At 44.5% G+C, this 72,089-nt stretch overlaps 1 protein-coding gene and 1 pseudogene across 2 annotated transcripts; both read right to left on the reverse strand.

The window, feature by feature from the left end:
* Positions 1 to 10,206: 10,206 nt before the first annotated feature.
* LOC147639476 (uncharacterized) lies at positions 10,207 to 11,252 on the reverse strand. Its single transcript, XM_086791823.1, has one exon. It carries the CDS (start codon positions 11,196 to 11,198, stop codon positions 10,359 to 10,361), a length of 840 nt encoding a protein of 279 aa, XP_086647949.1. The 5' UTR covers positions 11,199 to 11,252; the 3' UTR covers positions 10,207 to 10,358.
* A 16,480-nt stretch (positions 11,253 to 27,732) lies between these two features.
* On the reverse strand, positions 27,733 to 57,428 carry LOC147639477 (zinc finger protein CONSTANS-LIKE 9-like; annotated as a pseudogene). Its single transcript, XR_015264950.1, has 5 exons — positions 56,533 to 57,428; positions 54,937 to 55,353; positions 29,259 to 29,507; positions 28,789 to 29,135; positions 27,733 to 28,705 (listed from the first exon to the last, which is right to left on the reverse strand). The product of XR_015264950.1 is annotated as a zinc finger protein CONSTANS-LIKE 9-like (transcript).
* Between the last annotated feature and the right edge of the window lie 14,661 nt (positions 57,429 to 72,089).

Here is a 72,089-nt window from a genome sequence, read left to right on the forward strand (position 1 = left end):
ACATGGTGATAGAGGGGTTGTGCTTGTTGTCATCTATGTAGATGACTTGATCATTACGGGGGATCATGATGCAGAGATCTTTGATGTAAAGATCTTGCTTAGACAGAAGTTCGAGATGAAGGATTTAGGGGAGCTCAGATATTTCTTGGGCATTGAGGTGATTAGGTCACCACATGGTATTGCATTACTGCAGAGACAGTATGGCTTGGACATGTTGTCCAAGTATGGTATGACAGGCTGTAAGCCTATTTCTATGCCATTGGATCAGAATGGCAAGTTGAGTGCAGATTCAGGAGAGATCTTGGAGGATCCTACTATGTACAGGAGCATAGTAGGAAGTTGACGATCACCAGACCAGATTTGAGCTATGTTGTTGGGTTGATGAGTCAGTTTATGCAAGTTCCACGGAAACCGCATTTAGATGCAGTGAGACGCATATTGAGGTATGTGAAGTCTACTTTGCATTGTGGACTATTCTATGAGACTGGGACAGAGATATGTGAAGTCTACTTTGCATTGTGGACTATTCTATGAGACTGGGATAGAGATATGTGTACATGGGTACACAGACGCTGATTGGGCTGGTAGTATCTCAGATAGACGATCTACCAGTGGATTCATGTTTTCTTTGGGGAGTGCTGCTGTGACTTGGAGTAGCAAGAAGCAGCCCCTACAGTTGCTCTATCGAGTACAGAGGCCGAGTATAGAGGAGCTGCTATGGAAGCATGTGAGGTAGCTTGGTTGAGAAAGCTACTTGCAGATTTGGGTCTATCAGTGGATAGACAAGTTGTCATTTTCTGTGACAACATTAGCAGTATACAGTCGGCCAGGAACCCAGTCTTTCATGCTCGTACGAAGCACATAGAGGTCCACTACCACTTCATCAGAGAGAAGGTCTTAGCAGGAGACCTTGACCTTATTTATGTCAGCACAGAGGATCAGGTATCTGACATCTTCACCAAAGCATTGGATACAGAGAAGCTTCGCAGATTCAGGGCTTTGCTTGGTGTACATGAGATGGAGTTGAGCTCGAGGGGGAGTGTTGAGATATTGAGCTCGTCTAGTGAGGCGGTGGACACACTGATGACCCGCCTGGGGGATAGGCCCCACACTTACACCACTGGCATCGTTGGTGAGATCTTGGGTAATATGCGGCCAGTGGGATGACAGGCTGTGTGACAGCCATTCTAGAGACTGGCATAGTTATAGCGCCAGCTCATTTAGTCGGGTTCACACTATAGAGAACCCGTGTATGTATTGGTTGAGTACCTTTCATATTGTGTGTACTCTTATCTTGTATATGGTGTGTTGAGTGTTGAGTAAAGAAGAAGAAGATTTTCAGCCTCTCACCTTGTGTGTTCTCTATTAGGGTTTTGTGAGTGTGTGTGTGTGCTTGCAAGAGCTCAAGCTCTCTTCCCCCCTGCATCTTTTCACTGTTGGGTTGGTGAGTCAGTTTATGCAGGTTCCTCGAAAGCCGCATTTGGATGCATTGAGACGCATACTGAGGTATGTGAGGTCTACTTTGCATTATGGTCTATTTTATGAAACTGGGACAGAGATATGTGTACATGGGTACACTGATTGGGCTGGTAGTATCTTAGATAGAAGATCTACTGGTGGCTTCATGTTTTCTTTAGGGAGTGCTGCCGTGACTTGGAGCAGCAAGAAGTAGCCTACAGTTGCTTTATCCACCATACACAGAGGCCGAGTATAGAGGTGCTGCTATGGCAGCATTTGAGGTAGCTTGGTTGAGAAAGCTACTTGCAGATTTGGGTCTATCAGTGGATAGACAAGTTGTCATTTTCTGTGACAACATTAGCAGTATACAGTTGGCCAAGAACCCAGTTTTTCATGCTCGAACAAAGCATATAGAGGTCCACCACCATTTTGTCAGAGAGAAGGTTTTGGCAGGAGACGTTGACATTCTCTATGTCAGCACACAGGATCAGGTCACTGACATCTTCACCAAAGCATTTGGTACAGAGAAGCTCCGTGGATTCAGGGCTTTGCTTGGTGTACATGAGATGGAGTTGAGCTCGAGGGGGAGTGTTGAGATATCAAGCTCATCTAATGAGGCGGTGGACACTGAGGACCCGCCTGGGGGATAAGCCCCACACTTACACCACTGGCATGGTTAGTGAGATCATGTGTGATGATATGCGGCCAGTGGGATGACAGGCTGTGTGATAGCCATTCTAGAGACTGGCATAGTTATAACGCCAACTCATTTAGTTGGGTTCACACTATAGAGAACCCTAGTATGTATTTGGTTGAGTACCTTTTCATATTGTGTGTACTCTTATCTTTGTATATGGTGTGTTGAGTGTTGTGTGAAGAAGAAGAAGATTTTCAACCTCTCACCTTGTGTGTTCTCTTTTAGGGTTTTGTGAGTGTGTGTGTGCTTGCAAGAGCTTAAGCTCTCTTCTCCCCTACATCTTTTCAAATACATTGTCATGGCAACAATAGATTACTTCACCAAGTGGCCAGAAGCCAAGGCTGTGAAAAGTAACTCCATAGAAGAGGTGGTGAAGTTCCTCTTCAAAGACATTATTGCAAGGCACAGGTTTCCGATAGAAATAGTCAGTGATCAAGGATCACATTTTATGAACAAGTTGATGAAGTGATCAAGGATCACATTTTATGAACAAGGTGATGAAGGGATTAATGGAAAGATAATTGATTAATCACAAGAAGTCCTCGCATTACTATCCACAGTGCAATGGTCAAGTAGAGTCTACCAACAAGGTGCTTACAAAGATTTTGAAGAAGATCATAAATGCAAACAAGAATGATTGGGACCAGAAGCTAGATGCTACCCTATGGGCATTGTGGACATCATTCAAGGTCGCTCTACAAGGCAAACTCCATTCAAAATGGTTTATGGGTTGGAAGCAGTCATGCTATACATGGTACCCAGTCTTAGAATAGCAATTCAAGAGAAGCTTCCAATGGAAGAATCTTGGGAGCATAGAATACAGGAGCTCCTAGCCTTAGAAGAAGAAAGATAAATCACCTCCTTGAAAGCAGAAATAGTGTAACGAAGAAGGAAGGCTTGGACAGACAGACATCTCAAGCATAGAATTTTTGGAAAAGGTGACTCTATGTTGGTTTACAATGCCAAACTAGGACCCCATCCGGGGAATTTCAAGATCAGGTAGATAGGACCATTCAAAGTGAAAGACATGGTCAGCCAAAATGCTTTTTCCCTAGAGAACTTGGATGGTACGCCCTTCCCAAAAACGGTCAATAGTTTCAGGATGAGGAAGTACAAAGGCCATCTGGTGGAAGTCTTGCCACAAGGAGAAGAAGTGGAAGATCAAAAGATAGTTTGAGGCATCTGTTGTGGCATGATCTCATTAGTAGAAGTCAATGTGGAAGATCATATAAATCACAAGACTGCGGAAGAGTGTCTATTCTACAAGAATTATCAAACCACTAAATCCCTCGGTACTGCAACAAATCACAGCCTGAATGACAAAAGAGCAAGTGACTAGACATGTGCCAGCCCAAGCCACGTGGATGATTGCATGGAGGACAAGTGTCATAGCATCATTAAATCTCCACTTGCTAATGGTAAGGTGTGAAAATGGCAAAAATGCCTTAATTCCATTAAACCAAGGCAGCGACCATGATGTAAATCAAAGGTCACATCACATAGAAAATAGGGAAGCCAAAAATGGCAATACCCCAAAAAAGGAAGCCAAGAAGAGGAAACATCGGCAAAAAGAGTACAAATACTTGCGTTCTCATTTTGCGCTCTTGCTTAAACCAATCTCAACCATCTGTAACATTCTTCCAGACAACAACACCATACCAAAAATCAACAAAACGCTCAGGTCTAACAAAAAACTAGAGAAGAGCCTAAGCATGCCCATGTTCATACCAAACTTGAGGAAGTAGGAGCATCAAGAATGGGCAAAAAGATGCGGGTTCGAAAAACTTCTGGACCAATAGTGGGAGGAGCTGCAGGATGACCCAGAAGATGGAGCAAATCTAATCAATCAGTTCTTGGAAACCAACACTATGCATGTGGAGGGGAAGGAGCCAATAAAATTTTCAAAAAACGTAGTGCAACATGGATTGGGTTTGCCCATTGATGGCGCTCTAAATACCAGCATGAAACCAAGGGTAGAAGAAGAGATCCCTAAGACAGGTGTAACATGCACCAGGTAAAAGACGTAGCAGCAGATGAAACCCGACAGGATAAGTTTTTCTTTTTCTTACTACAGAACATCATGTTAATGGGAAAGTTGGAGGACATGTCCAACAAAAATTACAGATTGCTCAGAGCAGTGGAAGCTAGAGAAAAGATATGCAGGTGCCTCATGAGTGTCAGCTCTCATGTTGAGCTTAACATCTCAACACTCCTCCTCAAGCTCAACTCTAGCTCATGAACTCCAAGCATATCTCAGAATGTGCAGAGCTTCTCAGCTCCCAAGGCCTTTGTGTGAAGATGTCAGTGACCTAATCTTGTGTGCTGATGTAGGCTAAGTTGACGTCGCTTGCCAAGACTCTCTCCTTGATGAAGTGGTAGTTTACCTCAATGTGTTTCATCTGTGCATGGAAAACTAGGTTCCCGGCCAACTATATACTACCAAAATTATCACAATATATGACAACCTTTCTCTCCACACGTAACCCCAAATCACCAAGTAGCTTGCGTAACCAAGCTACCTCACACACTGCCACCACAACTCCTCTGTACTCTGCCTCTGTACTCAACAAGACAACTCTGAACTACTTCTTGCTGCTCCATGTCACAGCAACACTCCCCAATGAAAGCATAAATCCACTAGTAGATCTCCTATCTGAGATGCTACCAACCCAATATGCATTTGTGTACCTATATAGCTCCAATGGTACAATGCATAATCAACAGTGGCCCTCAGATACCAAAGTGTGCATCGCACACTGTAAAGATGTGGGTTGCGCGGAACCTGCATAAACTGGCTCTCTAAGCCAATAGTATAACTCAAATCTGGCCTACTGATCGTGACATAGATCAAACTCCCCACAATCTTCTTGTACATAGTGGGGTCCTCCAACACATAACTTGCATCCACATTGAGCTTACCATTTTGATCTAATGGCACCAAGATTAGCTTACAATCAACCATCCCATACTTGGACAACATGTCTAATACATACTCTCTGTGACAGCCAAATACCACCAGGTGTATGAAAGACATCAATGCCCAAAAAGTAGTGCAGATCTCCCAAATCCTTCATTTCAAACTTCTTTTTTAGAAAACTTTTCACATGCTCAATCTCTTCCAAGTTGTCACCCCCAATAATACAAAGAGTGATCTGCATCTGCCATATGAAAACCAATAGTTACAAGATACTCAACAATCTTGTCATGCGATGCTTGTGAAGCTTGCTTCAGCCCATAAAATGCCTTATGAAGCTTACAGACATACTCTGGGTGATAGGTGGCTGATTCCATATATACTTCTTCTTGCAAGTCACCATGCAAGAACATATTTTTTACATCCATCTGATGTAAAAACCAGCCTTTAGCTACATATTTTTTACATCCATCTGATGTAAAAACCAGCCTTTAGCTACAACCACCACAATCACATCTCTCACAGTTGTCATCTTTGCAACCGGGAAAAACATCTCCTCATAATCAATCCCATGTGTCTGTGCATATCCTTTGGCTCCACCAATGTAGCCTTGTACCTTCTTATGCTACCATCACTGTTATGTTTCACCTTATATACCCAATTACATCCAATAGCTTTCTTGCCTTCAGGCAATGGACCAAATCCTGAGTCTCATTTTCATACAATGCATCCATCTCCTCATCCATAGCTTTCTCCTAATACACATTTCCAATAGCCTCATCAAAACATGTGTGATCTACAACCTCGACAAATTTTGCCATGTAAGCATAGTGATGTGCCACATAACCATCGTAAGTCAACCTCTGCATAGGGTTTTTGACTCTTCCAGATCTTTGTAACTTTAATTCATGGCTTCCAAATCCTTCTTTACACCAGCTGTCCTCATTGCTGGAATCCCAAGCTCCTCATCAAGGCTCATCTTTGAGCCATTAGACTCTCCATCAAAACAAAAGAATGCCTTGTAGAAATATCATACCAGGGAGCTCAACCACTTTCTCTTTGCCTTTATGTGATGTACCAACTACATTTCCAGGACTGGCATTATGACGCAATGTTTCTTGCTAATTCCCCTATTAGCGGAATGGCAAGACAAAAGTCTGGTGTGGTAGACTAGTAAGGAAATGTCGTGGGAAACATGAAGACTCCCGCTAGAGCTTCATGGTTCAAACACCAAGTCTAAAGTGGTTACGGGGAATTCTCCAGTCTTCTATCTCGTGGGTAGGCTTGAGTGCAGTGAATATGTATCACTCCCTTCCTCACTCATCTCTCACTCACAGCGTCTACACATGAGCATAACTACAACATAATCATTCACTATATATTAATAGTTGACACGAAAAGGAAGTAATAAACAAGTGTGCCTTTTGTTCCATTACAAAAGTATTACAAAGTGAGACACAAGACATTTGTAAGACTTTGACTCATTACAAGCTCCATGACATGATAGTCAATTAACATTGCAAGCTTACAAGGGTACATTGTAGTACATAGACCATGAGTCTACACACGCACACGCCAGTACACTCTCCTCATCTATATCTTTTCTACAGTAGTTGATCACTCTTTTAAGTTGTGCCTTCTTGATCTTGGTAATGGCTCCAAGGTGGTTAGAGTTCGCCACCTCTACATGTGTGACACCGAGGTGGTGCTCACTATTGCACTTCCATAGGCACAACACTTGGCATACTTGGTGATAGAGATTCTGCTTCTGAACGCCAGCTCCCTTGATAAATTTTTGCTTGAAATTGAAGAACATCTCTAGGGGAGTGTGATCCGGAATGTAAATTTCGTCAAAGTAGGTGGCACTTTTTTAAATCTTTTTCATCTTCTCTACGTGTTCTTTTGAACAACCCAGAACCCTGTTAGTTGCTTGTGATGTCTTTTTATCAAAAAGTATCACCACTGGTATGAGTGGAGTTTGCCCCAGAATCTTCTTTTTTCCCATTGGTATTGGTCTCCACTCAACCTGGGCAGCCTCCTCATACTCTTCCATTAGTATTGGTCTCCACTCAACCTGGGCAGCCTCCTCATACTCTTTCGGATTATCTAAAGAAGGGGATTTTGCTCTTTTTGCTACTGCTTCTCTAGCGCTCCATTCCCATGTGTTGATACTTGTGGGTGGTTGCATTCTCTGGCGCTCCATTCCCATGTGTTGATACTTGCGGGTGGTTGCATTCTGGGTGGAAGCATTCTCTTTCCCTCGGGTGTCTTCCTTTGAGAGAGAATAAAAATTGGGTGCACAAGTGATCCAGGGGAAGAGGTTTTTGGGTAAGTATAGCCTTTATTCTTTCTACATTTTTAAAGTATTGCGACAACTCTATATCCACCTCCAGCAATTCATAAAACATTACATGATATGCCTCAAAGAATGGGTGTCTATGCTAGCCCATGGAGCTGAGAAATTGTTGACCGATCGGTCTTTTAGGTGCTCATTTTCTTTGAGTAAAGCTTGGTTGGCATCCTGCAGCTTCCGGACCTCAACCAATAGTTCACCTCTTTCCTTTCTGGGCACACCGGCGGGTGACAACATCTGTGTGTTTTCAGTGCTCAGCTCCGCATCGTCTCTTACTTTTGCATTCTCTGCTTGGAGTCTGGAAATTTCCTCCTTTGCTTCCTTCAGCTCTAATTTCCATTGTAGCCTTGTTTTATGGGTGTGCTGCACTTTTTTGGCTACTTGCTGCACTTCTTCTATTTGCACCTCAAGGGAAGCTCTGTAACTTTCCCAGTCACCAGGTCCTTCCTTTTGAAGTTGGTTTTCATTTTCCATGCATTGTTGCAATTTGAGTTCTAGTGCATTCAACTCCTTGATGACATCCATTTCAAATTTTGTGCTTCTTTCCAACTTCTGCTTGTATACCTCTACTTGGTCCCTTGCCTTGTCCCTTTCTTGAAGTGCATCTCTTAATATATCTGCATACTCTTTTGTGGGTGTAGCCTCTTGCAACTCCTGTTGTAATAACTTGTTCCTTTCCACCAACTTCTTTGCTTCCTTCTCCCAATGTTCCACCTTCTAGGTGGTGGAATTTAGTGCATGTATTAGACTCTGATCTTCACCATTTGTTTATTTCCCCTTTCCTCCAGAGGTACCGGTTCTGGGGGATTCATGGCCTGCTGGCTGTTGCTGTTGTTGTTGTTGATGCTGTTGGTGTTGTTGCTATTGTTGGTGTGTTTGTTGTTGCTCCCCATCATTACCATTTTTATCCTCTAGATTATGGATGATTTGTTGGGGCTTGCAAGACATTTGTTCCCGAATCTCCATGAGAGCTTCTAGCGCTTGATCCCATACGCTTGATCCCATACTCTGCTTTCTTCTGAGTTCTTTAGGGCTTGTGCCTCTAAATGAGCTACGACCAATGATGTTGTGCTGTTTAGCACCTCGTTCTTCAGACCTTGAATTGTGTCAGCCCAGATTTTGGCTGGATTCCTAGCCTCTTCCAACTCCGCTCGTAGCCTTCCTATATGTGATTAGAGTAATTTCCTGTCAAACTGGCAAGGGCTCTGATTTTTCCTTCACTCAATTCCTATTGGTCCACCAATGACCTTTCTGCCATGGCTATCTTCTTCTGCAACTCCTCATTTTGTTGTGCCATTGATTGTGACTTGAGCTCTAGCTCCTTGGTCTTGTTTGTGGCACTCATTAGCATACCATGCTGCTTTCTGGTTAAGTGCACTAATCTGTGTGATGGTACTCTAGGCCTTTGTTTCATATTCCTCTATTGTAGAGAGAGTATGTGAGAGGATCTTCTGAGCCATGGTTAGCAGCCCCTTGTCCCTTTGAAGTTGTTGGCTGGGGAGTTTTGCTTCCAAATTTTCGAGTAATTTGTCCTAGTGACTTGGCCCTTCTTGTGCCTTCTGTGCCAATGCTGTTACCCATGGTTGCAGTTTGTCTCTCTTTGAGCTTTTCTCTCACTAGTCGTGCAAGTAGTTATTGGTGATGGCAAACCCATGTGACACTTAGACAAGGCCTAATATAGTTTCTTTAAACCTTTGCTCCCTCATTGTCATGAATTAAAAGTGTCATGTCTAACTAAGAGTTACCATGGTGTTCTTTTTGCATAAGTGCATGCATCCCTTTGGAATTGCTAGATTATGAGTAGTAAAGACTAACTGTGGTTGCCATTTAACAAGATTAAAGTGTAGGTCAACTTCTGTGAAAAGAGGGCATGAGGCAAAAAAAAAAGGGGTGTGAATTGGATGAATGTGTAATGGTAGGGGCGGTGGGGTTGGTCATGATAATTCAAGGAGGAGGGTTTATTTAATTGAGAGACTTGCATGCCATATACGTGTGGGAGGGGATTAAACAAATAATTATTTAATGTAATACATTAGCATACAATTTAAATAGGGGTAGTTAAATTCATTAATGCACCATTTACATTGGGGGTGGTTGGAAATGGGTCGTTTAAAATTCAAAATCTAAAGTACCTACAAGAGGGTGATAAGCAATTCTGTAAAAGATGTAAACTTTAAAAACATGGGTATTTTTAATGTTTGTACTTGGTTATATGGGTTTTAATAGAAAGTGAACATCATGAGGTGTGTGAAGAAATAGGTGTATAGAGAGGAAGATGTGTGCAAGTGTGTCTAGAGCTACTTAATCCATGCGTCACTCTAAATTATGTCTTGGCACTTGCCTGGATTAGCGAAGCTCAAAAGCTTAAAACTTGTAGGAGATCTCGCTCGCCACATCCCTCATGGATATGTTGTTCCTCCATAACAATTGTGCATGGGTGACAATCTCCTCCTTACTCACTCACTCTCCTAGTAGTTAAAGAAAGAGAGTTCTCCTTACTCACTCACTCTCCTAGTTAAAGAAAGAGAGTTGTATGAGTAGAGGAAACATTGTCTCTATTATATGTATCACTCAATCTCTAAGGTGGCCGAGGTTCACCACTTGGAAGGGAGGGACGGAGGGAGGGAAGGAGGGAGGGAGGGAGGGCAGGGAAAGAGATGGGAAGCACTGAATTTACTCGAAAAAACTAGACTTTTCAGATACAAGTGATTACTAAACAACTAAACTATTTTTGTACGTAGTTCATCAGTACATAGTTTTAACATTGAGAAATTGGTGTTATCGGGAAAAAAAAAAGAAGTTAATTTAGTTGAGTCCACGTGTACAATCATTTCTAACTAGAAGCGGTTTACCTGAGTGTAAACGCCACCGTTATGTGTAAATGCCAAGGAAAGGGTCCTTTCACACCCATTTTGGACAAGAGGGTAAAAACAGATTCAGATAGGCTTGAAGTTCCTGTAAGCTACGACAGCATAGAAGGGGTCTTTCTGGCTGGGCTGCAACAAGCCCAAGAGCCAATCAACTGGAGACACGTCAGAGCCCTTGGGGAAAGCCTGATCCTTGCTTCGGATGACCTCCGGTTCCGTGAAGCCAGTCACGCATTGGAAGTACTGCACGACGAGCTGGGTCCTGCTGTAAGGCGTGCCCTCCCTCCAGGCGCCAATGGCTTTCTCGTAGAACATCCGGTTGCTGAAGCTCACGATACAAACTCCGCCCGGTCGAAGCAGCCTGAAAATCTCCGCAAACACCTTCTCCGGCTGCTGGAGGTATTGCACGCTGACGGTGCACATCACGGCGTCGAAGCTGCCATCGCCGGCTTCGAACGTAGAATCTTGATTCAGATCCTTGACGAAGAAGGAGTCGAGGCGCTTGTTGCGGGCGAGCTCTGCTGCGTTGAGCCCATGACCCACCACCCGCTTGTATTCGATCTCCGGGGGCAAATGGCTCACCCAGGAGCTCATGAGGTCCAGCACTTCGGAGTCGGGCGGGATTCGCTCCCTGTAGAGCTGAGTGAGAGTGGAGAGAAAGCCGTCGTCCACGTGAGTTACGAAGCGAGGAAAAGAGTAGAAATTTATGTCCGGGGAGGCGTTGAGTTTGGTCCGGCCCTCGCTGTTCAGCACCAGCCGGTTGATGTCCCCACCCATGGCGCCTTCGCTCGCGCAGACTCGACAGACTCCAAGGCGTAATTGCGTGTGTTGGAGATTGGAGGCGAAGGATGAGCTGGTAGTAGGCAACCAGAAAAGAGGAGCGATGGGACGGCACGCAACCACAGCCATGTCTCGAAAGATGGGGGCGGGATATGCTGAGTATCGAAGGGGATGTGCGTCACTGTGTGAAGTGGGCAGGCAGCCTTATATTTGGTTAGGCCTTTCTTTTCCTCGACGTTACAGACGGTTCGAGTTTTTTTAGCAATGCCCGTTCATTGCCCGGCGCGTGAATCCCCTCTTACCAGCTAGTAGTATGCCCCTTGACCTAGTTTAGGGCATTGTGTTGTAAAAGAGACAACAAATCTACTCCTACACACAAAAAACTTTTAACGGCTACATCTTGAAAAGCTTTCACAATACACGAGATGAAGAAAACACCTCTCTATTATTTATTATAAAAAAACGTTTGTTTTTAAAAAATACCAAAAATTGACAAATTGCACAAGATAGATAAATTTTGGACTACAATATATATATATATATATAAAGTTCGAACAAATTTTGCACAAAATTTTAGAATGTACAAGATAGACATTTTTCGGAAAGTTATTGCATATATTGCTTCGTGTATGTACAAGGGTGGAGTACTATTTACATGCATTCTGAAAACTGATATTCACATCAAAACAAAACAGTTTCTTCCTTCAAAGTCACATGAAAATAGCATGTTTGGTTGTCTTGCAAGCACGGAACAAAGGCACATAGTCAGAGCCATCTAGAAAAGATCCATGATTCCCTTCTTCAGACAAGGAACCACCCTCTCCACAAAAGGGCACATCTTCGTCACTTTCAAGATTGATGGGGTTGCTTCTCAAACCGGGCTTCCCATCATCTTCTTCATTTGCTTCATTGCTAGCATCCACATCCGGATAATACCTGTAAAACGAGGAGAATCCAAAAAGAAAACCACCAAGGCAACTCCCTTTCGGTGACTACCAAGTAGACAGTCACTATGGCCACCATGCACATGCAATAGGACCATTGTGAGCGACTAACCAGGGGGTCTCGGCCTAGGTAGATCAAACATGCCCACTGCTCATGGTGTGCATGCACACATAACCCTCTGGGACCTACCAAGGAAGGTTTCTACCTTGAATAGTTCGATCCCCATGTCGGTCCCCCATGAGGAACACTCATGGGTGAAAAAAGTACTTTCTAAGCTAATCTAACAATTAGATTACCAACTCACCATGTTTCCTTAAGGATTCATTAATCTTGATCAAATAAACAATTTGCTATAGTTTATTTTTCCTTTGTTAGCATCATTAGTAAGCTTGATCATATGGGCAAGAAGAGAGGTTAGCATGCTAATCCCTATTGATCCATTATCAATGATTTTTGCTAGCACTCAATTAAACCAAGATTAAAGAGCTATAATGAAGAGATTTGATGGCTCTAAGAGATTCTTCTTCACCCTTATACTGGGTCATAGAACCTCAAATTCACCTCTTATAGAATGAAGGTAAGCATAGCACTAATCTTGTCTTAATACCACCAAGACACTTCAATTGACAAATTAAATGCTCAAGTGTAGAAGGTGATACATGAAGTTCTTAATCCATAAAAAGATGATTCTTGACACTAACAGAGTCGTGCTACCATAAGGAGAGTGATTAGATAAGCTAATAGATGTATTAGTAAGCTTAACCTAGCCATTTTTCAATGCAAAACAAGCCATCTTTGCCAGATTTCATAGATCAATGGGATTTTGATTTAAGCACAAAGAGGCTAAGAAAATCTAGCATATGAGTTATATGTAGCATTATATGGTAGTGATGTGTGTGAACACGTAGGACCATCGGGGTACTTTTTCCCTCACTATACGAGGTTTTTTCCCCCGTGCGTATGTATGTTGAGAGGTAGCGATTGCGTTTGTGCAATGCTACATTGGTATGGGTGATGGGTGAGTTGTGGAACACCTCGATTAAGAGGGGGTGTTGAGAGATGTAATCGCGGTGTTATGTGGGAAAGCACCCTAGAGGTGCAAGATATTGTGGCAAGGTAAGAATGCCACATGTGAGTGTTGACCAAAAGAGTGGAAAAGGGAGTGCCACATGGATGATGATGTGTAAAGTGGGATAAGGCTAGACAAGCTAATAGATGTATTAGTAGTAAGCTTAACCTAGCCATTTTTCAATGCAAAACAAGCCATCTTTGCCATATTTCATAGATCAATGGGATTTTGATTTAAGCACAAAGAGGCTAAGAAAATCTAGCATATGAGTTATATGTAGCATTATATGGTAGTGATGTGTGTGAACACTTAGGACCACTAGGGCACTTTTTCTCCCGTGCGTATGTATGTTGAGAGGTAGCGATTACGTTTGTGCAATGCTACATTGATATGGGTGTGATGGGTGAGTTGTGGAACGTCTCGATTAAGAGGGGGTGTTGAGAGATGTAATCGTGGTGTTGTGTGTATGTGTGGAAAAGCACCCTAGAGGTGCAAGATATTGTGGCAAGGTAAGAATGCCACATGTAATACTATATGGTGTGTGAGTGTTGACCAAAAGAGTGGAAAAGGGAGTGCCACATGGATGATGATGTGTAAAGTGGGATAAGGCTAGAAAGCCTATATCATTGTATGGTTCATTGTGATATGCAATAGAATAGAGATCAAGTGTTGAGTGTGCAATCTCCCTCTCTCTCTCATGGAGTTTTTAGTGTGGTTTAATACACCTTAATTATGTTGCTTAATCTATGTTGCTTAATCTATGTTGCTTAATAGAGATCAAGTGTTGACTGTGCAATCTCCCTCTCTCTCTCATGGAGTTTTTAGTGTGGTTTAATACACTTTAATCATGTTGCTAAATCTATGTATATCACCATGATGAATCCCATTTTAGGATTGTTTAACATGGTATCAGAGCTTGGGTGGGCTCTTGGTCATGGTGATTATTTATGTATAGTTTTTCTTGGTTATGAGTTCTTTGATTAAGCATTATTTTCACTTATTATGAAAAAAAAATTATGCACACTCATATTATTATTTGGATTTGGATTTGGATTTGTGAGGATTTGAGAGAGATTTGGAGCTGCCTTTCTCAAGTTTTAGAGGAGATTTGCTACAAGGAGGTTGCATAGAAGCTGCCCAAGAGAGTTGCAAATGGGAGTTTTGCAACATGGAAAGCCTGCTCATCATGGAAGCTGAAAATCAAGATTTTAGCATTATGAAGACTATGGAGTCTTCATCAGACATCAAAGAAGTTTCCCAAGAGAATTGCAAATAGAGTTTTGCAACAAAGAGAAGATTTGCATCAAGGGAAGATGCAACTGGAGTTGGAAATGGAGATTTCTGTCATCAAGAAGCTGCCAACAAAGTTTTGTGAAGGTAAAAGTGTGATTTTGCCTCAAGTTTTTGGTATTGGAGCATGGAAGAATGCTCAAGTGTGAAGGGTTGCTTGATGGGATGGAAGAATCCCAATGTTCTTTGCTTACAAGCAAAGAGTGGAGGAGGTGCATGCTTGTCAAGTGTTGGCAAGCTGTGATGGGCTGATTTGTAGCTCATAATGGAGCATGCTTGAAGGAAGAATGGAGCATGGAAGAATGCTCAAGTGTGAAGGGTTGCTTGATGGGATGGAAGAATCCCAATGTTCTTTGCTTACAAGCAAAGAGTGGAGGAGGTGCGTGCTTAGTGATGGCAAGCTGTGATGGGCTGATTTGTAGCTCATAATGGAGCAAGCTTGAAGGGCATTGCTCATGGAGTTCACTCATGGAAGATGAGTGAAACGGTGTGGAGGCCATTTAAGGCTTTCATTTTGATATGCACCTTTGGTTTTTCAAAAGAGAAACCTTGCGTAAAAGCACCCTTAATACCATCACAATAACAGCAAATGGTCATAAGAGTTCAATGAGGAGCTCAAAGGGGAGCTCTAGCAACATGCAAAGACCATGTTGATGGTCATCACAGAAACCTCAAGGAGGCTGTGGGTTTCTAGAATTGGTAACTATGGAAAGGTTACACGAGAAGAGGTTGCTGCAGCAACCATGTTCCTCAAAGGTAGTCGAGGCCAGGAGTAGGTCCGCTTCTTGGGATGCAAGGAGGACCTCAGCCTATGAGTAGAAGAGCACCACGCTCAGAGAGAGAAAAAAAAAGCAGGCAGCCGCCCTGAGAAGAGGAGACAAGAAAATGCCTTCAGCGCTTGCAAGCACAAGAGCAAGCGAGGTGCAATAGTAAGGGAAGCATAGTAGAATGCAACAATGTAGATGAGCGGCTGGGCAGCTGGAGAAGAGGAAGGGCGACAATAGCCAGAGAGAGAAAGCAGCCGAAGTGAGAGGAAGAAGCACAAAGATAGAAAACCTTAAGGCAGTGAATAGGAGGCACTCTGTCGAGCTCCGCACCATAAGCCAGAATTGAGACAAGGCCTGCTGGGCACCGTGCAACTGTTCGTAGAGATCTAAGAAGAGAGAGGCGGTGACTCCTCTAGTGCACAGGTGATGAAGCATATGAAGAAACATAGTTTTGCAGAAGCAGCAAGATGACTGCTGAGCAGAAAGCAAGGCATGTCAAGATAAGAAGGTATAGGCAGCACGGATCTGTTGGCGTGCAACTACGATAGATTTGTGACATGCTATTGTTGCAGATGCTACAGTCCAAGGAAATCAGCAGGGAGCCTCCCGTATAGCAAAGGGGTAGAGAGAGAAGAGATGCGGTGATAGCAAGCTCACATGGCCACTGCTTCGAGTCCAACGACGACAAGGGATGATTGTTTCAAGCAAGGCAAATAGGCCCAGTCGTCCCAAGCGGGCGGAGCTCATTGAGAGAGATTACACAGGAGCTCATTGGAAACGCAATGGACACCTCACATTTTTTTGTTGAAACAAAAAAAAAGAGAGAGAATAGAAAGATAAGGTTTCATGTGTGGTGTAAAACACACTCAAAACAAGGGTTCATTCACACACATGTGTCTTTTGAAAGCCTTGTCCGCATGGTGTAAGGAGTTGTAAATTTGGATTGGTTTTTGTCTTGTGAGATGATATAACACCAAAAGTTACTTCACACGTGGGTCCGCTACTCGGCTTTGGCCAAAAGGCTTTGTAATTTTTATTTTGCACCCACAATTGATGATGGACAATCACCCACGAGCCTACGTGCTCAAAACAAAAAAAAAATGTAATCACCCATGGTATGAGGGTCGCCCTGCCCAAGCTCACCTAGAAGCTCGAAATGGTTGTTACGTGATGTGTGCATGAGCGATGCACATGTGAGGTGCATGCGCATGGGTTGGTTCCCACCCGAACTTCTACGTTCAAATTGGACTCAATTGGTTCCGCTGTGAGCGAGTCGACTCAAAATGGACTTGGTGTCTAAGATGGTAGACATGTGCACACATGATTGGTTGATGGACACTCCAATGTATCATTGAGGGGGAGTGTTGAGAGGTAGCGATTGCGTTTGTGCAATGCTACATTGATATGGGTGATGGATGAGTTGTGGAACACCTCGATTAAGAGGGGGTGTTGAGAGATGTAATCGTGGTGTTGTTTGTATGTGTGGGAAAGCACCCTAGAGGTGCAAGATATTGTGGCAAGGTAAGAATGCCACATGTAATATTGTATGGTGTGTGAGTGTTGACCAAAAGAGTGGAAAAGGGAGTGCCACATGGACGATGATGTGTAAAGTGGGATAAGGCTAGAAAGCCTATATCATTGTATAGTTCATTGTAATATATGCAATAGAATAGAGATCAAGTGTTGAGTGTGCAATCTCCCTCTCTCTCTCATGGAGTTTTTAGTGTGGTTTAATCCACCTTAATTATGTTGCTTAATCTATGTCCTTCACCATGATCAATCCCATTTTTGGATTGTTAACAATGTACACCCTCTTATCTACTGCAGTAAGCTTGATGATAAGGCAATTAAATGCATATTTGTGTACATTTCAAAAAGCAAGGGATATAGACTCTACCATCCGGCCTCAAAGCGGATTCTAGACACATTTGTTCATTCTATTCTAGTGAGTTTGTGTGCTCTCAAGCTTCTCTATCTTGTGTGTATGCATTGTTAAAACCCTAACCCTAATTCCAACAATTGGTATCACAGCTAGCTTTCTTGACACTTTGGGTTTTTTACTATTTGCAGGGCACTCAGCATTTTGGATTATTTTATCCAAAAGGGAGTGAGTCACAGTTCCATGCTTTTAGTGATTCAGATTGGGTTGGATGTTATGACCAACACAAGTGTCCACTAGTGGGTTTTGCTTTCGCCTTGGTGATTCATTTATATCATGGCTCAGCAAGAAGCAGCCTATAGTGGCCACTTCCAGTTGTGAAGTTGAGTACAGGGGTAGCTTTTACAGCTACAGTTGAGTGTGTGTGGCTCATACGTCTTATGTTTGATTTGGGTATTGGATAGCCATTTAGCACTACGATTTTCACTCTGACAGAGCGCATTAGCAGCGAGGAACCCAGTGTTTTATGCTCGCACTAAGCACATTAAGGTACATTACCACTTTGTCAGGGAAAGACTCTCTACAGCAGAGATCAGCTTGGTCTATAGGCCTACACATGACAACATGGCAGATTTATTCACGAAGGCTCTTCCTCATGAAAAGTTCAAACTTTTCGTAAAGCTTTGGGCTTACTGCCTTTACAGGATTGATTGGCCATACTCTGTACATGTTCACATCATCACTCCAGCGGGGATTTGTATAGCATTATATGATAGAGATGTGTGAACACACTTAGGAGACCGTCGGGGTACTTTTTCCCTCACTAGGAGGTTTTTTCCTCTGTGCGTATGTACACCCTCTTATCTACTCATTTTGGGGTGTGTACTTATCTTTTGTATCTACTGACACACATTTGTTCATTCTATTCTAGTGAGTTTGTGTGCTCTCAAGCTTCTCTATCTTGTGTGTGTGCATTGTTGAAACCCTAACCCTAATTCCAACAGTAGATCTGTCAAATACCAGGTGTCATTTTTGAGTATAAAGTTATACTCATCATACATAGCATGCATCTAATCATCATCTTGTGCTTCCTCAAAGGAAACAGGTTTCCATTACATAAAGTAGAAATGAGAACATGGTCCACATGAGAATAATCTGCATGATGAGAACTTGCACGAGTTCTATTAGGTAAAGGAGATGCCAACTTGCTATCCCTCAATGTCTGCACAAGCCATTTTGGCATATGCCTAGATTCTTCTATGGCTGCTCTCTCCTCATCCACTACATCCTCAATAATTGCCTCATCAAAAGGCTGATTTGGGGGCTGATTTTGCACCGGCAAAGGCTAAATTTTAGCACTTGGTTGAGCATTCAATTGCTCTACATATGGCTGCCGTCCATTAAAAAAAGGTAGGAGCAAATCAAACATGTCTTGTGAGCATACATTTTGCTATTTTTTGCATGAAAGCATGGGATGAACTGAGTTTTCGACAAAAACATCTCTACTTAGCCAAATATAAGATAAGTACACACTCCAAAATGAGTAGATAAGAGGGTGTACATACACATGGGGAAAAAAACCTCCTAAACTGTCTTCAAGATGCAAGAGACTCTTTTAATGTTAGTTTGTATCAGTAGGCTATTGGATCCCTTCTTTATGTATGCAACACGAGGCCATATATATAGTATGTGGTCTCACAGTTGAGCAGATTTATGCATAGCCGAGGTACGAAGCATTGGCAAGCTATCAAGTGAGTTTTTTGCTATTTGCAAGGCACTCAGTATTTTGGATTATTTTATCCAAAAGAAGGTGATTCACAGCTGCATCATGCTTTTAGTGATTCAGATTGGGCTGGATGTTATGTGACAACACAACATGAGTGTCCACTAGTGGGTTTTTCTTTCGCCTTGGTTATTCATGTATATCATGGCTCAGCAAGAAGCAGCCTACAGTGACTACTTCCAGTTGTGAAGCTGAGTACAGGGGTAGCTTTTTTTACAGCTACAGTTGAGTGTGTATGGCTCATACGTCTTATGGCTGATTTGGGTGTTGGACAGCCGTCTAGCACTACGATTTTCACTGACAAGAGTGCATTAGCAGTTGTGAGGAACCTAGTGTTTCATGCTTGCACTAAGCACATTGAGGTTCATTACCACTATGTCAGGGAAAGACTCTCTGCAGTAGAGGTCAACTTGCTCTATGTGCCTACACATGACAACATGGTAGATTTATTCACGAAAGCTGTTCCTCATGAAAAGTTCAAAGCTTTTCATAGATCTTTGGGCTTACTACCTTTTTCAGGATTGATCAGCCATACACTGTACATGTTCACATCATCACTCCAAGGGAGATTTGTAGCATTATATGGTAGTGATGTGTGTGAATACACTTAGGACCGCCGGGGCACTTTTTCCCTCACTAGGAGGTTTTTTTCCCATGCGTATGTACACCCTCTTATATCTACTCATTTTGGGGCGTGTATTTATCTTTTGTATCTGACACATTTTTCATTCTATTCTAGTGAGTTTATGTGCTCTCAAGCTTATGTGTGCTCTCAAGCTTCTCTATTCTAGTGAGTTTATGTGCTCTCAAGCTTCTCTATCTTGTGTGTGTGCATTGTTGCAACCCTAACCCTAATTCCAACATTATACAAACATCCCATTACTTGAACCAAGCAATATATACAAGATTAGGTGATCCAATAAGCATGGAAAAAGAGGCAAAATTCAGGCTAAAATCAGCTTGGGGACTTATTTGATTAAGCAAAACATCACTTGAAGGCTCAAATTGAAGCATTTCATTGTTGTGAGCAGTTAGTTTCTCAAACAACTCAGTAGAAATCAACTAGAAAGAGGTAAGAGTGATAAAGGAGAATCAACTAAGAGCTTAGTAATGGTTTGGGATAATTATTAGAAGCTTACCTCAAGCACAAGTAAGGAGAGAGTGGCATGAGGGAAGCTCTTCTCACAGGCATGGAGCAAAAGTGAAGAAGTGGTGATCAAAATACAAAGAAAAGCCCTTCATTTATAGCCCTTTTACAATATGCATCAGTGAAATGACCATATATACACACATCGAACCAATAAGCATCTGCATGTACCTGATTGGGCTAGGTGACCAAAAGCTTGCAAGGTTTCTAGAGAATTATATGGATAGTTTAGGCTATATGTTAGGCTCTAGGTTTATAGAGAATTATATAGGCAGTTTAGGCTAAACATTAGGCTCTTGAAACCTTTACTCTACATGCCATATGACCACCTTTAAGTTCTTGTACTTTAGAAATTCCACTTGTAGGGTGTCCATTCCACGATCCGGTTGTCTTTTTGAGTTCCTGGGACAAAAATGAAACTTTCTATCCAAGAACTTTTTCAAATCATAATCCTCTCTCTAAGATGATTTTCTCTCACTATATTTTTAACTAGTAAAACAAAGGGTTTCAGTTATTCCTATTGAGAGATTAGGGAGGGATCTTACATGTATCCCCTGCACACATTAAAGTTACAAACAGAAAAATGATATTAAATTTTTTTATAAAAGAAATCAATGAGTCATAATTATCCATATGCAAATAAAACTTTGCTAGGATGTGTAAGCATTAGCCTTGGCAAATTGTAAATAGGAGAGTGCACCTTTAATTAGCCTAAGATTGAATAGATAAATTGTAAAATCTAAGCTTAGATTGTAAAGTGTAAAACCTTAGATCTAATTTATGGGATGAAAATAAAATTTAAAAAAAGGAGATAATCTTGAGAACTAATAGAAAACTCTAGTCGTGCTTAAATAAGGGAGGCTAAATATGAATAAAGCAACTTGAAAGATTTCTTGGCAAAGTGAAATGGCATACAAAGTTTCTTAAATATTTGGCTCATGTAGCATATATGTTATATTCTCTAACAAAGAAGGATGCTAAATATGAATGGAGCCCAAAATGTGAGAAGGCATTTCATTGGCTAAAGTGCATCGTGTCTTCTGCACCGGTAATGATCAATCCTGAATGGAATCTGATATTTCATGTTTATGTCGATGCCTGAGATAAAGTTGTAGGCAGCGCACTCATGCAAGAGAAACAAAAAGGGTACATGAAGCCTATACATTATGCTAGCAAGGCTCTCACGAGCGGAAATAAACTATAGTACAACAAAGCGAGAAGCCCTCTCCATGATCTTCACCACCACCATGAATAAGTTATGGCACTACCTTCTGGGAAACAAATTTGTTCTCCATGTGGATCATCAAGCTCTCATCTATCTGGTGAACAAAGCCTTCCTGGTAGGGAAAATGGCAAGATGGATGCTCTTACTTCAAGAATTTGAGTCCACCATTCAGCACACACTTGGAAAAGAAAATGCAGTGGGTGGCAAAGTGGCAAACTTTCTATCCAGACTAGATTCCGGAGAACCTACTTTGGAGGGTGTAGACGATCAGCTTCCAGTATTGCCAACTTATTCACAGTTACATCATTCGGAATAGAGGAAGAGTGGTATTTTTGAAGGATATATTGTTGACATGAAGAAGATAATCACCATAAGAAGCAAAAATTTCACAATGATCGCCAGGAAACTCTACAAAAGAAGCATAGATCAAATTCTTCGAAGATGCACCACGTATCATGAATAGCGCAATAGTGCTAAGGGAAGCACACTGTGGCATCATCGGAGGACACATGGGTGGCAAAATAACAACCTGAAAAATTTTACAAGCAGGCCTATGGTGGCCAACTGTCATGAAAGATACCACCATGGAAGCAATGAAGTGGGGATTGGAATTTGTTAGACCTATCAAACCACCCACAAAAGGCAGCAAATGATGTGAATACATCATCATGGTGGCAACAACAGATTACTTCACCAAGTGGCGAGAAGCCAAGGCTGTGATGATGAAAAGAAACTTCGCAGAAGAGGTGGTGAAGTTCCTCTTCAAAGACATTATTGAAAGGCACGGGTTGTCGATAGAAATAGTCAGTGATGATCAAGGATCATATTTTATGAACAAGGTGATGAAGGGATTAACGGAAATATACTTGATTAATCACAAGAAGTCCTCTCCTTACTATCCACAGTGCAATGGTCAGGCAAAGTCTACCAACAAGGTGTTTACCAAGATTTTGAAGAAGATCATAAATGCAAACAAGAATGATCGGGCCAGAAGTTAGATGCTGCCCTATGGTAATTCTGGACATCATTCAAGATCGCTATAGGGCAAACGCTATTCAAAACGGTTTATGGGTTGGAAGCAGTCATGCCAATGGAATACGTGGTATAGCAATTCAAGAGAAGCTTCCAACGGAAGAATCTTGGGAGCATAGAATACAGGAGCTCCTAGCCTTAGAAGAAGAAATACAAATCACCTCCTTGAAAGCAAAAATAGTGTAACGAAGAAGGAAGGCTTGGACAGACAGACATCTCAAGCATAGAATTTTTGGAAAAGGTGACTCTGTGTTAGTTTACAATGCCAAACTGGGAACCAATCCGGGGAAATTCAAGATCAGATGGATAGGACCATTTAAAGTGAAAGCCATGGTCAGCCAAAATGCTTCTTCCCTAGAGAACTTGGATGGTACGCCCTTCTCGAAAATGATCAATAGTTTTAGGATGAGAAAGTACAAAGGCCATATGGTGGAAGTCCCACCACAAGGAGAAGAAGCGGAAGATCAAGAGATAGTTTGGGGCTGCGGCATGATCTCATTAGTAGAAGTCAATGTGGAAGATCATATAAATCGCAAGACTGTGGAAGAGTGTCCAATCTGAAAGAATTATCAAACCACTAAATCCCTAGGTATTGCAACAAATCACAGCCTGAAAATGACAAAAGAGCAAGTGACCAGACATGTGCCAGCTTGAGCCACGTGGATGATTGCATGAAAGACAAGTGCCATAGCACCATTAAATCTCCACTCGCAAAAACGGTACGGCAAGAAAATAGAAAAAATTCCTTAATTCCATTAAACCGAGGCGGCGGCCATGATGTAAATCAAAGGTCACATCACATCAAAAATAGGGAAGCCGAAAATGACAATACCCCAAAAAGGAAGCCAAGAAGAGGAAACATCGGCAAAAAGAGCACAAACACTCGCGTTCTCATTTTGCGCTCTCGCTTGAACCAATCTCAACCATCTAAAGCATTCTTCCACACAACAGCACCATACCGAAAATCAATCAAACGCTTAGATTTGACAAAAAAACCAGAGAAAAGCCTAAGCATGCCCATGTTCATACCACGAAAAAAGGTGCCGGTTTGAAAAACTTCTAGACCGACAGTGGGAGGAGTTGCAAGATCCAAAAGACAGAGCAAATCTCATCAATCAATTCTTAGAAACCAACACTATGCATGTAGAGGAGAAGGAGCCAATAAAAATTTCAGAAAATGCAGTGCAACATGCGTTGGATCTACCCATTGATGGCGCTCTAGATACCAGCATGAAGCCAAGGGTAGAAGAAGGGATCCCTAAGATAGGTAACATGCACCAGGTGAAAGATGTAGTAGACAAAGCCCAGCGAGAGCAGTTTGTATTTTTCTTACAAAACATCAGGTTCATGGGAAAGCCGGAGGACATGTCCAACAAACATTATAGATTGTTGCTGAGAGCAGTGGAAGCAGGAGAAAAGATAAACTGGGCAGCAATCTACAAGGAGAATCTAACTAAGAGGGCAGCCACCTGGTAGATAAAGGAGAAGCAGCCCACCGTGGTTCATGCACACTAAAGGGAAATTACTCAAGCAGCAAGATCTATAGACCGACGGACAGAAGATGTATCAGACAAGCAAAAATACAAGGAAGCCATAGGATCTTCAAAAGAACCCAAGGTAACATTCAAATTGTTTGAGGACAATGTGGACGATAAGGAGGAGTGGCAAAAGATTGCCCAAAAAGCAAGTAAAAAGAGGAAAAATGGAGTTGATGAAGAACTGCTGTGCCTAACCCGGAAGAGGTCAAGAAGCAAAAGAATAAAGAAGAAGAAAGGAAAAAAGAACTATAGGAGAAGAAGAAACACGAAGTTGCCTATTAAAGCTGAAAGAAAGAAAAAAGTTGAGGAAGCAGAGAAAAGAAGAGAGGAAGAAGAATGGAAAAGGAAGGAGGAAGTCGAGAAGAAGAAGAAGGAAGGGGAACAGCAGAAAAAGGAGGAAGAAGCAACCCAGAAAGGGAAAATTCCTGTCCAGATAGAGCTCATCATACTAATAGAACTGCAACCATGGGTAACCGCACTGGCACTGAAAAAACAAGAAGGGCCAAGTCACCGGGGACAAATTACCCAGCAATTTGGAAGCAGAACTCCCCAGCCAACAACTTCACAAGGACATAACCATGACTGAGAAAATCCTCACACAGATGGATGTAAAAAATGTGTTCTTGCATGGTGAGTTGCAAGAAGAAGTGTATATGGATCAACCACCTGGTTTTGAGGATACAGGTTACCCAAAGTATGCATGTAAGCTTCATAAGGCATTGTATGGGCTGAAGCAAGCTCCACGAGCATCGCATGACAGGATTGTTGAGTATCTTGTCACTATTGGTTTTCATATGGCAGATGCAAATCACTCTTTGCGTGTGATTAGGATATTGTGATCATCACCGTCTATGTAGATGATCTTATTATTGGGGGTGACAACTTGGAAGAGATTGAGCATGTGAAAAGTCTTCTCAAAAGGAAGTTTGACATGAAGGATTTGGGAGATCTGCGCTACTTTTTCGGCATTGAGGTCATTCGCACACCTGGTGGTATTTGGCTGTCACAAAGACAATATGTATTGGACATGTCAAAGTATACGGGATGGCTGATTGTAAGCCAATTTCGGTGCCATTAGATCAAAATGGCAAGCTCAATGTGGATGCAGGTTATGTGTTGGAGGACCACACTATGTACATGAAGATTGTGGGAAGTTTGATCTATGTCACGATCAACAGGGTAGATTTGAGCTACACTGTTGGCTTAGAGAGCCAGTTTATACAGGTTTTGTGCAACCCACATCTTGATAGTGCGCGACGCACAATTTGGTATTTCAGGGTCACTATTGATTATGCATTGTTTTATGCAAAAATTATACTATTGAAGCTATATGGATACACATATGTATATTGGAGCTATATGGATACACATATGTATATTGGGCAGGTAGCATCTCACACAGGAGATCTACTAGTGGATTTATATTTTCATTGGGGAGTCTTTCTGTATAAAGACATCTCTCTCTCTCTCTCTCTCTCTCTCTCTCTCTCTCTCGTGTGTGTGTGTGTGTGTGTGTGTGTGTGTGTGCAAGCAACTCAAGCTCCATCTCTCCCTCACATTCTCTACAAAAATTGCGAGCAAAGCAAAGTTGCAAATACCCAGAGGTGAGCACGACACATCTTGTGTCGCGGTAGCAAAGCTACTGGTCAATAGTGGTTGGGCCAGGTGACGGTGGCTCTGTGCTCACTAACCCTGCTCGCCATGCTGGGTGGCGAGTGCACAGTGTAGTAGTGTCGTGCAGCAGGCTAGCTGAGCAGGTGATGAAGAGCTCTGAGAGACGGTGGCAAAGCGAGCATATGCAAGTGTCTCCAAGCATGTACATGACAGCTCTGATACCATTTATAGGCTGTCCACACAAATAGAGTGAGGGAGAGATTGCGACCCCATCAGCTACAGTAAACAAGGAGACCACCACTTAATTGGGGATTAAGGGTATTACACACGAATTGTGGAAAGCATATTGATTATTAGATTTGATCCTCTTTATAAGAGAGGCAGCCTTCACAAGGTGCGCGCATATCTTGCCACCACACAAGCCATCACATCAAGATGCCAAGTGTTCCTATGAGGTGTCACCTACATACATCATTGAGTACATAATCCTTCTAAGGGGCTCTTCCCATGTACAAGAGAATCCACTCACTAGCGGTTTTCACACACACTAGAATCGTTTTATTTAAGCTACTTAAATACACATTACAGTGCTAGTTTACACAACCACCTAGCACTGTGTTGATTCCCACATTAGTTACCATTAATATGTAAAAGTGTCATGTGTCCCAAGGAAGTGATAGGTGTGGGGGGCAATTTTCTCTGAGACTCCTCTAAGCCTCTTTTTAGTTCGTTGGCCCTAAGAAGAGCCGATTCCTCTTTTCAAGTGTAAAACTCATGTTTCTTGTGTTGGATCAGCCATTAAGAAATCCATTTACACTTGGCACTTCGTGATTTTCCCAATGCGTACCTCATGCCTACTAGGACAAGAGCATGTGGCTCAGCATTCGTCTTCATACCAATAGTTCTTGGGCATAGAACCGTTTTGTGGCTTGGCGGTACATGCACAAATGAAAGAAGTGGTAGATATGTGGAGAATACTAGTGAGCTATGGTGTGAGGGTAGGTAGGGGACAGAAGGATCCACATCCTGAAGGTGGCGGTAGATGTGGTCGTAGAGTAAACAGGGTCATGCTCGTGATCAAAGTGGACATAGGTGTAATGTGAGATGGGGAGTGATGGCAAGGAGATGGGTAGTGTGCAAGTAAGAGTGCAAGAGAGGTAGGCATGGCTGACTTCAAAGGGGGGTGGCAAGATGAAGTTGGAGAGAAGGTGGACAAAAGCCGGAGATCCCATTAAGTATTCAACAATGCTAGTACCTCCTGAGCAAGAGAAGGGGATAAGGGCATCGGAGAGGAGGGCCATCAAGACATGCCATTATAGATAACAAGACCATGTGCAACTCCTAGCTCTAGGAAATATATGCCATACACTGTGACCTCATAGCCCTGTGAGTGATGATCTTTGTAACCATGTGTGAGTGATGATCTTTGTAACCATGTGTTAGTGATGTCCACCTACTAGATGTGAGAACATACTACTATCCCCATAGAATTGTAAGTACCATGACTAGCCATGATGTGCGTGGCTCAGTGAAAATTAGCACACAACTAGCCTCCTCTTGATGTGTGGGCCTCGCAGAGAGATAGGGGGGGGGGGGGGGGGGGGGGGGGACCAAAGCATGCAACCACAACAAAATTGTCAAAAAAAAGGGGCATATCATGAGAGTTTTTTCCCCACTTTAAACCATCACAAAGCCTTTTAAAATTGTGCTATATTCTAAATTGATTAATATGGTGCATGGAAAAAAACCAGTTGGGGCACTATCTATTATCGTCGAAAAGGACTTACATGCTAAGACGAGAAATTTTCATATCTAAGAAGGTGTAAAGCTTAAAAGAAAGCTTTGAAAAGAGAGCGATTTTCTCCCCCCGTGTCCTCAACTATTAAGGGAGTACCAACAAATGGAGCAACATCTTGGTGCCTTAATTTAGGATTCCAGTCTTGACGACGTCTCCTCGTCATCTGCCCCTTGGAAAGGCTGTAGAATAGGATGCTCGAGCTAGAAGATGAGACATGTACGCTGAGAACCAAATTGGACGCAGCCCACTACTGACCGCGAAGAGAGATCACGGCTTATGTGACTCCACTGAGTGGTAGAACAAGAACAATGGTTTGCGTGGCCGGGCAGACACAACTAACGTTGCAGCCACATAGCTAACACTTCCAATAAATCATATCATCAACAAGAAACAGTTAAGGCTTAGTGCTCATTCTTATTGCAACACGCCTTCCATGCTACTTACCATTCAGAGGTTTGATGAGAGTGTGTGTATGCAATACTTACCTCCAATATTATTAGCATGGCATCCTGAAATGCTATACTTAGACACATACCTGGACAAGTAAACACAGAAGTTGGGCAGGCACGCATATGGTGGGGTTGAAAGACACATTGAACTGTAAGCTTACTTATAACTTTTGCTTCTCTATCAACAAGGCTTCAATCCTCCTCTATTAACAAGACTTTTAGTCCTTCCGAGCTAGCCTTTCAAGAGCTTCACTTCATGCCTTCAAAAATCAGTGGAAAATGTATATCGATGATGTCTTCAAAGTGGCAAGATACTGGAGGCTTCTTTACACATGCCATCCTGAATGTATGCAGGAAGACATCAAAAAACACTTGAAACCATGTCTACTGTTACACCACGATCAAGCGAGTCTACTGGCCATTGGAGAAACTCATGCATCCTTCATATAAGAACCTTCTTTGTTCATAGTACAAGCAGACCAACAAATCACAGTGAGCATCACTGCCAGTATACGGATGCCATCATATTGCATGCACAAATCACAGTGAGACCATGACTGCCAGTAGACAGCTTCATGACACCTGCTGCTGTGTTGAAGGCACTGCTTAATAAACTGCACATGAGCTTTGTAGCATGTGTGGATAAAGAAACAAGTTCTCCAAAAAAGCAACCGTTGGAGAAGACTGCAGCATCTTATGACCGATACTATTGTGCAGAGATCCAAGAGCAAAACCTCAGCATTCAGCAGTAGTGCTATCATTGTTATCTTACTCTTGGGACTCTGCACAAAGGTTCACCTTACCCCTTATTTTCTACCATTTACCAATACTAGCACTGTAGGAATCTTGCTGCTTATTACAGGATCTAGTATGAAAGACATGAATATGATCAAATGAAGAAGCCATCTACTGTTTGTCCTTGACAGTCCAACCAAAAAAGGTAAGTTGTAGAACAAAGACTCCACAACAGCTCTTTGTTATGGCTAGAGGGCCATAATCAAGATTCAAAGGCTTCTCCTGCCTTCACAAAACGGCCTTTCACCCGCTTCCTGATGTCTGCCCGAGCTTTCCGAGACTCGTAGCGGATCATCTTTTCAAAACTGTCCAAGCAAAGCCCAAAAAGTTGGACGGAGGATATATTGCAAGAGTGAAACTAAAGGATAATGCACAGAGGGTTACTTACTGTCGGTGTTTCTTCTTCTCCTTGTACCTAAGCATGGCGTGATCCCTTGCTTTAGCCAGTGTTGCACCGTCAGGGCTTATGGACCCCCATGGGGGTTCCCCTTTCAGAATGCCAGATGATGTGCTGCAGTCAAGATAATCAGCACCACCACCACTGTCACCACTTAATCCTGACAGTGAAAGAGAGAGACTTGAGTGAGAGGGCCGCATCACTGTTAGACTACCACCTGCTTTCTGATACACAGCCCCGATACCTAGATTCTGGCCAGGTTCAGATGAGTCCATAGATTTTACACATTTAGGCTGAGAGTTCGGTGAAAGAGAGCCCATTGATCCTGTCACACAAACCTACATACCAAAAAACTGTATCAGACCAATCATGAAGGCATGTCACCAGATATCCCTTCACAGGGTAGTCTTATAGCTTTAACAACACAACATAGAAAACAAAAGGAGGCTTTGAAGACCAACGCTTTGAGAATTCAATGGATTGCCCTCAGGAATACTCTCCATGTGACCATTGGACTCAGCAAATGATTCACTCTGTCCTATGGATGAACAAGCAGAAACTAAGCCTTCAAATTCGGGAGGCTGCAGGTGAGAACCACAGAATATATCCTCATAATTGTCGAATGTGAGATCAACATCAGACATATTGAAACCACTGCTTATAACACCATCTTCGCAGGTCCCAAGGTCTTCAATATAAGGTCCCCAGAGCTGACCACCCAACCAAAAGAAAAGCTGATTAACTTTCAATATGAGGTCCCCAGAGCTGATTAACTTTCAAAAAAGAAAGACAAAATAATGCAGGCAGCATGCTAAGCATATAAAATCAACAAGAATAAACAATAAGAAGAGATAAGAGGAGGTCTAGATTCGCGTGGGATTGGAAATAATAGCCACGAGCTAATAATAATAATTAGGGGCAAATCCAACCAGGCAACCAGCCCTTGCAGACTTGCAGTATACACTGTACAGTGTACACACAGTGACTACATTCATCTAAAAGGCAAGGCAGCAAGCTTGTCTATTTCTTCTCTCTCTCTCTTTCTTTGTTTGATACCTATGTCACAATCTGGACTGCACACTGCACAGTCTCTCCCCATTTCCCTGCGTATGTGCACGTACGCAACGCAACCAAACACTCTCAAGTGCTTGTATGACGGAGGCTTCCCTGTCCATACTTCCTCTGGCACTTTCCCACCAAGCCTCGTGTTAGGTGACCTGTTTATAAGGTGAACGGCTGTCATAACAGCTTCAGCCCAAAAACCATGAGGTAATGCAGCATGTGACAACATAGAACGGACCTTTTCCTGAATGGTCCTGTTCATCCTCTCTGCTGTCCCGTTTTGTGGAGGATCATAAGGAGTAGAGAGCTCCCTCTTGATGCCTTTAGCATCACAAAAGTCCTGAAACTGTTTGGACATGTACTCTCCACCATTGTCGGAACGCAAAGCTTTCAGTGTTTTGCCAGTTTGATTCTCAACAAGAGCAACAAACTTCTCAAACACTGAGAATGTATCACTCTTCAAACGAAGAGGATAAACCCACACCTTGCGTGTGGCATCATCTATAAAAGACACAAAGTATTTTGCCCCTCCCAAAGAAAGCTGAGGCATCTCACATACATCTATATGCACAAGCTCTAACTGAGCATCTTTCTGTCCAAGAGCTTTCTTGTGGGGCACTGGAGTTGCCTGCCATACATACAATGCTCACAAAACTGAAAACTTGAGAACTTTAGAGAAGGCAAGTAACCAAAACGAGACAATTGCTCCATTCCTTTGACACTCATGTGTCCCAACCGGCTATCCCACATAGAGAATTCCGGCAGCTCAGTTGCATTTACATTAACATGGTGACAAACACCAGCATGCATGAAGTAAAGAGTGTCCACCTTAGAGCCTCTGGCAACAACCAGTGAGCCCTTACTAATCTTCCACTTTCCACGACCAAATGTGGTAACATAATCAGCATCATCAAGCTGTCCAGTAGAAAGCAGGTTCTTCTTGATCTCAGGCACATGCCTGACATCATGGAGCATAAGCTGTGAGCCATCTGAAAACACAAGCCTCACATCACCTCTGCCAAGAATCTGGCATGCATGGTTGTCACCCAAATAAACTACTCCTTCATTGCCAGCAGTATACCTGACAAACAAGTCTCTGCAACCTGTGACATGAAAGGAGGCACCTGAATCAATGATCCATGAGTGCATACCATGACCATCTCCAGCAAGGAGTGAATGGGCATCAAGTGAAGACGTGAATAGGACTTCATCCTCACTGTCACCTGCATGTGACACATTGACTTCTTCAATCTTGACTCCACTTTTGCCCTTTGGCTTTGTATCTTTGGCTTCATCTTTGTCTTTGTCTTTGCCTTTTCCCTTTTCCTTTTGATCATTTTTCCATTTGTAGCATTGCTTTTTAATGTGTCCCTTTTTGCCACAATAATGGCATTCCAAATCCTTTTTGGAGCGAGACTTGCTCCTTCCCCTTTCTTGGCTTTTCCCCCTTTGCTGGGATCTCCCACGTGCATTCATTGCATTGGACTTTCCAACAGAGTTGTTTTTCCTGTTCATCTCTTCTTGAAGAAGAGCACCCTCAACATCTGCATATGACAGCATAGCATTCGAATTGCTAGTGGCTGTCCTAAATGTGTCCCAACTCTCTGGCAAAGTGCATAACAAAAAAGTGGCTTTGAACTCATCGTCCATTGCCAACTTTTGATTGATGACCTGGCTGACAATACCATTAAACTCATTTAGATGGGCTGTCATAGACGCCCCTTCCTTCATCTGAAGACCTATGAGTTTCTTCAACCAATACACTTTGCTTGAGGCACTTTGTTGGGCATACAAGTCCTGCAATCTCTGCCACATTCCCCAAGCTGTCTTCTCTTCACGAATGCTGAAAAGTAATGAGTCTGACACAGACAACATGATAGTAGATCTTGCCAGCTCATCCATATCTTCCACTCTTCAGCAGTAAGAGAAGCGGGCATCACACCCCTTTCTTTGATAGGCTTGTGCTGCTTTTTCTAGAGCAACACATTGTAGCACTGGGTTTGCCAAATATCATAATTATGCGAGCCTTCAAGCTTCTTGATGTGAAGCAATGAAGAGCTCTCACCTGTGGTTGCCATAGCAAAATGCAACCTGTCAATGCCTGACTCCCTGCAAATGTGCAAACACTGCACCAAAAGCACACAAAGTGCTCACAGTTGTTCTCCCAAGCTTTATCTCCCACTGCGGAAGCACAAATGCAACTTTTCTCCCACTTTATGTGATGAAATCACCAAAATCTGGTTGCTGCAGATTTTGGACAGCACCTTAAATGTGCTCTGTTGCCCTTCCAAAGTACTGTACAGCAGTACTAAGTGCTCACCAATGATGTACCAAACCTGTACCGGCAAGTACAGCAGCTGAAATTGAACCTTTTGGTCACTCAAAACAGTGTACAGCCATGCCAAAACTTGCACAAAGCTGTGCCAAATCTGTACCAGAAGGTACAATAGCAATAAATGCTCTCCTGGCTGTCCAAATGAGTGAAAATCAGACTTTTACAGTCCCGTACGCTGCATACAACAGTCCCGAACAGAAATTGGGCAAAAGCCCCTTGACTGCAAGCTGATTTTTGAGGATTCAAGGCATAAATGTCTTGCCTGCTGCTTTGCCAAGCTCAACAAGCATACGAACTTGAAAAGCCCCTTGATTTAAGATCAATTTCTGATCATACATGGTACATTGACGCACATGAAGGCATCCAGAGTGTTCACGATGCTTCCCCCTAGCCACATATACATCAAATACATGAAAGCCCCTTGATTTACAGGCACATTGAGTGCTTGTAAGGCATCAACACATTATCCACAGCATCAAATGCGATTGCCTGCATGCAAATCAACCAAATCGGCACAAAAGCCCCTTGATTTGCACTGCAATTTGCTGCAATTTTGCCCAAATGTGCGATTTTTCACATCATACAGCATGTATGAGTGCTTAATTGCACAATTACATCAAAAGCCCCAAATTTTGACATCCAATTTCCTGCAAATTGATCCTGATTGTGACCAATGTCCTGCAAATTGATCCTGATTGTGACCAATGTCACCCAATTTTGCCAATTTTGCTCAAAATTGAGCAATTCGACACCTGTATCTGCTCAATTGTTGATTGTACTTGCTCAATTGCAAATCCCAAAAAAAAAATTGAGGAAAATACCTTGTAATTTTCTGATTTTTCTTCAATTTGCAGGCTGAATTTTGTTGTTGCAGGAAAAGAGGGTGATGATGCTGCTGCTGTTCTGTGCAGGTGGGAGCTCCTTGCTGGGAACGATGCCTAAGAAGGCACGGGCTTCAGGACTGCTACTCTTGTGATTTGCTACGGGTACTGCCCTGCGCTCGTTTTGTTACACCTCCGCTCGAGAGTTTTACGCCTTGTGGCCAGGCGTTAGTATATGCGCAGCTATACCTTGCGGTGGCCAGACCTCAACCACTCCCTATCACTGTTTTGCAGCGCCCAACAGGACAGCAAGATCTCTCAGGTTGTCCGGCGTCACGAGACACAGGAGTCACAATAGGCCCCTGGGTCAGTGCCCAGTGTCAAGGGGAAGGTACGAACGAGACTCATGAGTCGGGAGTGATGACTCGTCACTCAAGAGAGGAGTCGGCTCGCTGCTCAGAAGCGTCCGTGGTGGTCACTATTGCGGCCAGCAGGCGGCGTGCCTCATTAAGAGCACTGAGGACTCACAAACTGCTGTGCGAGGTGCTGTAGCTCCAACGCCATTACGGACGGAGTTGTTTATGTCACACTGCTCTCTGTCCTCCGTCAGTTCATCTTTTTGTTGCAATAGTACTCCATCCTATCAGTGATCTGTGACTCGTGAGTGTTGGGCGCTGTGACCCATCTGAGGTCTCTCTACTTCGCACTACCGACAGGAGTCTCACCACCACACCGACCACTCAGGACGCATGAGTCCTCACGGGACAGTCTGAACGGAAGTGCAGCCAGCAGCTTGAAGGCGCACAACTGAAAATGGGTAGCTCCAGGAGTGACTAGCTCTGATACCAGTTGTATGGGAGAAGGAATTAGGGTTAGGTTATGTGGGAGACATACACAGAGAAGCAAGGGAGAGAGAGAGAGAGAGAGTTGTGGGGATAAGTCAACTCATGAGGCATGAGTGTGTGACTCCCCTATCACACATGTATATTGCACTAGTACACATAGGGCACTTAGTACATTAAAAGTACTAAGTGTACTATGTACTATAACTTATGGGCTTGTACACACTATAAGGGTGGGCATAACGCCTTTACCCCAACACAATTGCCTTTGAAGCAGTTGGTTGTATGCAATGAGTCGATGGGATGGGCACTTTCTCGGTCAAGAGCCGGCATAGAGGTTGCAAGAACCATACAAGACTTCACATTTTGGGATGAAGTCAATACTCTCAATGCTATGATGAAGCCGATCATGCGCTTGATGCGGATTGCAGATGGACGGGAGCCATGCATTGGCAAGGTTTATGAAGGGGATGACCGAATGATCGAGAAAATAGGGGAAATGGGCTTATCTGATGAGAAATATGCAGAGGTTCAAGAATTATGTGAAGCACGATGGAATGGTTATCATTCTCCTATGCATGCTGTTGCGTATGTCTTGGATCCCGAGTTCCAAGGATGTGGACAAGAGGCCGATGATGAGGTGATGGATGGTTAGGAGACATTGCTTTCTAGGCAGGTTCGTGATGCAGATAAACGAAGGTTGGTGAAAGACCAACTTGGATTTTATCGCAGCAAGTTGGGAAGGTTTGGATCGGCTGATGCACAGAGAGATAGGTTTAAGATAGGGGCTGCTTTATGGTGGGAGGATTATGGGGCTCGTACACCACAGCTTCAATCATTGGCAGTAAGGATCTTATCTCAAGGTGCAAGCTCCTCTCCGATTGAGCAGCTATGGAGTGTGTTCGGCCATGTTGCATCCAAGAAGAGGAACAAATTTGGGACAAAACAAGTCAATGACTTGATTTTTGTAAGTGCTAATTTGCGCTTGCTTGGTGATATGGCATCTCCCAAACCAGAGAAGTTTATATTGCTTGATGAGGAGTCCTCGGATGATGAGGAGACACATGGACTTGCAGATCCTGGTCAGGATGGGATTGAAGATTTGGATGCTGCAGATGTTGGTCTTGATGATATGGCTTTCTTGGATGACATAGATGATAATCTCCTTGATGGCATCACTGGCAGTAGCCATGCATGATATCTCCTTACTATTTGCATGTCACCTTGAGGCTTGGACTTTGGACTTGGATTGTTTCTTTTATCTAGGCTGTGCCATGTGGGCCACATTTTGTGCTTTTTGTCACTTATGTCATGTATGATGTGGGCTAATTTATTTTGACTTGTGAGATCTATTCACTGTTAGTATCTAGCCATGCAAATTATGGTGCACTAGACTTTAGTGTGTCTCTGATTTGGTTATATAAATGAGCATTGTATGTTAAGATTTATCGTCATTTCTAGGAATTATCTAGGTCATTCCCTGTTTCCGTTCCCCCTCGTTCCCGTTCCCCCTTTTTCTCGTTCCCGTTCCCCAGGTGGTGCTTTCGTTCCATTCCCGTTCCCGTTCCGTTGCTACTATGCTTCTTGTAGCAAGAGAGAAACAAGTTCCTGATACTTAAGGGGTTCAACAGCATTCCTCATGCGGAGGTTCAAAGAGGTATGAAAAGCCAAGTAAGATCTTGGCAAAGAGTTCAAGATGGTGGACACAAGCTGTGTTTCAGGAATAATCTCATCCACATTGATGAGTTGCTATCTCAAATCCTGCAGCTTGTTAAGTGACTAGACATATCATCTCCTTGATGCATTTTCTGATTTTCCAGCTCTCTTTCAAAAACGAGATCCGAGCCTCATTACGAGCAGCATACATATGCTCCAAAGTCACCCATGCATTCCATGAAGAGCCAGCTGAACGAATATGAGGTATAATAGACCTCTGTACTGACAATGCAATAAGTGACAAGGCTTGTGCATCTCTGGCATCCCATGTCTTCTGAGCATTTGTTCTTTGAACGGGCAATGGTGGCTGACCTGGTGCCTGTACCTGTTGTCCTCGTCCACGAGCACCCCCTTGGGGAGGAGTCTCTGTAGCCAATGGACCTGGACGTGGTTCATCACCACTAACAAAATCCCAAAGACCTTTTGCCACGAGCACATTTCTCAGCATAAAACTCCACAAGGAGGAGTTCATGCCATCCCCAATAGCAACAACCCCGAAAGCAACTGTACTCCACTGAATACAGCTAACCCAAATATGCCTGCACTCTCAATCCTCTGAGTGTGCAACACAATGCACCACTGACTGAGTAGAGCAGCACAAATGGCTTACGCAGTGCCAAAATGCCCAAAGTTACTGCACCCAAAACCTTGCAAAAAACCTGTAGAGATTTCTTTGCAAGAAAATATGCCTGTATCTGCCAGAAAATTTTCACAGAGAAAAATACCCAAATTTCAAAACTTGTAAAGCTTACCACAACTGTGATTTTTGCAGGTACAAGTTGACTGTAGGTAAACAGTAGTTCGAAGCAGGCGTTGCAGGTTCTGGTCTGCTGTACGGAGCAGGTACAGTCGACTGTACTGTGCAGGTACACGCAGCAGGTACTGTACGGAAACTACAGTCGACTGGTTGGCTTCAGGTATGCGCAGCAGGTACTTGACTGCTGTACGGTGCAGGTACGGATGAATGTATAGCTACAGTACTGTACGGTGACTGTACGGTGCAGGTTCGGTCGACTATACGATGGATGTACAGAGCTGCAGTTACACGTAGCAGGTACAGTACGGAGACAGCAGTCGACAAGTACTGTACGGAGCTGGGCAAGCACGTACACCGCAGCAGGTTCTGTACGGAGCTGGGCGAGCAACTGACAGCAAGTTTAGGTCACCTGCAGGTACTGTACGGGGCTGGGTGACTGTACGGAGCAAAGCAGGCGCCTGTACAGAGCAGAGCAACTGTACCTGCAACTGACGGGTACTAGGCGAACTTGGCTGTATGAACAGAAATGATAACAAGCGAACTGTACGGACCTGGGCGAACTCTGCTCTGATACCAAATGAAGGAGCTCAGCAGTTAGGTTAGGGTTTGGAGGTACTTCAAACAGAAAACGTGAGAGGCAGAGGAAGGAACACGACTGCTCTTGTATTCAGTTGTGATAAAAGTGAAGTACAATAGCCACATAAAGAAGTGACCTAATAGATGTGTTCACATGGTCCGGCCATAAAGTGTGCCAGGTGGACCAAATCACTTATAAACTATTATAAGTGAAACTAAGCTAAAACTGGGAGAAAAAACCTCCACTAACTGAAGTAAAAAGTGCCCCAGTAATCTATTGATGATCACTAGCACTCCTCTGGGTGCATACACGGCATAAAACCCAACATAGGACTCTCAGCATGCATGTTTTCACGTGTTCTATCTGGATCCTTGTAAGGTCATCATCCAAATAGATGGGATATCCCTGTAATCCTCGTAGAATCACCCTCTTTCTCATGAAGGTGACCCTCTCCATCTCTCCTGCAAACTGTAGGATGAGGGCTCGCTTGCGTGTTGAGTCTTTCCCGGCTCTCCATGCTTTGGTGAAGGGAAGAGGGTCCTCTTCTCTATAGCCGAGCTTCATGCATAGAAGCTGTCCATCTTTCTCGGGAGTGGAGTCGAGTGTCTCAGCTATACCTGTGACTTGAATGTTGAGGCAGCGGGCATGCCTCATCTTCTCCTCCTCAATGGTGGTGTGAATGGTGTGTTGCTGGTCCCTTTGCCTTCTATGGAGGAGCCTGCTTCTACGCTGTGTGATGCTATTGAGGAGGCTACTACTACTTCAGTTACCACGACTGTGAATGTTCCTATTTCCCTTACTCTGTGTGAGGATTCTAGATTGTGGTCAGATGTGTTCGTGACCGTGCCTAGGGGACAGTGGTACTTCAAGGATTGAAGGTTTGGGATTTGGATTTGGTTGGGCTTGTGGAGTCCAGACATCAATTTTCAGAGGGGGCAATTGAGTTCTTACATCTGGCGATGCCGACCTTCGAGGAGGGTGCTATTGTACAGCATTTGGCTACTCTTGGTACACAGTTGGAGAATATAGACTCTACTCCTTTTGAGGGTATTTTCTTCTTGCAGCTCCAAGCTTCTAGGGATTTCTGTGGCACTGTGTTTACATTTGGGTTTGGCACCGATATTTGGAGCAGCACGACGTAGCCTACATGGTTGTTTTCTTCTTGAGAAGCAATGTACCTGGTAGCTTGTTCTATTGCTTTTGTAGCTGAGTTGCTGAGGAGATTGCTTATGGAGCTTTCCTAGTACCTGTTGTTGCTGCATTCTTTTGTCATTGACAGAGGATGACATCTTCCACTTCTCGGAGTTTCTTCAATATCTGGTGCTGAGAGGGAGTGTTAGCATATTAATCCCCACATTCTACCCATTTATGGTGTCCCCTTTTGATCCCTTTTCATGGCCCTTGGTTGTGGGCTAGCCACCCTATTTTTCCATAATTTTTCCCAGGTCAGGTGATTGATGTCTAGTCAGCTAGCTTCATGTTGTCCAATCGGGCCAGGTCTAGTTGTCCAGTCGGCTAGCCCTACTTTACCTGTTTATGGGTGGGCTTGCCTCCCTCTTTTTTCATAGTCTAGTCCTCTTTTGTATCCCTCACTTATGAGATCTTTTATGTCTCTTGCTCGGGATTGCTTCGTTGCAGTATATTCAGCATAGTTGCTTCATATCTCTCTCTCTTGCACTCTCTCTCAGCACAATCTAGTGCTTGTATGCTTCCGCTCTAACAGCACCACAAGCAGCCCGGCACTCTGCCTCAGTAGAAGACAAGGCAATAGTTGGCTGCCTCTTGCTGCTCCAAGAAATAGCTCCTGAGCCAAGGGTAAATTCGTAGCCTGATGTAGATCTCCTCGTGTCTGGATCTCCTCCCCAATCTGAGTCCCTCCAACCTTGGAGTCTGACTCGTTCCTTCATTCCCCCTCTAGTGTCATAGAAGAGTCCAAGATCATTCGTACCTTGCAAATACTGCAAGATCCGCAATCCTACATCCCAATGAGTCTTCAAAGGTGTCTGCATGAAAGCGCTCAATAGCCCCACTAGAAAGCTCAAGTCTAATCTGGTGTTTAGCACCCAAATCAATGAACCAACAAGCTTCCGATACAAGGAGGCATCAACCTACTCACAAGAATCATTAAGATAAGTTTGGTATTCGGGTCCATCGGTAAAGAAATAGGCTTGCAGTTCTCCATCCCAAAGGTCTCCAACAACTCATGAACATACCGCTGCTGAGAAACAAAGAACCCCCTCTCGGTCTGCCCAATCTCCAATCCCAAGAGGAAATGGAGTAAGTCTAAGTCAGTCATCTCAAACTCCTTTGACAAGGCAGCCTTCGTCACAGCTATGTGCTCCACATGACCACCAGTGAGAATAAGATCATCAACATAAAGAATAATCAAAGTGACCATACCACGTTCTCAAAAGAGATACAAGTTAGGATCTGCAACTTAAAACCTTTCCATAGAAAGAAGGAATCAATCTTCTGATTCCAAGCCTTGGGAGCCTACTTAAGACCATACAAGGCCTTCCATAACCTGTAAACCATCCCCTTTGATCCCGGAACCTCAAAGCTTGGAGGTTGCTCAACATACACCTCCTCCTGCAAGTCACCATTAAGGAACATAGATTTTACCTCACGGCGGAGGTTCGGAGGCCTTAACTGGCCAACGGTCGAAAGGCCGGAACAACAACAAGGGCAAAGGGAAGGCTTCACCAGAGAAGTCTTCTGAGAAGAAGCTTGATCCAGAACGAGAGAAGCTGAAGGCCAAAAGATCTTGTAATGATTGTGGCGAGAAAGGCCACTACTGGTTCGCCATCCCCCCCCGCTGCCGCCTGCTCCCCCCCGCTGCCGCCTGTTCGCCATCCCCCCCCCGCTGCCGCCTGTTCGCCATCCCCCCCGCCTCTTCGCCTCCTCTCGCCCGCCTCCATTCAGCAGCGCCCCCCCCCCCTCCTTCTCGCGTTGTCGCCGCCCCCCCCCTCCCTCCTCTGTCGTGCTGCTTTTCACCCCTTGGGGGTTTTTTGATTTTTTCCCCTCATCGTCATCCGTCTTTCCGCCTCTTGGTGTGCAGCCCGCTTCTTGCAGGTTTTCCGCTTTCGCCTCGCCTTCGCTTGAGCTTCAGACTCTGATGGAGACTCCTCCCGCCTCGCCTCAGAGGGACTCTTCCGCAGCCCCCTCGCCCGCCCCCGAGGTCATCCCCATCAGGCTCTCTCTTTCGCCGGAAGAGGAAGCGAGCCTCACCGCAGAGGTGGAACGCCTTCAGGCTCACTCCACCATCTGCCGTATAGTCGGCACTCGCCCCAGCAGAGGGGAGATCAGGGATCTACTTCAGGCTCGCCTTCTTGCAGATGTGGGCAAGATCCTTGATGTACAGCTCTTGGGCCGGGGACATTATCAGATCGAGTTCGAGGCCGCCCAGAGCGTTGCCAAGGTCCTTGCCATGAGTCCTCTGGATATCAGGGGTGCTCGGGCTTTTTTCAGGCCTTGGCAGCATGGATTTGACCCAGCTGCGGCGGAGCAGGGAGAGCGCCTCTTCCATATTACAGTTTGTTTCCCTGGTCTCCGCCGGGAGTATCTTCCGCTCCTCTCCAGGCTCGGAGCATTGGTGGGCTCGGTTCTTGAGACGGGCCCCTCAGCAGCTTCAGTGGTGGCCAGAGCAGCGGGGCTACCTTCGGTCAGAGTGTTGGTATCTGACATCTCCTCCCTTCCTAAGGTCATTCAGCTACCTAGGATAGGGGGGGGGGTGGATAGATCAGAGAGTGGAGTTCTCGGGGCTCCCGAACCAGTGCTTCATTTGCAGGCAGGTCGGTCATTTGGCCAAGGCCTGCCCTCGCAGGAGACCTCGGCCCTCACCACAGCAGCAGGCCACGGATGGCCCGCCCACAGATTCGGCTCGGCAGGCTGCCTCAGGGACACCTGCTCAGGCCACAGAGACCTCGGAGTGGCAGCCTGGACAGGGGCGCCGTCGAGGGAGACAGTCACAGCAGCACGCCCAGGTACCGCTGCAGCAGCAGCCACAGTCTCAGCCTCACTGGGTTCCCGTGAGGAACAGATTTGCTCCCCTTCAGGAGGAGACCCCTGCAGCGACCGAGGACCAGGAGATGCCAGCTCCCCCTCCTTCACCTCCCCCACACCCATCCCCTCCCACCGCCTCGCTTCCACCATCGCCTCCTCCCGCCCCCGCTCCGGTCTCGGCAGCGGCTCCCTCTCCTCCTCCCTCGCCTCCCCCTCCTCCCCCTCCGCCCGCCTCGCCTTCCCGGGAGGTCCTGGCAGCTCCCTGGCGCTCACCTGCAGTCCGGAGGGCGCTGAGCACTGACCTCGCTCGAGCACCACAGAGGAGACCTATGCCGATTAGGGCCTCACGGATTTCATCTATCCGCAGTCGGCTGAGTCGCCTCGGCATTCGACAGCGCTCGGCGGCGTTTGATTATACCTTCACACGGCTTTTTGGAGCAGAGGGCCCCCATGAGCCAGCACCCATCCGAGTGCATGTAGTGATACCTCCGGCCCGCGGGGAGGAGGCACTAGACTCAGCGGTGGCCTTCTCGTTCCCTCTATGTGGACCTTGTGACCGGGAGTGGACTCTAGAGCTCGCTCTCAGCACGTTGAAGGCTCAGGCAGTTGAGTTTTCTCATCACATGAGCGATTTGGAGGTTACAGATGTGCTAGGCCGACTTTGGGAGTTGGCTCATTTTGTCTTGGATCCCGGGAGTGTGGATACATCCGGGATTCGGCATTTGGTCGTGCGCATAGTTGCAGATCTGGCACGCGACCCAGGATATGTGAGTATTCACGAGGTTACTATGTCAGAGCAGGAGGCAGTCGCCATGGGTCACAGCCACTGGCGTCTGATCCGGGATTCTTGCAGTACACCGGGTGGGCAGACTCGCAGCCGTTCGGATGGGGACTACTCTCCATCCAAGCCGCTTGCGAAGGCCCGCCGCACGGCTGAGACAGCACCCACCTCAGTATGACATCCATGAGGATCATCTCATGGAATGTACAGGGCCTTGGCGGAGCACACTTTATACGCTATCGAGGCTGCTTGAGGCAGGAGCTACAGAGATGCCTGGTTGGTGGCAGCATTGACATTCTGATGATGCAGGAGCACCACTTGGGTGAGAGCAGGATCCGGAGATATGGTTCGGTGATGCCTGGTAGATGGGACACTTTCTGGTCTGCAGGGTTTGGTCCTTTGGGTGGACAGGGAGGAGTATGCATGGTTATTGCAGATGCATGGTGGCAGGCCATTGTGGATCGAGGGATCATTGTGCCTGGTAGAGCACAGTATGTCATTCTGAGGATGCATGATGAGCTATTGGGTGTGCTCAACATCTATGCGCCCAATCATGCTAGTGCCAGAGCAGAGTTCTGGACTCAGGTTACAGATGCATTGCCAGAGGCCGCACATTGGTGTGTTGGGGGAGACTTCAACATGCTTGAGGACCCGGCAGATAGGGTGGGAGGCAGTCATGTTACAGTGCACGGCACGGAGCTTGCAGCTTGGGACCGGTTTTGTATGACACTGAGGATCACTGATGCATGGCAGCATGGGGCTTTCTCCCAGTCTCAGGACAGTCTCAGTTTCTCTCGGTCGGATCGCCGGCAGGGAGGGACTAATCTATCTCGGATTGATCGCTTTTATGTGGGCGATTGGTTGGGGGAGCGAGGGGGCTCCGTCGGCATTCTTGCTGGCACCTCATTTTCAGATCATGCGCCAGTTATACTGACTTTGGAGGAGGGGACACGGGAGCCCAGCTTGCAGTTGAGGATCCCAGAGAGGGTACTTGCAGACCCCAGTCTCGCTGAGGACATTGAGAGGATCTGGCATGATAGTCAGTGCTCTGACCAGGATGCAGCGGGCCAGTGTGCCCAGGGACTCATTGATCTTAGCTCTTTTCTACACGCTGCAGCTTTGACACGACTGGGAGAGATTCGCGAGCGGGAGCAACGGCTGAGACGCAGCCTTGCTTCGCTACAGCGCCTTCAGGAGCAGCAGCCTGCATGTGAGTGGGTGGCGTCCCAGCTGAGCCAGGCACGCCAGGAGGTTAGAGAGGCAGAGGAGCAGAGACATGAGTTTTACTATCGTCGTCAGGCCTCTCAGTGGACACAGCTTGGTGATAGAGTGACTGGGGAGTTTTTTGAGATCACTGGACCCCGTCATGCGCGAGCAGGGGTTCGCCAGCTTGGTAGACCGGATGGATCGATAGCTACTGAGCTCGGGGAGATCAGAGCCATTGCCACTGCTTTTTATCGTGACTTGCTTTCAGCGGAGCCAGCCACTGAGGATCGAGATGTATGCAGACAGACTGTGTGGGCCCATGTGCAGAGGAGGGTCACAGACCATATGCGCACAGTTCTAGGTGCGCCTTTGTCAGAGATTGAGCTTGCCGAGGCCTTGAGGGTCCTGCCGCGACATAGTTGCCCAGGGGAGGACGGACTGACGCCGGCCTTTTTTATGCGCTATTGGGACCTTTTGGGGCCAGGCCTCCGCAGGGGCTTTCAGCATGTTTTGGACACTGGGGTGATGCCGCAGAGCTTTTCCGAGGGCTTGATCTATCTTATCCCCAAGGGAGAGGGAGTATCAGATGATATTCGGCATTGGAGGCCTATTACGATCCTCAATACTGTCTACAAGGTCTTGGCAAAGGCCTTGAGTTTGAGGATCCAGCCCTTCCTGGGGGAGTTGATTCATGCTACTCAGACAGGATTTGTCAAGGAGCGCAGTATCCTTGACAACATCTTTACTTTCTGGGAGGCGACGGCCCGAGCTAGGTTTCTTGGCGAGGACTTGGTCGTGATGCTTCTCGATTTTGAGAAGGCATACGATAGAGTTGATTGGGGATTCTTAGAGGGCACTATGCTACGCCTGGGCTTTGAGCCAGGATGGATCAGAGGGGTGGCAGCTTTGTACTCCACAGCTCGCAGCCAGGTGCTGATTGCAGGAGGTCGGGGGCCGAGTTTTGAGCTGACCAGATCAGTCCGTCAGGGGTGTCCTCTCGCCCCTTTCCTTTTTCTCTTCTTTGCGGAGGCTATGAGTATGTATTTGACGGCAGAGGAGGTTGGTTTGAGAGGACTTCAGCTCCCAGTCCGGGGGGAGGATTTGCTTGATGCTGAGTTTGCAGACGACACGGGCTTATTTTTGCATGGCCAAGAGGCCAATCTTATTCGGGCAGAGCAGTCGCTCCAGGTCTTTAGTGCAGCTTCGGGAGCATTGATCAATTGGCGCAAGACAGTGGCCTTTTGGATCAGTAGTGCTCCCACTCCGGCATGGAGTCCGGACCCCGGCTTTAGATGGATTCCTCCCGGCACAGCAGTGCGGTACTTGGGATGCCAGATCGGCCTCGATTTGTCATCTGAGCAGCAGATTGCCCCGCTTCTTCTGAGCATTCGGAAGAAGCTATTGTATTGGAGTACAGCTCGACTATCCTTGGCTGGGAGGGTGGTGGTGGCAAATCAGGTGCTGTTAGCGACTATGTGGTACATTACGTCTTGCTGGATTTTCTCGAGCTCTTGCATCAGCCAGGTACAGAGGCTGATCAGGAACTTTCTGTGGTCTGGGCGGGACGGTCAGCCAGCTCGGGCAAAGGTTGCATGGGCAGTTATTACACTTCCGCTGGCTCAGGGCGGTTTGGGCATTATAGATCCAGTCGATCAGAGTAGAGCCTTATTGGGGAAGCTTATTGTTCGGGGGCTGCTTCCAAGCGCTGAGCCTTGGAAAGAGCTCCTCTTGCAGCGACTGCAGGCCCGGGCGCCTCCTGCAGGGGGTACTTGGGCACCAGAGATTCGCTGGATATTCATAGAGATGAGGAGGACAGGCCTCAGTAGAGGATGGGAGGACAGATTTGCTTTGAGTATCCTGAGAGCTTGGGAGCTGCTGAGACCGGGGCTCTCTCAGCGGCCTCCGTCTTGTGTTGAGGAGCGGGCCAGGCAGCCGCTTATCTGGAGCCCAGCGGTTCGTACAGAGCAGGGTCATATGCTGGGTTCTCGGCCTCGTTTAGCCTGGGGACCTTTAGCCGGCAGGCCCAGCTCGTAGTTTTGGAGACTGGCAGGCTTTCTGCAGTCTACCAGAGGAGACCCAGGTGGAGAGGCTGAGCCACTTCAGAGGGGGGTTGATTATGAGGGATGATATTCAGGAGGCACTTACAGAGGAGTGGTTCACACCTCTCGAGCCAGTGGCCCCACGGTGGATGGGAGCCTTTACACAGTTGGAGATCCTGATTGCTGTCAGAGCTAGCACTGAGGACGGCAGATGCCTCTATTATGAGATTCAGGATGAGGGCCGACTCCAGAGAGTGGAGGTGGAGTCGCCTTTGGTTGCAGAGTGCACCTTTCAGAGGATTCGGGTAGTGGCTGCCGCTTCTCGGAAGTGGCATATTGACCCCGACCCTGCTGACGTGCTCCCGGATTGGCGTATATGGGCATATGCAGCGCGCCCCTTGGCCCGGCTACAGTGGGACCCCGGAGAGTACGAGTGGCATGATCCTTATGCATCCCTTGAGGCCACAGAGATCACATTTTTCCAGTATACTGTTCGGCTGGGACGGCATATTTTGACGGCGAGGAGGACGGTTTCTCCAGCGGCAGCGGGGCATTGGCGATTGCAGGGACTATCACAGGAGTTCCTGGAGGATTTTTGGGCTCGGCTTTGGGCTAGTCGACAGGCCCGCAGGATCTCGGCTTTTCAGTGGCTGGTCGCCCACAGGGGCTCAGCAGTTGGCACTTGGCTTGTTTACAGCGGTCTTCCGGCGGCCTGCGTCCGATGCGGCCACCCTATGGAGACACAGAGACATTGCCTTTGGGACTGCCCTCAGGCACAGCAGATTTGGCTGCGGATGCTGCGTATTCTAGCCCCCCTCTCTCCAGAGGGTATGTTTACGTGGGGTGCCGCTGCTTGGTCGACTTCGTCAGGGCCTGCTATGGGCTATGAGATGGAGCAGGGCAGTCAGGCCATCAGATTTATTAGGGGCCAGCCTCGCCTGGTTCCGGCACCGGATTTCTCGTCCGCCAGCTGGACACAGGAGAGGGATCTACGATGGGAGCTCCTCAGCAGCCTCACCATCTGGTTCACCTGGAGGGCCCGGTGCTTCACGGCCTTTGAGGGGAGATTAGAGCCACCAGCAGAGACTGTTCGGGGGATTTGGCAGGAGTTGATCCACACCCTGCGAGGACAGTACGACCGCATCGGATGAGGCGATTTTACGGCGCCAGGCCTTCCATACCACTTGGCGCTGTGGTCCGTTCTACACCCTTCACACGGGATCCCCCCGTTGGCACTACAGGCCACCTGTTTGGCTCTTTCCCCCCCCCCGTGTATGATTTAGCCGCTCAGTCCGTTAGACTGATGCTTGTATTTTGCAACACCCAGGGAGAGTCTCCCGGGCTGCCTTGATGTATTCACTGCTCTTCTCTCTGTTAGGAGCAGGAGAGATCTCTTTTGTAGCCCTACGGGCGTTTTTTTTACATAACTAATGAAAGGATCTTTTCTCGGAAAAAAAAAGAAAGGCCACTACTGGAGGAAGTGCCCTAAGCGGACCGTAAAGAGTGCTGATTCCTCAGCCTCAGCTGCAAAGACTCCGGCATTTGTGCACTTAGAGATGGTGGGCTCCGATGCTTCATCATCTTCGAGCGAGGAGGCAGTTGGCTTCACCGCGAAGGATACCCGGGAATGGATTCTCGACAGTGGTGCTTCCAGGCACATGACTCCATCCCATGACTTCTTTCTGGATCTGAAACGGCAGTCAGGTCGTATCTTTATTGGCGATAACTCCACTATTCCGATACATAGTGAGGGCCGGATGGAGATTATTCCCGACGGCAAGGGGGGCAAGCATGCTTCCCGTGTTCTTTATGTCCCTGCTCTGGGTTTTCATCTTCTGTCAATGCATGAGGTATGCAAGACTGGCTTTCGGGTGGAATTTGAGGAGCATTCAGTTGCTCTAAGGGACCGTGAGACAGGCAAAGTTGTTTGGGAAGGCGGTGTGGAGAATGGCATCTACAAGCTCTCTGCACTCTCCTCATTGACAGGTTCTCAGGTCGGAGATTTGTGGCACTTTTGTTTTGGCCACTTAAATGTGGATGCTTTGAGGCGCGCCTTCCGGGACCAGATGGTGGTTGGCTTGCCAGATGTTGGTAGTAGGCAAGGACGTTGCAGCTCTTGCATACGTGGTAAGCAACACAGGGAATCCTTTCCGAGGCTTCCAGGCGGGCTTTGAAACCATTGGAGTTGATTCACACTGACTTGTGTGGACCTCAACAGATACCATCTTTGGGAGGATCTCTCTATTTCATGCTGCTTGTTGATGATTGTACCAGATTCACGTGGGTCTACTTTCTTTCCCAAAAGGACCAGGCTTTTGCTCGGTTCAAGGATTGGCACGTGATGGTGGAGAAAGAGTCTGGATATCACGTTAAGACTCTCAGGGCTGATAAAGGAGGTGAATTCTCCTCGACTTTATTTTTCAGGTTTTGTGCAAATCATGGCATCAAAAGGGAATTGCCCAATACCGGATCGCCTTCGGAGAATGGAGTTGTTGAACGAAAGAAGAGGACTGTGGTGGAGATGGCGAGGACCATGCTGGAGCATCGTGATCTTCTTCGTCCACTTTGGGGTGAGGCTATGGCAACGGCTGTCCAATACCATTAACCGCTCTCCGACGACTTCTGTACCCCATATGACTCCATTTGAGGCATATTTTGGCAGGAAACCCGATGTCTCGCACTTCCGTGTCTTTGGGAGTGACGCATATGTACATATTCCGAAGAAGCAGAGGGGGAAGCTTGACTCCAAGTCCCGCAAGCTGGTATTTGTGGGGTATAACTCTCTTTCCAAGGGATACAAGTTGTATGATCCAGAGAGGAACGAGATTGTTGTCAGCCGGGATGTGGTCTTTGACGAGCATGTTCCAGCATCCATTGTCGAGGAGCCGCCACTTCTTGGAGATCCAAAGGAGTCTAATAATGATTCCCATTCTTTCATTCCAGTTGATCCACCTCAGTCATCACAGGAGGTTGAGCCCGCAGCTGGAGTTGAGCCCCCGCGACCACAGGAGGCTCCACGATCTGTTCGAGTACCTAGGTGGTTGTTAGACACCCTTCGGGAGTCAGGTGTCACGGAGCTACCCTCCGAGTGGACCACAGACGACAGCCCTCAAAGATCACATCGAGTCCGAGATAAAAGCAACACGGCGGAGCTTCTTCAGGTGAACTATGCTTTGATGTCTCGTATCATGCGGGATAAAGAGCCCACTTCCGTAAGGAAAGCCCTTTCACAAGATACTTGGAGGAAAGCCATGCAGGTGGAACTTGATGCCATCGAGAAGAACAACACTTGGGAGTTGGTACCGAGGCCGTCGAAGCGGTCTGTCATTGGTGTCAAATGGGTCTTTAAGACCAAATATGCGTCTGATGGGTCGGTGGACAAACACAAAGCCAGACTTGTGGCTAAAGGTTATGCTCAGCGGCCAGGCATCGACTACGAGGATACCTTTGCACCAACAGCGCGGATGTCCACGATTCGGACCGTTCTTGCCCTTGCTTCTTCTCAGAGGTGGCCCGTGTATCAAATGGATGTAAACTCTGCGTTCCTTAATGGTGACCTGCAGGAGGAGGTGTACGTTGAGCAGCCTCCAAGATTTATTGTTCCAAGATCGGAAGGGATGGTTTACAGGTTACATAAGGCCTTGTATGGTCTTAAGCAGGCTCCCAGGGCTTGGAATCAGAAGATTGATTACTTCTTTATTCGGATTGGATTTCAGAGATCGGTTGCAGATCCAAACCTGTATCTCTTTCGAGAACGCGGCATGGTCACACTTATCATCCTTTATGTGGATGATCTCATTCTCACCGGCGGTCATGTGGAGCACATTGGAGTGACGAAGGCTGCCTTGTCAAAGGAGTTTGAGATGACCGACTTAGGCTTACTCCACTTCTTTTTGGGATTGGAGATCTGGCAGACCCAGAGGGGGTTTTTCGTCTCTCAGCAGCGGTATGTTCATGAGTTGCTTGAGGCCTTTGGCATGGAGAACTGCAAGCCTATTACTTCGCCGATGGACCCGAACACAAAGTTAACCGTTACTGATCCTTGTGAGCCAGTTGATGCCTCGCAGTACCGGAAGTTGGTTGGTTCATTGATCTGGTTGCTGAACACCAGATTGGACTTGAGCTTCTCCATGGGGCTGTTGAGCTCTTTTATGCAGACGCCATTGAAGTCTCATTGGGACGCAGGATTGTCGATCTTGCGGTATCTGCAGAGTACGAAGGATTTGGGACTCTTTTACACAGGAGGGAATGGAGTCAAGCTCCAAGGTTGGAGTGACTCAGATTGGGGAGGAGATCCAGACACGAGGAGATCTACTTCAGGATACAGTTTTACCCTCGGCTCAAGAGCAGTTTCTTGGAGCAGCAAGAGGCAGCCAACTATTGCCCTTTCTTCGACAGAGGCAGAGTATCGGGCTGCTTGTGGTGCTGCTTGTGAGGTTGTATGGCTGCAGAGAGCCCACAGTCATCCAGTGCAATAACCAGAGTTGTATAGCTATTGCTCGGAACCCGGTTTTCCATGCCCGGACCAAGCATATAGAGATACAGTATCACTTTGTACGTGAGAAGATCTTGGCTAGTGACATCTTGCTACTTTATTGTTCGACGGAGGACAATGCGGCGGACCTCTTCAGGAAGTCTCTACCTCAGGCTACGCTTGGGTTGGTTTCACAGCCAAGAGCTGAGAGGGGGTGTTAGAAGTCATCTCCTGTCTGTATTCATACACCACGGCCTCTGTTGTGGGTGTGCCCGCCCTGTATAAGGTGTTTTATCATTTTTCCACACTCCCCGTATTTTTTCCTATTTTTTCCCATTTTTCCTAGTGGTGGGGAGGGTTGCCAGAGGGTGCCAGGAGCACTCCAGTGCTGGGCCATTGCACACAGGTCAGTCGTGGGCTACTGGACAGCTGGTCGACTGTACTTTCTCAATCGTGGGCATCACTCTGCTGGCCGACTGCATTTATGCAGTCGTGGACATTATTCAGCAGTCGTGGGCACTTTATATGATGGCCAATTGCTCTCCCAGGGATGTATATAAAGGCCCCTTGCCCCCACCACTTCCTCATTCAGTTTTCTCGGGATCTTATGTATAGAGAAGAGTTTACACACCTATCTCTCTGTGTTTCTTGTGCTGTTTATTTTCTGCAATCTACTTGCTCTTGTCTACCCAAGTTTGGTTATCATTTCCGCTGCATATTCTGACATAGCTCCGTGACACCTGACTCCCGAAGGGTGTCTAACAACCACCTAGGTACTCGAACAGATCGTGGAGCCTCCTGTCTCCAGCTGCGGGCTCAACCTCCTGTGATGACTGAGCTGGATCAACTGGAATGATAGTTTGGGAATCATCATCAGACTCCTCTGGATCTCCAAGAAGTGGCGGCTCCTCGATAGTGGATGCTAGAACATGCTCGTCAAAAACCACATCCGGGCTGACAACAATCTCGTTCCTATCTGGATCATACAACCTGTATCCCTTGGAAAGAGAGTTATACCCCACAAATACCAACTTGCGGGACTTGGAGTCAAGCTTCCCCCTCCGCTTCTTCAGAATATGTACATATGCGTCACTCCCAAAGACACGGAAGTGTGAGACATCAGGTTTCCTGCCAAAGTATGCCTCAAATGGAGTCATGTGGGGTACTGAAGTCGTCGGAGATCGGTTAATGGTATGGACAGCCGTTGCCACAGCCTCACCCCAAAGTGGACGAGGAAGATCACGATGCTCCAGCATGGTCCTCGCCATCTCCACCACAGTCCTGTTCTTGCGTTCAACAACGCCATTCTCCGAAGGTGATCCAGTATTGGCCAGTTCTCTTTTGATGCCATGATCTGCACAAAATCTGAGAAATACAGTCGAGGAGAATTCACCTCCTTTATCAGCCCTGAGAGTCTTAACCTGAAATCCAGACTCTTTCTCCACCATCACGTGCCAATCCTTGAACCGTGCAAAAGTTTGGTCCTTCTGGGAAAGAAAGTAGACCCACGTGAATCTGGTACAATCATCAACGAGCAGCATAAAGTAGAGAGATCCTCCCAAAGATGGTATCTGCTGAGGTCCACACAAGTCAGTGTGAATCAACTCCAATGGTTTCGAAGCCCGCCTGGAAGCTTGCTTCGGAAAGGATTCCCTGTGCTGCTTACCACGTATGCAAGAACTGCAACGCCCTTGCCTACTACCAACATCTGGCAAGCCAACCACCATCTGGTCCCAGAAAGCTCGCCTCAATGCATCCACATTTAAGTGGCCAAAACGAAAGTGCCACAAATCTCCGACCTGAGAATCTGTTAATGAGGAGATTGCAGAGAGCTTGTAGATACCATTCTCCACACCGCCTTCCCAAACAACCTGGCCAGTCTCACGGTCCCTTAGAGCAACTGAATGCTCCTCAAATTCCACCCGAAAGCCAGTCTTGCATACCTCATGCACTGACAGAAGATGAAAACCCAGAGCAGGGACATAAAGAACACCGGAAGCATGCTTGCCCCCCTTGCCGTCGGGAATAATCTCCATCCGGCCCTCACTATGTATCGGAATAGTGGAGTTATCGCCAATAAAGATGCGACCTGACTGCCGTTTCAGATCCAGAAAGAAGTCACGGGATATAGTCATGTGCCTGGAAGCACCAGTGTCTCGAGAATCCATTCTCGGGTATCCTTCGCGGTGAAGCCAACTGCCTCCTCGCTCGAAGATGATGAAGCATCGGAGTCCCCTATCTCCAAGTGCACAAATGCCGGAGTCTTTGCAGCTGAGGCTGAGGAATCAGCGTTCTTCCCTGTCCGCTTAGGGCACTTCCTCCAGTAGTAGCCTTTCTCACCACAATCATTACAAGATCTTTCAGCCTTCAGCTTCTCTCGTTCTGAATCAGGCTTCTTCTAAGAAGACTTCTCCAGTGAAGCCTTCCCTTTGCCCTTGTTGTTGTTCGGGCCTTTCGACCGTTGGCCAGTTAAGGCCTCCAAACCTCCGCCGTGAGGTGGGTTCGTGAAACGTTGCTCCTGGTCCAAGACCATTGGCACAAGCTCCTCCCAAGTAATGGTACTGAGCCTGCCACTCGTGATCAACGAGGAATAGAAAGCGGAATACTGACCAGGCAAGTGGGAAAGCAAAGTGATGGCCATATCTTTAGATGATATCTCTTTCCTAGCTTGTAGGACTTCCTGCTGAAGGACCTGCAGCTTGTTGATGTGTTCCCGCATCGTCGAAGACTTTGCAGGGTTCATAACCGACATCTGCACTTCGAAGGAGATCCGCTTCATGGGGGATACCCTGTTATACAAAGAAGCCAAGTGCTCCCATATGCCTCTTGCCAGCGTCATGTGCTTCACATGATTGATCACTTGTGGTGTGCAATTGAGGAAAATAAACGACCGGACCCTGGCGTTGACACGATCCCACATGTGTGCCTGTGCCTCGTGGTCCTTCCTCGTCGACAGTAACTCCCCTTCCTCAGCTTCCGGCCGTGGAACCCCGATGATGATAAAATCAGCAAGGTCATATGACTCCAGCACCGACTCCATCATGACCTTCCAGATGCCGTAATTGGACCCGTCCAACTGACGATCCACTGGGAACCTGGGGAGAGTCGGAATCTTCACGTGCTTCTCAGCCATCTCTAGTAAATCTGCCATCGCGGAGAGTAACCTGAAAGGGTGGGTGGGTGGGAAAAAAAATCTGTAAACCTGCAAGTGGCTGTCCAGCACCTTAGCCCGCCTTCCTCTTGCACCTTCTCTTCCCGTACAGCCCAAAAAAGTCCACCAATCAGCAGCCTAACGCTCCCCCTCTTGCTCAGAAAAACTCCCAAGATCTATCTCGAGCCTAGGGCTCTGATACCATGTCAGAATATGCAACGAAAATGATAACCAAACTTGGGTAGACAAGAGCAAGTAGACTGCAGAAAATAAACAGAACAAGAAACACAGAGAGATAGGTCTGTAAACTCTTCTCTATACACAAGATCCCAAGAAAACTGAATGAGGAAGTGGTGGGGGCAAGGGGCCTATTTATATGCCCCTGGGAGAGCAGTCGGCCAGCACAAACGATGCCCACGACTGTGTGAATGCAGTTGGCCAGCAGAAAAGATGCCCACGACTATGTGAATGCAGTCGGCAGCAGTCCAGAAGCCTACGCATCATCTGTGTGCAGTCGGCCAGCCACAAGACTGCTGTTGGGACAGTCGGCCAGCCCTGGAGTGCTCCTGCCAACCTCTGGCATCCCTCCCCACCACTAGAAAAAATGGGAAAAATAGGGAAAAATACGGGAGTGACGAAAAATGATAAAACACCTTATACAGGGCAAGCACACCCACAACAGAGGCCCTGGTGTATAAATATAGACAGGAGATGACTTCTAACAGAATCCACTCCCGAGTATCCCTGGCGGTGAGACCAACTGCCTCCCTCCTGCTCGAAGAAGATGAAGCATCTGCGTCTATTATCTCAAAGTGCACAAAAGCTGGAGTCTTTGCAACTGCAGCTGAAGAATCAGCACTTTTCTCGGTACTCAATGAGGACACTTCCTCCAATAGGCCACAATGGTTACAGGTCCGCTCGGCCTTCAAAGCATCACGCTCTAAGTCGGGCTTCTTCTCAAAAGACTTCTCCGATGAAGACTTCCGTCTGGTTACCTCAGATAGGGGCTGCATTGACCTCCTTACAGGCTACAAGACGGTGGCCAAAGATCTCCCCAGTGAGGACTACAATTAGATGACCTTCTAGAATGCGTTAATCTCCTTTGCAGGCTGCTGTGAATGGCTGCCGAACATGATGCATGTGCTCGACGACTAGAAGATAAGAAAAATGTTGAATATTTGCACCTATTTGTAGGGCCGGGGCTTCATTCGTGTAGGCCAACTGGAGTGTAGGGCTGGCCGACCAAGAAAATATGGGTGGGATTTATCCCCTTTTTGTCAGAATGCACAGCGGAAATGAAGACAACTTCTGTAGAGAGCAATACATAGATGCAAGAGAGAGAGAGAAGCTAGTGTAACTCTGCTATATACACCAATAAAATCCCAGAATGTACAATGAATAGTGTGGGGGGGCATGGGGCCATTTTATATGGCCCCAGGCTGCTGGTCGGCCAGCACTAACACAGCCGACAGCAGCCCACGACCTGTCCCAGCCAAGTCGGCCAGCAAATGGGCAGTCAGCCAGTATATCTGCAGTCGGCCAAGGCAACACATCAAGTCCGGTCAGAGAACATCAGTTGGCCAGCAAATGAAGGTAGCCAACAGCCCTCCCACACCCAGAAAGAAATGGGAAAAATACATGGAAGTGAGGAAAAATGGGGACACACCAAAACTGGGCAGGCACACCCACAACAGAGGCCCTAACATAGTGTACAGACAGGAGATGACTCCCAACATTTCTGTGCTGACTTGACTGGGGCTCATGGCCCCTGGCTCTTGGGCCTTGGCCTATGGCCAGTGCGGGCTCCCCACAGCCATTCTACACTTGTCCAATAGCCTCTACATAGTCTTTTGACAAGATCTATGTGTCCTGTATTCCAGTTATCTACCATGTATATTGCTATACAATGATTACAATGCTCAAAACTCTGATTTCGACTCCTAAACCCTAGCATTAATGCTTACAATACACGAAACAAGAAGTTGACTCGCTATCTCAAGACCTGTGTGTACTGCACATTGGAGCTGCATTACTGTTGATCCAACACATGCCTATGCTACTCTAGGACCTGACAGGGACCTGACAGTGGACATTGTAAAACTGGCTCTGGATGCTTGAGTCTCACTTTGGCCCATCCTTAAATAGGTGCATATATGCTGGTCAGCCAGTCTAGGGTTGGTGTCGTGGGCAACACACATCCCCGTATTTGACATGGCAATTCTAATTGGCTTCTTGGGCGCCTGATCTGTTCCAATCTTGCCCCTAGGCCTACTAATGCTGAGATCGTGTCCATGTGCCATTTTAAAAAATATATCCATAACTTATGCACAGCTGAGACATGATGATTTGAGATAACCAAGAACAATGGGCACATACCTGATTTGTTTGACTTTCCATGTTGCAATTCCAAAAGGCATCCCCCTGAAGAATGCCGTCTGCTATATTTTCAGTCTTAAGTGGCTGGGTTTCTTTGGGATCATCTTTTATTAAAAGTTGATCCATGACTGCTTGCTGGCTCTGATGGTCAGTGTCCTGTTCTTGTTGTTCTTGCTGCCACTGTGTTTGCTTTTCATTTGTTCTGCCGTTCTGCTTTCGCTGAGGGGGTCTCATTGTGTCAGATGAAAGTGGAATTGCAGATGGCAAAGGCAACTGTTGCTGCCGTGTTGCAAATTGGACTTGTAGCCTCTGTAACTGGAGGAGTTGTTGAAAGACTTGTTGCTTTGTTTTTGCAGGCAAGCACGGCACATTCTGCATCCCCGCACCCGGTACAAGGCTATGGACGGGATGATTAACCTGCACAACCAGAAGACACATCTAAGGCACTTACTGTCACCAATAAGAGAAAATTCTACTCAACTACAGCTTCCCCATTGGTTGGTGTCTCCAGTCTCTATTGCCCTTCTGATGAATTGTTTTCTCTTGCTACATGGATGTTGCTGTAAAAATTCCACTAACTAATGTTAACGATGATTTTGCAACTCACGGATTTTGCTAATGCACATTGATCCTCTTGGATCCTATAGCCTTTATCATATGTGCATATTTTCGCTCCCATTAATACGTCCTGTCTTCACATTATCAAAAATATTCATCGTAAAGATCAAGATTTTCTAGTCATATGCCTCAGCTTCTACTCCAAAGGCAATGAATGAACCATGTAACAGAACATCATGCACCCATAAGCCCTAGGTTCTACTCTAGACTCTAAAGTCATTGAATGAACCCCATGACAGTCAAGCCCTAGCTTGTACAAAGCCATGGAATGAGCCACATCGATCGGGAGTCATGCACCCATGACTAAAATTCATAAGCCCAGCTTCTGCCATTGAAAGAGCCACATCAGCAGAAAGTCGTGCACCCATGAATAGAAGTTGTACGCCCTAGCTTCTGCTGCAAAGACATCAAATAAGCCACATCCACGGGGTGTCACACAGCCTATGTGCCCACCATCAATCACATTTTGTGAAGCCAACCAGCACCTTTGATTGCAGTGTATGGGCACTCACCACTTTACACACAACAATTCAGGCTACATCTTTGACTGCTTACTAGAGGGCCACCTATATCGACAGCCAGGGGAGGCTGGATATGTGATGGGCACTCCAACTCCAACCTATCAACACTTGACAATCCCACCTTGAAACCTTTCACATTCACAAAAGAACAAAGGGGCCACCCTTTGCCCAATATTTTTCCCTTTCTCCTGTGTATGAAGGAGTCACCAAGCTCAAAAGCCACCATTCTACTCGGCCTAGCCACCAATTCATGCCCGTGCATTGGGTAGGCACAGTCTTGTATTTAGGTTATGTAAGTCAAGGGCCCTAGCTTCTGCTGCAAAGCCATTGGAGAAGATGCATACATGGGGAGTCATGCAACCATGACATGGATGGAGAACTGTGCAATCATGATCCTGTGCTGAAAACCCTTAGCTTCTGTGCAGATGCATGAATCATTAATAGTATCTGTACTTACCAAATAACTGCCACCATCTTCGGCATGCGGCAAACCAGCAGGGACCTGACCCCTTACAGATGCAGTCTCGTGACAACTTGAAGCAGTGGCAGATGCAGGGTCCCTCATATCACAGCCCCAGAGGCAAGCAAGCTCAACTGCAGAGGGGCAGCCTGTGAAGCAGTCAATGGCACGGCAGTCATGACCTTGATGGGCATGTCCTTTGCACTGCTGGCACAGAGAGACATTGTCCATCAGGCAACGCACCACAGCGGGCTGGGAGCCGCAACTGTTGCAGAGAAGGGTTCGTAAGTGGCGCCGCGAGAGGGCGTTGGCCGCATGGACACGGCAATCGCAGGACAGACATAGCCGGGCAACATCTGCTCTGCAGAAAACAGTGGAAAGCACTTCCGAGCAGAAATCACATGCAACCTCCATAGCCTTCATGAGGATCGGTCTTCCAAACCCTAAATATTCACAGCACCTCAGCAGAGAGCCTACAGCTGCTACTCTCTCTTTCTTCTCTTTCACAGCACAGAACCTGCACAAAACCCTGCTTCTCTCTTCTCTTTTCTACACAGCCTGCCATAATTCCTCGTTCTCTCGGCTTCAACGATTTCTCAACCAATTTCTGTAAGCTTTCCCGCAAAATAAAGGTCGGTAGTGTTCTGTGCTCTTCTTTGGTTGGGCAAGGCAGAAAAAGGAGATGGGTAGACAAGAGGACTGGCCTACTGTACAATCCACACCTGAGCGTTAATCTGCAGTCGGTAGAACCTTTTTGGCACAGTGCGTGTTATTTTCCTGGTTAAAGAAAAGTGAGTTGCCCTGAAAAGTGCAAAAAGTGCAGCCTACAGGACGGTTATCGAAGCTGACGTGGCTCCCGCCAGCCTCGCCGGCGGCGATACAAAGGGTGCGCCGCCAGAAAGGGTACCATTGGTTTCCTAAGGCTAAGGGTACTACTGCTCAAAAAAAAACCCTAAAAATTAGACAAATGCAGGGTCTCCAAAAAAACAACATTAAAAAAATATTTCTCAGGATAAATATATTAGTTAAATATTAATGCCCAAAAAAATCTCTCGTGTATGTCGTGAAACCCATCATTCGCATGAAGCACTCTTTCCGTGTATAACTCTGATGTTATCTTTAAAATCTTCTGTTTTTAAGAATTTTCTTATGAGAGCTAAATCCCCAAAGGTTTCTCTGTGTTGTGAACTGACAATCTCTCTCTCTCTCTCTCTCTCTCTCTCACACACACACACATACATACACTGTAATATAGTCACTATCTTGCATGTAGTATCACTTTGCATGGCTTCAATGGATCTCCCACATGCAAGGAACAAGATTCAAAAAACTAACAATGACAGATTTAGCCAATACTTGAAGTACATCAAATACTTTTGTCTTGGGGTAAATATTTTATATATGGAACTCATTATACCAATTTCATTCCTTTTTTTTAAAATCAAACACCATTTTCCTTTATGAGCCCTCCGAGTTTCAGAATTTCTTGTTGATCACAAAAGCAATCTAACCCGCACAAGTTTTCCTGTGTGATGTAAATATTACTCAATTTCGTTATTAATAAATATCATCTCCCTTGCATTACAAAAAAAATGTTAGCAAAAGGGAATTTGAGGGCTAAAGCATGAGAAAAAGCAACATAATCATGGCAAATCAAGCTTTCCAAAAGTGTTTTTCTTTTTTAGGGTGATGATGTGTCACGTGGGCTTGCATTGCTATAAGATACATGCAGTAACCCTTATTTTTTATTTTTTTAAAGTGATGATGTGGCACTGATGCCACGTGACACGTAATCTTAAATGTTTTCAAGTTTTTTGGGTGATGATGTGGCACACTCAACCTTAATTATTATTTTTTACTTTTTTCCAAGAATTGTGTGTGTGTGTGTGTGTGTGTGAAAACTTTCTCCAATGGAGGGGGTGTTCAAAATTCTAGGGGCCTCAAGGAAATTTAAAGGACCTACAAGGGTACTTTTTTAGGGATTGAGGGGGGTGGTTTTTAGACATGGGTTATTTGGGCATGCACCTATGTTACCATGTGTAGAGAATCATGTGTAGAGAATGTCCACATACGAGCATCGTTGTGTGCATGTGTGGTGTGCATGTAGATGCATGTGCATGTTTTTTATTTTTGATTTTTGTCCTTTTTAGTTTTGTTTTAGGTTTCAAGTTTTTAAGTATGCCTGGGTATGTATAATTAATAGGAAGTGATATGTTACATATGTACAATGGGGTTTTAAGGTTTTGGCTTACTGTGTGGAGAGTCATTTGCCCATCCACGATGAAATTCTTGACATCAAGCCACTCGCTTGATATATACTTGATTAAGCTTTGTCTTTCCAGTTCCAAGCTAACATGTCGTAGTGTGGTGCACTTGAGTGTTATGGCATCGTGTGTGGTGATCTTTTTGAGCCTTAGGGTTTCTTGCAGTGCCACGTGCATGGCACTCTTTGGGGTTTGGCACCATGGGTGGCTCTTCTTTGATGGGAATAGGGATGGGTAAGGCCATTGCATATGGGCAAGGTACTACATCCATGGACTCCTTTGACTTCTCTAAGGGCATATGAATTAAGGTGGAACGCACTGCTCTCCATTCTTCCTTAATCTTTGGGATTGGAGTTATAGGCATAGGTTTTAGTCTCCACTCCATATTTGTTATAGCATTTGATGGCATGGTTACAAAGGCTTGTGGTGTAGGTTTTCTTAACTTTGGAACCCAAATATAGGGGTTCTCTTTTATAGAAGTTATGTGCTTCTAATAGCCTCGCTAAGACCCAACAAAATGTCATCTTCTACTAAGCTCAAGCTCGCATTTAAGGCCCTTCCTCTAACTCTCCTTGACTTTGGAGGTTGAAATGTGGTCCATGAGGTTCTTTTAGTACCCAAACAAAAGGGTTGCCTTGATCTTGTAATGTCTTAATGGCGGGGCTCGAGGTTTGGGTAATGCACTTGACAGATCTCCACTAGGCTTTTGGCTAAATGGTGGCTTTCAGGTTTTAACTTGGGTATCGCGTACTTTCTTTGGCTAGCCAGGGAACTCTTAGGAACCCACTCCTTTGTGACCTCCCTAAAGGGCTATTAAGGTTGAGGTTTGGTGGGTGGCCTTTGTGTTCATCAAACAATAAGGTTTTGGATCTCCATAATGGTGGTTGATATAAAGGCAAAAGGTAAAGAGAATGATGCAGGGAGAGGGAGAGCTTGAGTTACTTGTACGTGACAAACACACACACACACAAGAGAGAGAAAGACACAAGAGAGAGATGGATGACTGAATTTTCTTCTATCTTCTTCTCTTCTCTACAACCATTAACATAAAGAGATAAGAAAACATACTATAAGGGAAAGTACTCTCCTAATGTAACATACAATGGTCAGTTCGTAGTGTGAGCCCAACTATATAAGATGGCGCTATAACTATGCCATCCTCTAGTAATCCAAACATGGCTCTCACATAGCATGTCGTCCACTAGCAGCATATCAACTATAATCTCACCAAACCGTGCTAGTGATATAAGTGCGGATGCTATCACCTAGGCGGATCATTAATGTCTACACAGCACACTAGTTAAGCTCGATATCTCAACACTCCCCCTCGAGCTTAACTCCACACATTGTACTCCAAGTAAGATCCTAAACTTGCAAAGCTTCTCTGCAGTACACTAAGTGCCTTCGTGAAGATATCAGCCACTTGATCCTCTGTGCTGATATATAATAGATCTACATTACCTAACTAGAACATTCTCCCTCATAAAGTGATAATGTACCTCAATGTGCTTTGTTCTAGTATGGTATATTGGGTTACTGGCTATCTATATACTACTCTTGTTGTCATAATAAATGAAATAGACCCTATCCACCACCATGGGCTCACCCATATCACCCCAGTAGCTTCTGAAACCAAGCTATCTCACAAGATACCATAGTACTCTACCTCTGTACTCAAAAAGGCACCCTTCAACTATTTCTTGTTGGTCTAACTCACAACAACACTCCTAAAAGAAGACATAAAGCCACTAGTAGATCTCCTATCTACAACACTACTAACCTGATCAGCATCTGTGTACCCAAGTAGTTGTATCACTGTGCCAACTCAACTGTGGACTTTATGTATCTAAGAATCCATCTAGCCACATCTAAGAATCGATCTAGCCACATCTAAGTGTGGCTTCCTGGGGGCCTATATAAACTAACTCACAAGTCTAACAGTATAGCTCAAATCTGGCCTAGCAAATGATCTTATAGATCAACAAGCTACCGACTATGCGTCTGTAAATAGTGAGGTCCTCCAAAAGCTCGCTTGTATCTACGAAAAATCTTTTTGTACTCCAATGGCACTGAAATAGGCTTATAGCCTTTCATACCATACTTGGACATGTCTAAGCTAGGATACTGCTTTTGTTGGCAACAAAATGCCATGGGGTGATCTCAACACCTCTATGTCTAAGAAATACCACAACTCACCCAAGTCCTTCATCTCAAACTTCTGCTTCAAAAGCCTCTTAACATCATGTATGTCAGCATCACTATCACTAGTTATAATTAATTCATCCACATACATGACTAATAGCATGATCCCTCTATCTATCTGTTTCACATAAAGTAAAAAATATGCATTGGATATCTAAAATCCAATGGTAACAAGATACTCCTGGATCTTGTTTGACCATGCTTTGGGTGCTTTCTTCAAGCTATATAATGCTTTGCATAACTTGCACCCAAAATATGGGTGTATCACTCTCAAAACCTAGTGGTTGCATCATGTTTACTTCTTCTTGTTGCAAATCCCCATGCAAGAAAGCATTCTCTTTACATCCATTTGATGTAAAGAGACCAACCCTTCATTGTAGCCACCATAGCAATGATAGCTCTCACGGAAGCCATTCTTACAACAAATCGGTCTAAATCTCTTCTCATAATCAATGTCATAGGTCGCACATAACCCTTGGTCAACCAATCTTGCCTTATACTTGATCACTAATCCATCTGAGTTGTGCTTAACCTTATACACCCACTTACATCCAATTTCCTTATTTTCCTTAAGCAAAGGCATTAACTCCCATGTTACACTTGCATCCAAAGCTACCATCTCCTCATCCATAGCATTTCTCATTTTTTATTTCCAAGTGCCTACTCAAAACAAGGGGGCTCCAACTCCTATATTGCTTTCACCATGTAAGCATAATTATGGGATCCAATTCCTATATTGCTTTCACCATGTATGCATAAGATAGACTATATATCCATCATATCTCAAATCTATCAAGAGGGCCCTCATAGACCTGCATACACCTAGATCACTGAAAGGTTCCTCAAAATAGACTTGGTTTTCCTTACACCAAGAGTAACCAAGCCAAGCTCCTCATCAAGGCTCTACCTGGGAGCCACTAGATTCAGCATCCACATATGAGTGACATGATGACAATCAAGCACAAAGGGTTGATCTACCTTTTCCTTCCCTTTACATGATACACGTATACCTACATCTGTTCTCAACCTACCTAACCATGGACTAACACTAGATCCATTGCTAGAGGACTTTGTAGGTCCCCTAAGCACTTTTGAGATTACTCCTCTACATGTGGAACAACATCATTACTTCTTACATTGGCATCTTCTGTTGCCTTTATCATCACTGGTCTATATCAGCTACTCATTGGCATCTTCTGTTGCCTTTATCACACTGGTCTATATCAGCTACTCATTACATCAAAGATAACATCTCTTCTTGCTCACATCGCATGAGTGGTAGGGTTGTAACATCTATAATCTTTATGCTCCAAAGCCTAACCAATGAAGATGTATTTATCTTCCTTTGGGTCCAACTTTGTTCTCACTTCATCAAGAACATGCACATATGAAATACACTTAAATACTTTCAAGTGAGACACATCTAGTTTTATGCTTGTAAACTTCTGTTCAAGCATCATACCATGAACAATTGTAGTCAGGGTCCTCTTCATAATGTAAATAGCAGTTGCTACTACTCTGCCCAAAAAATAATCTAGCATATTCTTTTCAAATATCAAGGCACGTGCCACTTCTATAATGTGTCTATTTTTCCTTGCTTTGCAATACCATTTTTTCTGCGGAGTGTACCTACATGTGAACTGTCTCTTGATTCCCTACTTTCTCAAGAAATCATTTAACTCATTGGATAACAACTCTCTCCCATCATTTGATCTTAGGCATTTTATCTACATACTTTTTTCTTTCTTGACCAAGGCTTTAGATCTTTGAAGATGAGCAAACACCTCACTTTTCTCCTTCTTGAAATAAACCCACACTTTACTAGTGTGATCATCATTGATAAATGTAACATAATACCTGAAACTTGTAATTGATGTAGTCTTGGTCGATCCCTTATGCATCCGAATGTATAATATCCAATGGCCTTCCACTAACATGCTTTTCATGTGAGAAATCTATTGGAAGCTCACGGTTGGCCCTCTATTAAAAATTAACTTGAAAGAAATACTCAAGCTCAAAAAAGATGAAAGCTATATATGCGACACAAGAATGGGTTAAATCTCCCCCACCATGAGAGTGGCTCACGTCCTCTTCACGGTGTATTTAAATATATTTCCTTGTACAAAAAGCAAGAGCCAAAAATACATGTAGCCAAAAATATAGATCTCCACATTGGGCTTGTATAAGCCTAAATACAAAAATGTGAACACTCTAAGGTTCACTCATAAAATAAAACTAATGTATATCAAAATGTTGCACACTAATGTGCACATAAAATATCACTACCACTGTCAAATAAATAATCGCCTCGCGCCATGCGTTAATAGATTTTCGTCGAAGCAAGCCCAATGGATCCATGCACATCCTGCACACTAACCCTACCACACTGATCTGCACTGACATTCACAATATAAGCTCAAAATATGTGACAAATTGGAGGTGATTAGTCTTGCTTGCGCATAAAATAAATATCCATCAAATAAATCCATAAATTCCAAATAATGTGAATAATTCCAACATTCCTCCTTGGTGAAAAGCAACTGTCCTTAGTTGCTAAACAATGCAATACCTCAAAGTCGGTACCTTTGCATATTTATTAAAATTTGTGCAATACCTCAATTCGGTGAACTTTGCACGAAAGCAAATAGAAATTCAAAAAATCCATCACAGAGATTCATAATATGAAAACCTTGACCTTTGCACGGAAAAATAACCTTGTGTGATATCTCAAATCGGTGACCTTCACACATACCAATGCCAAATACCAAAAGAAACTGTCAATCATGTGATACCTCAAATTGGTGACCTTCACAGACATCAATATCGAATACCAAAATAAACTGCCCATCGTGTGATACCTCAAATTGGTGACCTTCACACGATTACACCGATCTCAATTACCAAGTGTAAAATTCACTGCAACTATCTGTGAAAGGAGTCGATCATGGTAGAGTGTGTAGCAAGGGCATGGTTTGGAATCCATTGAGAATCTTCTACAGGATAATTCTTGTACTTAACCAAATATCTGACATAAACATTGCCATTGCGAGTTGTAGTTTGCTCACGATCAAGAATTACTTCTGGAACTAAAATTTTTGTATAAGCCTCTAGGAGGGGTGGGTCATCATAAATGGGGATAGAAGGTGGTGTACTTTTAAAGGGTCTAAGTAGACTAATGTGAAAGGAATTATGAATATTCTAATGGTCAGGAAGGGACAAACGATAAGCATTGTCATTGATCTTAGCAGTTACTCTAAAAGGCCAATAAAATTGTATAGATAATTGGCTAGATGTTTCTCAATAGACTCTAACCTCCAACCTTTAATTTGCTATCCCCAACACCTAAGGTCTTACGACTTACAACAAAATAAAGTAAAAATAAGATGAATGCATTCCATCTAAAATAATTACCCTTTATATAAAGAAATCATGTGTGTGTGTGTGTGTGTGAAAATGTACGTATTAAAAATATTTAGACTAAACATATATACATATATATGGATAAGAAATCGTAACTATAACTATGATGCATGAAAACAGTTTTAATGAATAATTGGGGAACACGGGAAGCAGTTATTGTATATGCAAAAAAATTATGAATATGTGAATGAGTCTAAACATTCTAATCAATACGTATTGTTATAGTAAATATAGTATGATAGGAAAAAAATCATAGTTAGAAAGTTGTCTATTTAGCATCATCATATTATGAGAAAACAATAAGTTACATATGCTCAACAGGGGTTAGCTGTGAGCTATGTGCATTATTGCATTCGCATTATTAAAGATGAAGTTTCTAGATCTCAATAAGCACAAATGAGCCATTTCATTTTTTTTTCTCGAATAGAAGATATGAAAAGTTTGTCCTATTATCATGACCACTTTTAATTTAGAGTTGTTTCAAGCTAGCAAAACTAGTTGTTTTTAGAGTTGTTTAACCTCTTTTGTTATCTAAAAGAGTCGCTTAGTTTGTTAAACATAAAGATTTAAACACAAATGATTGTTCTTTATGCAAGTGTAATTAATTAACAATAAGAATATATATATATATATGTGCGTGTAGAAAATACATATGAAGTGTATTATCATATATATATATATATATATATATATATATATATATATATATATATATATGTATGTATGTATGTATGTATGTATGTATGTATGTATGTATGTATGTATGTATGCATGTATGTATGTATGTATGTATGTATGTATGTATATGGATAGTGAAAATAATCAAATTAAATAGTAATACTAGATATCATATATTTATATATACACAAGAAATATTTGAATGTATATGCATGTATAAAATAATATTTGAATGTATATGCATGTATAAAATAATATGTACTGAATATTATATCAATGAATGGAAAGCCAAAAAAATACGTCACAAGTAGAATACTTGGATTAGTAGTTGAATTTGGAATTACCCATATGTTGATTATAATGTGAGCACAAATTTGCTTTATAATTGGCAAATCAATACGCCAAATACCTTTGAATGTTGAAGCAAGTAGAATGTGGAAACGACTATTTGTTCGATAATGTTGGCTTGTTGTCACTTTGGGATGAATTATGATCACATCTCTTTGCATTTGTCTCTCAGGAGACACCCACATTGGTGTGTGGGGAGGTGTGGAGTCGCGGGGCGCGCTGCCTGTCCGCGTCCGCGTCCGCCAGGGTTGTAATCGCGCTGCCGTCCAAAACCATCGCTTGTTGTGAGGGTTCTTGCTGCTGGTTGGGGTTGCTGCCGGCGCTTGTTGGCGGTGCCAGCTGTATTGGATGCACCTTATGCTTGGGGTTGTTTTCGGTGCTTGTTGGCGGTCGGTAGTCGGTGTGTTCTCCGGTGACCCACTAGTGCGCTGTCCATTGTTGTGCATTCTAGACAAGGAGACAGGCGGTGCTCTGACAACCGGTGTCCACTCTCGGGTTTCGTGCCGACAGCTCTCACCTTCATGTAAAGGAAAATAGTCCTAGGCCGTCTGAGTGTCCAATACACCACTTTTTTTAATTTTTGACAAGAAAAGTACACGGCACAATTCTTTGTGTTCCTTGGCTCTTTGGCTCTGATACCAATATTGGAAGCTCACGGTTGGCCCTCTATTAAAAATTAACTTGAAAGAAATACTCAAGCTCAAAATAGAAGAAAGCTATGCACGCGACACAAGAATAGGTTAAATCTCCCCCACCATGAGAGTGGCTCACGTCCTCTTCATGGTGTATTTAAATATATTTCCTTGTACAAAAAGAAAGTGCCAAAAATATGGATCTCCACATTGGGCTTGTATAAGCCTAAATAACGTTCACTCATAAAATAGAACTAATGTATATCAAAATGTTGCACACTAATGTGCACATAAAGTACCACTGCCACTGTCGAATAAATAATCGTCACACGCCATGCGTCAATAGATTTCCGTCGAAGCAAGCCCAATGGATCCATACACATCCCGCACACTAACCTTGCCATTGATCTACACTGACATTCACAATATAAGCTCAAAATATGTGACACGTTAGATGTGATCAGTCTCGCTTGCACATAAAATAAATATCCATCAAATAAATCCATAAATTCCAAATAATGAGAATCATTCCAACAAAATCATGTTTGGCCGCTTTACTAAGTTGGCATGCTGCACCATATACCTTATGCATACCATTAGCCTTAAACTTTGGCAAGCCTACAAACCATATTTTCGGACTTCAACCGTGCCGTTATATATTCACATGACTAATGCGCTTGTGCCATATATCAATATCTTTAATGACATCTATCTCATATACAAACATGGTTGCCTTCACCTCAGGCATATTTGCATCTAAAGTAAACATCCTACCATTTTTGCTACCCTTTGCAACTGAGTGGCATTGATTTTTGAAGTCTTCCACAAAACACCCTTGAGAATTAAACCTCACTTTTGCTAAGCTTGCTCAACAATCTGTTAAACAAAAACTAAGTTCTTTGTAATTATTTGGAACATAAAGTATATCTACCATGTACTTTAGTTTTCTATCTTGCATAGATAATGGCACTTCTCACAGTCACACATTCTCTTGCCCTCTCGTATTCACCCACACACACACATGTGCACCCTTGTTTAGTATCAGCACATGTTTCTATATGACCTGGTTTTTCCATTTTCTACGTCTCTAAACCCCTCACCATGACTGGTCATATGGTTAGAGGTGCTAGAATCCATATACCAAACATCTCTATATCTTTACAAATCTCCTATTGTGGAATTGAGCATATGCTGCATCATAAATAACTGCTCACTTCTATCATCACTGCCCTGTTTACTTGATGATGCATAGTTGCCTTGATTTGCAACTTTCCACTTTTGACATCATTTTGGCTTTTTATAGCAGTCCTTTGCCATGTGTTGTGGTTTGCCATAGTAATATCACTCTATACTATTTACACTCTATACTATTTACACTCTGATTTCTTTGCCAACCACCTCGGCATCTCTGGCTCTCCTCCTACCTCTAGAGTGGTCTCTTCCACTTGTTTGTACATTTGGTTCTTATTATTGTTCATAGTAATAGTACTCTATGCTATTTATACTCTGATTTCTTTGCCAACCACCTCGGCCTCTCTGGCTCCTCCTACCTCTAGAGTGGCCTTTTCCACCTATTTGTACATTTGGTCCTTTTATTGTCCATGATTTCTATTTCCAAAATGACCACCTCCCTCTATCTCTACCTTTATCCGAGCAGAATGCCTGCTCATTTGAATTTCTAGAGGATGAACCTCCCCCAATATTCATCTCCTCAGGGATGAGAACAACAATCAGTTCGTGAAAATCAAGAAAGTTCTCTCAAACTCCAATGGAGGTTTGAAATTGGCTCTATTCCTTGCCAAGACCATCAAGGTCATCAAAACCATATCATCATTATCTATCGGTGATCCAATAGAAGCAAGTGCATTTACAAGCCCTTTCACCTTCAATGAGTAATCAATTTATACTCATCTTTCCATTGGTCACATTATATAGCTCCTGCTTTAGCTCTACATCTTCTGAGCTTGGGTGCCTCCCTTAGGCATTTGTGCATCCTATATATGCACAATCATAGAATCTGTTAAACTGACATATAACCAATATAGCACTTTTTGGCTCTTTCACGCCATGCTTTATACGCCGTCACTTGCTGAGGGGTCGTATTTTCTTTAGCAATCTCTGATTCCTTTTCATCACCTGTGATGATGAACTTCTAATATCATTTTCTTATAAGGAATTTGATCATCCTAAACTTCCATGGTTTTAAGTTATTCTTATCCAACTTCTCCCTCACAATCTAGGATAGACTATTAGACATTACCTTCCTACATGCAACTTACTAAATAGTATTTGCAAAAAACTTCTGCACTTGTAGCAAACCTACAGTCTTCAACATTAAGGTATGGTAAAACGTGTTATAATGCCATTGTATGTGAAGAACCAATCATTTACACATACATTCGCCAGTACCTGCAACACTTAGTCTCTGCGCAGACTATCCTACAACTAAATTTTTGCTACAACTTTGCATCAGACTAGAAATTGGGTGACATATACAATCAAAATCAACACTTTCACAAAGTTCTTGCTCTACGAAATACTTGTAGAGTCGAAATGGGGCTTGAAATGTGCTCGAATTGCACTTAAATGTGCTCGAATTGCACTAAAATGTGCTCGAATTGCAATGAAATGGGGCTTGAAATGTGCTCGAATTGCACTGAAATATGTAAAAATTTAGTTAACTTAGTTAACTGCACATAATATAGTCTTCTTCCTTCACCTAGGAGAATGCCTCAATCTACGACAATGACTTCCCTATCTTCTTATAGCTCTCATAGATACCAAAGCAACACAAAACCAAAGAGGAAAAGAGATAGAAATACCCTTACATATGTACCGCTTCCTTACTTGCCTTATTCTTGCCTCTTGCTTACCTCCTTAGCTCTTACATGAACCAGAACTCTGATACCATAAAGAGAATGTGAGGGATAGGGAGAGGTTGAGTTCTTTGTAAAGCAAACACACACACACAAGAGAGAGAAAGACATAAGAGATAGATGGTTGAATTTTCTCCTATCTTCTTCTCTTCTCTACAACCATTAACATAAAGAGATAAGAATACATACTATAACATACAATGGTTGGTCCATAGTGTGAACCTAACTATATGAGATGTCACTATAACTATGTCATACTCTAGTAATCCAAATATGGCTATCATACAGCCTATTGTCCACCCCCACTGGTAGCAACCACAATCTCACCAACTGTTCCAGTAACATAAATGTGAACGCTATCACCCAAGTGGGTCAACAATGTCCCATCACTAGTTGAGCTTAATATCTCAACAAGAGGAGTGATGAGTGTTACAAGTGATGGTCCTTATAAGTTGAAGATAAGGCTTGGATGTTGACAGGTGTGGGGCTCCCTCATCCACCACTAAGGGTACAATAACCATCCCGAGGGAAGCTTGAGTGCCAGCTTGAGTGTTATGGTTTCTTTCCACCAACTGACTACACAATTAGTGATTTCAATCCATCCCCTTCTAAGAGCATGATGCTCTCTTTTAGTGTACCCCTGCAGAGGTCATATAAAACATAGGTCTACTCCCAATATAAAATTTATCTTCAAAACAATTGAAGGTCATAGATTGGGAATTGTTTACTGTGGTAATGGTTGTTGTAGATGGTGTGAGGTGTGTGTGGCCTAATGAGGTCCACATCTTCCAAGACAACATGTTGTTGTGGCTAGCCCTAATGTTAACTAGTCTTTCTGGGAGAACTCTAGCTCAAGGCAAGAAAGTTCAAGCACTTGTTTTGTTTTAAATACGTCGAGAACATACAGGAATGTAATTTTAGCTGGTTTAATTATGCAAAGCTTGTTCCAATCTTATGTGGAAGAGTGTCCATGGACCAAAATGTAAATTCAATCATCAAAGTCGACAAGCTCTGAGAAATGCTAATATTCTTGGTCCTAATCTTCACCATCCAACATCTTGTTAACAAGCTCTAAAAATATCTCCGAGCAATTGTGTCACACTCATTGTCAAGACTGCCTTGACCCATGGGATGCGTATTCCTTTTTTTTAAGTTTATTTTCGTAAGGACTCACTACCTATACGTATGTAAATGTGATTGGTTTTTCAATCATGAACTAGCCTTGCATCTCTCATGTAAGAAGGCCTTCCAAGGATTATGGTGTATGACTCTCTTCTCTAAAAATCTATCACACCGAGAATGTGTGTAGCTTGAAGGTCTTAATCTTTTCATCTTAATAAAGAACACCCAAAGCTCTAGTATCTTTTCATCTTAATAAAGAACATGAAAGCTCTAGTTGTGTTCCCATTGGCAAACTTGACCACCAGGCTTGTGCCTGTGAGTGTTGGGATTTCCCTGGTCTCCCAGCAATCCTTGGTAATGTTGACACCAACACCACCATCCAAGATTGCATAGACCATCATGCCTTTATAAAACAACACGTGACACAACATTCAAATTCTTTTACACTTTGTAATTTTTCTTTTGTAACCCAACTGCTATGGGTGCTCTAGGTTAAAATCCATACATTATCATGAGTGGACTAAACCAGTAGAAGAATGTTTAGCACTATTTTAAGCAAATTCTAATAATGGAAGATACTCATCTCCCAATTGTTTTGTTTATGATTAACATATGCTTGAAGCATATCTTCTAGGACTTGGTTAACCCTTTTGTAACCTACAATTGTTGCAGTCTTGGTCGGTCCCCATACATCATAATGTGTAATATCCAATGGCCTTGCACTGACGTGTTTTTCATATGGGAAAACATGGTTGATATGCTTACTGAGTTGGCATACTTCACATACTTTATATATACCAGTAACCTTAAATTTTGGAAAACTAGCAACAATATTTTAGACATATATAGACTTCAGTCGATGTATATTTTACATGACCAATGCACTTGTGCTATATGCCAAAAGCATATTAACAAATGTACTTATGCCATATGTCAATATCTATGATGATACGTGTTGTCCCATGCGTAAACCTAGCTACCTTCACTTTCGTCATGTTAACATCCAAAATAAGCATCCTCCCCCTTTGCAACCAAGTGGCACTTATTTATAAATTCTTTCACAAAGCACTTTTGAGGACTGAACCTTATTTGCAGACCATGTATAAGAATATGGCACAATGGAAAGAGATAGCAAGATAAAGCTCAATAGACAATGCAATCGATACACAATGGAGAGAATTTAAAATTCTGATTATACCAAAGAGGTACAAGTGATGGTGTTGTCCACCCGTGCGCTCTCAACTAAAGCTTAGATGGCGATCTAGATAGTATGGAGTGTGTATGAAGTGTAGAAGGGGGTGGATACTCACAAGCATTGGATACCGTAGCTCATGGCAACCATGTCCATATATAGTAATGTCGACGGTGTGGTAGACGCGTATACAACAAGGGTGATTACACTGCATAGACACGGTCACCACTTGCGTATCAAGAACGTGGCCCACAGACCATCGACCATTTGGTATCCGAGAGAATATTCTAGGAAATATTCTCTATACTATCGTCGGCGGAGGGTACCCCTGACCATCTCCTAACCATCATCAATGGTCACAATAATGACCCCATCGACGTCTAAGCCAGGGTTCCCACCACTAAAGACATATGCACCATGGCTACTCCTCATAATGGGGGCCTAACAAATGTGCATTATACATCAAAGTTAGATACATGATGAGAGACAGGCATTGAGTGTATACTAACACCATGGTCAACCATCTATCTAAAAGAAACCAATTTTTTTATAATATTATGGACATGAAGTATATTTGTCAGATAATTCATTTTGCCATCCTGTAGAGACAATAACGCTTTATAAACATGCCATCCTATAGAGACAATAACACTTTATAAACATGCACAATAGGGTACACGGTATCATCACATGTCTCCACATATCCTGGTTTTCCCATTTTATGTATTTTTCCATCTTGCATAGATAATGGCACTTTACTAGTATATGTTATCGGGTGCACAGTATCATCACATGTCTCCACATACCCTGGTTTTTTCAT

The sequence above is a fragment of the Cibotium barometz genome, chromosome 4 (genome assembly GCF_041138505.1).
Source record: "Cibotium barometz isolate CiBa-2024 chromosome 4, ASM4113850v1, whole genome shotgun sequence".
Lineage (NCBI taxonomy): Eukaryota > Viridiplantae > Streptophyta > Polypodiopsida > Cyatheales > Cibotiaceae > Cibotium > Cibotium barometz.

Excerpts from the sequence above, each read along its gene's own strand:
- LOC147639476 (XM_086791823.1), bottom strand. The coding sequence starts at position 11,198 with ATGGCTGTGGTTGCGTGCCGTCCCATCGCTCCTCTTTTCTGGTTGCCT.